General features: G+C 46.0%; 2 protein-coding genes across 2 annotated transcripts; both read left to right on the top strand.

Annotated features, from left to right (window-relative positions):
* Positions 1–479: 479 nt before the first annotated feature.
* Positions 480–24,604, top strand: LOC117659266 (maestro heat-like repeat family member 5). Its single transcript, XM_087880794.1, has 24 exons — positions 480–666; positions 1,160–1,580; positions 2,299–2,435; positions 3,914–4,009; positions 5,053–5,169; positions 6,004–6,126; positions 6,659–6,808; positions 7,378–7,497; positions 8,058–8,137; positions 8,654–8,789; positions 9,148–9,243; positions 10,721–10,825; positions 11,372–11,507; positions 15,942–16,060; positions 16,396–16,545; positions 16,745–16,899; positions 18,475–18,622; positions 19,725–19,876; positions 20,237–20,374; positions 20,841–20,955; positions 21,906–22,049; positions 22,793–22,969; positions 23,514–23,663; positions 23,913–24,604. The coding sequence occupies exons 2-24, from the start codon at positions 1,199–1,201 to the stop codon at positions 24,081–24,083; spliced, it is 3,297 nt and encodes a 1,098-aa protein (XP_087736920.1). The 5' UTR covers positions 480–666; positions 1,160–1,198; the 3' UTR covers positions 24,084–24,604.
* A 401-nt stretch (positions 24,605–25,005) lies between these two features.
* On the top strand, positions 25,006–26,715 carry LOC148111593 (maestro heat-like repeat-containing protein family member 6). Its single transcript, XM_087880792.1, has 3 exons — positions 25,006–25,289; positions 26,244–26,309; positions 26,429–26,715. The coding sequence occupies exons 1-3, from the start codon at positions 25,187–25,189 to the stop codon at positions 26,590–26,592; spliced, it is 333 nt and encodes a 110-aa protein (XP_087736918.1). The 5' UTR covers positions 25,006–25,186; the 3' UTR covers positions 26,593–26,715.
* Positions 26,716–57,303: the final 30,588 nt, after the last annotated feature.

Below are 57,303 nucleotides of genomic sequence, written 5' to 3' on the forward strand. Positions count from 1 at the left end.
TCAAGGATTAAGGCTACATCGTCTGCAAATGCTTGCGTCTTGTAAATTTCCTTCCTGATCTTCAGTCCTTTTATTTCCTCATTAATTCTAATTTTCCGTAAAAGAACTTCTAAGGCCAAAATAAACAATAATGGGGATAGGGGGCAACCTTGCCTTACTCCCTTACTAATTTGGAATGTTTTAGTCCTATGCTCAGTGGCAGACTTAGCCAATCAAAGAACAAAGTTGATCAGCCTTAATCTTGGTTAGGTTCTTTTGAGATCTAGCACATTGAGGGACACCATCACAGTGGGTCATTCCATAGTGACCCCTAGCTTTGCTCCCCATAATGTCGCTAATGTTATCAAGGGGGTTATCCAGGGGACCCTCCATATCCCATCCCTATTATCTTGGGGAGTAAGAGGCCCCTTGGGTCATGACACCAGCTGTCCCCCATGAGAACATAATGCGGTGATGTCACAGCCCCTGGGGCAGAGATATAAAGGCAGAAGGGATGAGAGGGGAGCTGTGGAGAGTTGAGGAGAGTAGAGGATAGTTGAGTTCAGTTGAGTTGTGTTGAGCAGAGTAGAGCAGAGCAGAGCGGAGGGGAGTGTTCTACTTTGTCAAATACCTCGCTGAAGCCTTTCAACTTTTATTTCTAGTCTGTCTTTCACAGTTACGTTGTTGGTAGGTTGGGCTATAGTTTCTTTTTGCATGCAAAGAACGAGTTAAGCAACTCTGCTTTCTCTCTGCTGCCTGTAATTTCCTTGCCGTCTTCTCTCTTTAGGGGACTTTTAGTTTGGTTGCTGTGCCAAACCAGACAGTTGTAGAGGTACAAAGGAGAGACTCCCAAATTCCTCTGTAGATCAGCAGCTCCTTGGGCAGTCTGAGCTTGTTGACCCAGGAAGAACATGTGATAAATAGAGATAGATAGATAGACAACTAGATAGATAGATAGATAGATAGATAGATAGATAGATAGATAGATAGATAGATGATAGATGATAGATGATAGATGATAGATGATAGATGATAGATGATAGATAGATAGATAGATAGATAGATAGATAGATAGATGATAGATAGATAGATAGATAGATAGATAGATAGATAGATAGATAGGAGCACCAAGGACCCCTCCTTTCAACCTGGAGTTACAAAACTTCTCCTTTATTGACAGGATCTCCATCCAGTTCAAGAACTCCCTCTTCACGAGAGGATGGACCACATGCTAAAAAAGTTGCCCTTCTTGAAGAAGGAGGACAGCAAGGAGTCCCATCCACAAATTACGAATAATGACCCATGGCAGTGGAACAGTCACTTCTCTGGCTCCCACCCGTCCACTTCTTCGGCCACTCAAAGAACCACGCAGGTCTTGCCCCTTCTTGTAAAGGGTTCCCCAGCTCCAGTGGACATGAGCAAGAAGGTGCAGCCTCCAGCACTGGTGCTGCCAGAATTGGTGCGCAGGACCCCTCTGAGGGCTTCTCAGGGGGAAATGAAGCCTGGCCTCAAAGAGCCCCCTTCCTTGCCAAGGAGGCCCGAGAGGGAAAGGGCTCCGGGGAGAAAAAGCTCTCAGGACACCATCCTTCCCTCATATCCAGGTATAGATGCTACAGGGCTGGGCTACCTATGGAACCAGCCTTGTCCTATCACATCAGCCCACCCCACACAATCAATCCATCCATCCCTCCATCAATCAATCCATCAGGACAGAGCCAGAAGGGACCTTAGAGGTCTTCCTTCTCCAGAGACCAATTGCATTAAGCAATAAGTTTCTCTTCCTACCTTCTAGTGCTTTGGAAAATAAGTTGGCCCCCTCCTCTGTGTGCCAGCCCCTCAAATACTGGAAGACTGCTCTCATGTCACTAGTACACCCTTCCTTCCTTTTCCTAACTACCCAAATCCAAATCCTGCAATCGTCCTTCATCAGGTAGGGACGTTATGGTGCAGACTCCATCAGTCAAAGAGTTTCGACTGTGGGGCCTAGGAAGAGGGTCTTCTCTACCGCTGCCACTGTATTAGGGAACATCTTACCCTCAGAGGTGAGGAAAGACCCCTCCCTCTTAGCCTTTTTCAAAGGCTAGATCTAAATTATAAGATTACAACATCATGAAATTTCAAAGCAATAAAAAATTCCAATTCCATATATAAGATGGTTGTCTAAGGACAGGAAGATCAGGGCCTCGAGACTTATGACACGTTTGACCCCTCCCTCAGGCTCAGCCTGGTGATCCACTACGCACTCCTTGTCTCTCTCTGCTTTGAGAAGGCTTGTCCTGTCGAATTGCCCATCAATCTCTGTCTGTCTCTTCTTCTCAGAACTCTCTGACGAGTCTTTCAAAAATTTATGGGAGAGCAGGAAGCCATTAAAAGGCAGACCCGTCAAAGAAATCTTGGATCTCATGGACGAGAGAGAAATATTAGAGACCATCTTGGACCATCTTCGTCCTTTCCAGGTAAGCAGCTGGGTTTGTGTCGCGGTGGGCCCTGAGGTCCATCGTGGAGAGGGTCCAGAAGCCAGGGCTGCCTCGGTGGAGATCATTTATCCCAAAAGTAGACAAATGTAGTTATGGAGAATTTGCTGAACTAGGGGGTCCTTGCTGGAAGGATCATGGAACGACCATGGAATGATTGCCTCAACCATTTTGGACTCCACCTCAACATCAAGACAGGATACTTAGGGACTGTCACCACCCCTGGAATGCTTCAAATCAATGGAGAAAACCTAAAGAAGGTGGACATTTTTTGGTATCTGGGATCCCACCTCCAATGTCAATGGTGACATCAATGGCGAGGTGAGAGCAAAGGAGAATGCAGCCTGGATACGTTGGCGAGAACTCACCAGTGTGTTACTGGACAGACGAATGGCCACCCATCTTAAATCTAAGACCTACAAGACAACCATCCGCCCTGTTGCACTGTCTGGCACTGAATGCTGGGCAGCAGCAACAGGGACCGCAAGCTCTCTGCATGCCACGGAAATGCGAAATGGTCCTGAGTGTGAGAAACAGTCCATTTTTTTCAGTTGTAAACTATCCTTTATAACTTCGAACAGTCAGTAAATAAATGTTCTGACCCAAACACGACAAACCCTCTGAAGTGAACTCAAAGATTCCTTTATGAGGAGAGCCAGCAGCCCCGACAAAAAGTTTCTCTCTCACCACAGGCTAACAAGTCCATCCGGCAGGGAGAAGAATCGTTGTCTGCCACATCTATTCATCTCCGCCCCCTGCCTTTTATCCCCAGAGCTAGGGAGGGGCTTCGCTAGCAGTGGTGGCTCGTCTGTCCCAAGGACCGGCCCATAGATTTCCACTGCTCTCCTCTCCTCTGCCTTCTGTGTATCCGCGCGTCAGGCACTGGACCCAGATGTTCCTCCTCTTCCTCATCCACCTCCAGACCTGCGGTCTGTTGACTCACCATCTGAGGGCTGACGGATGGCCCAGGCTCCTCCTCTGTCTCTCTCTCTGCCAGCCCCATTCCCTCTTCCCCCTCGGAGCTCTCAGGTTGCCTTGATGCTGGCCCTGACTCCCACGCCTCCTCCTCCTCCTCCTCCTCCTCCTCCTCCTCCTCCTCCTCCTCCTCCTCCTCCTCCTCCTCCTCCTCCTCCTCCTCCTCCTCCTCCTCCTCTGATTCGGCTGCTGGAGGGCCACAACAATAAATGGTGATAAATCAAGTTCTCACAATTTGTGGCAGAGATTTTCCAACCGTTCATCTCAAAAGCTGCCTCTGCTCCAGCTGATACAATCCGGATGTTCCTTGTTACGTGCTTCGTGTCTGTCCCAGCTAGAAAAGTCAAATTACTTATAATATGCATCCAGACGCAGAAGGGAAACCAATCCTCCCCTTGGAAACACACAGAAAGCTGTTCCTTCCTCTGCTCCTTCACTTTCTCACAACTTCTTTTTTGTTGTTCTTGTTGTTGTTGGCAAAGCAGATTCCTTCAGACCACAAACTGCCCAGGAGGAAAAGAAGCGCATTGCCGCCCATCGACCAGAAGCAAAGCACGTCCCAGGTCTTGTCTAAAGACAAGGTAAATATGCGGAGGTTTTACACTTTTAGGGCCGCAGTTATCTTAGATGCAACATCAGAAGAGGACAGCTTGCCATGGCCAACTCACCGTGGCTGCCCACGAGCCACAGCAGACTCACCGCGGGTTAATTCAACCATTCCGTTCTCTCCAATAATGTTAAAAATCATTTTAACATTTGTCGTTTATGTTTCATTTGTCCCTCCTTTGAGGCCTCCTTTCTTTGACGCTTCTGTTCCACCATTTCCTCGATATTAGACAGACAATGAATAATAGAACTACAGACTTGGAAGGGGGCCTTGGAGGTCTTCTAGTCCAACCCCCTACTGAAGGAGGAAACCCTTTCCCATTTCAGGCAAACGGTTGTCCAATCTCTTCTTAAAAGCTTCCAGTGATGCAACACCCACAACTTCTGGAGGCAAACTGTTCCACTGGTTAATTGTTCTCACTGTTTGGAAGTTTCTCCTTGGTTCTAGATTGGTTCTCTCCTTGATAAGTTTCCATCCATTGTTTCTTGTCTTGCCTTCGGGTGCTTTGGAGAATAGGCTGACCCCCTCCTCTTTTTGGCAACCCTTGAGGTATTGGAACCCTGCTATTAGTGTAACTCTTGTTCCCTGGTGAGTTGGCCACGGCAAGTAGGCCATGGCTAGTTGGCCATGGTTAGTTGGCCAAGCCAAGAGGGCCATGGCAAGTTGTCCCAATCCACCACGGAGAGCTAATGCATGTAAAAAGATGAAGCTGCCAGATCTCCACAGAAACCATAAAGGATCTCAGGACGGCCAAACAGAGAATCAGCAAAGGGCACCTATGGGGATGGGGGAGGGGGGTTAAAGTAGCTTTTCAAGAAGAAGAAGAAAGTCAAAATGGCAATTATTGACTTATTAGATTCGTATGCTGCCCATCTCCCCGATCAGGTCACCCAGGACCAGTTTCCGTGTGCTTGACCACACGGAGTCCTTTTCTGATCCTAATTTCTCCTATATTTCCTTTTCCTGGCCGTTTGGTGGAGCTCCCTAGGACTCACGGACTCTTTTTCCCACCTTCAGATTAGCCTCTACAAATATTATGGCGTTAAACTGCGAAACTCAACACAGAAGGACCTGGTGACGGAACAGCTCCAAAGCCTTCTAAGTTTTTCACTCCAGGAAGAAACAGACCGAGAGGTGAGTGGCAGTGGGATGCCTGCGGGGGCTGAGACCTCCATCTTTGTGGGGTCCTTGGGGCTCTCTGAGCTTGGATGTTTTCTTGCAGACGTTTAGTGACCCAACTAGGTCACCTCATCAGTGCCAGAAGAGAACAGGTTTTGCAGAATAGAGGTGAAGGGAGGAGGAGGAGGAGGAGGAGAATTGTGGGGTCCTTGGTGCTCTCTTAACTTGGTTGTTTTCCTGTAGATGTTTCATGACCCAGCTAGGTAACATCATCAGTGCTAGAAGAGAATGGGGGTTACAGAGAGGAGGAGGAGGAGGAGGACTGTGGGGTCCTTGGTGCTCTCTGTGCTTGGTTGTTTTGTTGCAGACATTTCATTACCCAGCTAGGTAATTTCATCAGTGCTAGAAGGGCCTGGGGTTTGCAGAGAGGAGGAGGAGCAGGAGGTGGAGAAGGGGAGGAGAAAGCGGAAGGTAAAGACAAAGGGTTAGGTGCAAATAAGAGCCTTGGTGGTGCAGCGGACTAAAATGCTGTTAAGTAGCACTTAGCTGCCAGCTGCCGGCAATTACTGTGAGTTCAAATCTCACCAGGCTCAAGGTTGACTCAACCTTCCATCCTTCCGAGGTAGGTAAAATGAGGACCCGGATTGTGGGGGCAATAAGCTGACTTTGTATTAAAAAGAACACCGCTTTGGGGGGGGGGGGAAAGACCTACTAAGCAGGTCTATACAAAAGTATGAAGGCTATTGCTTAACGCATTGTAAGCCGCCCTGAGTCTCCGGAGAAGGGCGGCATATAAATCGAACCTATAAATCAATAAATGTCCTAATTCACAAACATCGCTTTGCCTAGGGAATCTCGGAATCCATTCGAATGGCATCCTTTTGCCACCTGCCTGAGATTCTGGTGGCCCTGGAGGAGGCTGGCCAGTTCAGGCAGACAAAAGGACCGTTTGCAGTAGAAGCCCCCATTGAGGTAAGACCAGGGATGGGGTTGCAAGGTCTGAAACTCAGTGCAGAAGGAGGCTGGGGGATTCTGGGAAGGAGAGTCCAATGTGCTTAGAAGGACTTAGGCTCCAGGCTGTCTGGTCTCCTCAGATTGGTCATAGATCTCGTAGATGTAGGTGGTGCTGAAATTCTCCATCTCCATCTCCTGGAGAACTATTTTATAAGGCTAGAGAAGATTAGGAGCTGCCCCAACAAACACCTCGAGTAGACCCAAAGGTGCTTTTTCCAAAGGCTTGGGCTTGGTTTTTTCCTGAAGACATTTCGCTTCTCATCCAAAAAGCTTCTTCTCTTTTGACCCAAGTCAGACCTGAAGAAGCTTCTGGGATGAGAAGCGAAACCTCTTCAAGGAAAAACAAAGTCCAGTTGCCTTTGAAAAAGCCCCTTTGGGGCAACCGTGACCTGGATGACTAAGAAGCTCCATCAGTTTCCATCCATTGCTTCTTGTCTTGTCTTCTGGTGCTTTGGGAAAGAGTTTGACCCCCTCGTCTTTGGACTGACAGGACTCACAGACTCTCTCCGAGAGATGGATTCGGACCACATTAATACTCTGCTATGGCCAGGCAGTCCTGGGAGCGCAAGTAGAGGACATGATGCCTTTCCTGGACAACATTGTCTCAGAAATACTCTATCAGTATTCCAGCATGAAAAAGGTAGGCAGGTTTCCACCCTCTACTTCTCTTAATGCTGAGTTTAATCACAAGAACAATTATAATCCGGAGTCCTTAGCTTGTTTGATTTCTTAAAGACATTTCATGACCCAACTAGCATGTTGTGGGAGAGGAGGAGGAGGAGGAGGAGGAGGAGAATCTATGGTCTTGTTGCATTTATTATCCTCAAGGCAGCGCTCCTGCATTACACTCTTTCTTCCTTTCCACACAACAACTCTGTGACGTGTTTTGGATTGAGACTGGCCCCAACTCACCTAGCTGGCTCTCGTGCCTAGGGCGGGACTTGAACTCACAGTCTCCTGGTGATTGGCCCAAAGACAGTTGGCCCTTTTCCCTAAGGAGGAACTAGAACTCACCATCTCCTGGTGATTGGCGCAAAGTCTCTCAGCTGCCTTTCATCCTAAAGTGGGACTAGAACCCAGAGTGTCCAGTGATGTTTTGATTGGGGGCCCCCAGAGTTCAACCAAAGACAATCGGCTACGTAAAGGTTTCAGTAAATAAATACATCCTCTTCCTTCTGGTTTCTTTTCATTCCCACTGGGGTTTTCCAGGACGAAGGGCTGAAGAAAGCCTTCATGAGGTCCATCATCATGATCACCAAAGCTGTTGCCAACAGCAGGAGGCAAGACCTCGATTTGCCCCAGAAACAGGAACTGGTCACAAACATCGTTGTAAGTGGGGAGAGGGGGGGAGGCAGGTGCTCCTGGGCGTCTTTCTTTTTGGAAGTGAATTTGAACCGAATTGAATGCCAATCAATGGAGCCTGAAAGGTTTTGTTGCTAAGTGGGACATTTGTTAAGGGAATTCTGCCCATTGTACGACCTGTCTTGCCACCGTTGTTAGCCGAATCATTTTCGTTCAGTTAATCGCACGGCTGTTAAGGGAATCTGGCTTCCCAATTTTATATAGGTCATCAAGAGGCCACAGTTACCCACCCCTGACTTAAATCATGGTCACGGGACACTGCAAACTGCCATCAATGCAAGCTGGTGGCCAAGTGACCGAAATGGGGTCACAGGATCGCTGAGGAAGGGGCGCCTCTCGGAACTTGGCATCTGGGTCATAAGTAGTCCTGAAGAGATCCCTCAAAACTTTAAATGGTGGCTAAGTGACCAGTTGTAAGCTGGGGACTTCCTGTGTCAACCAGAAAAATCGTAGGGCTGGGAAGAGGGCCAGCTGGAGGGTGGCCATATCTCAGGTTCTTTCTTAGATGGGTTTCCTTCTCTTTTCAGGAAGTCATTGAAGATGAGCCCGCGAGACCCTTGTCCATCGAAAATCTCCATCAAGCGATCATCACCATCACCTGCATGAGGTATGTACCTGCCGAGAGACAGAGAGAGAGAGAGAGAGACAGAGAGAGAGAGAGAGACAGAGGAAGGAGGGAGGGAGAGAGAGAGAAATCCTGCATCCTGTTTTGGTCACCACAATATAAAAAAGATGTTGAGACTCTAGAAAGAGTGCAGGGAAGAGCAACCAGGATGATGAGGGGAGTTCTGATATTTGAGGGGCTCTCAGAGAGAGGAGGGGATCAACTTCCCCTCCAAAGTAGCTGAGAGCATGATGAGAAGCGATGTAGGGAAGCTTATCAAAGAGAGATCCAGGAGAAATTTCCTGACACCGAGAACAATCCATCAGTGGAACAGTTTGCCTCCAGAAGTTGGGGGTGCTCCATCCCTCGAGGTTTTCAAGAAAAGAGGAGACAACCATATGACTGGGATGGTTTAAGGACCATCAAGCAAGGGTTGGAGTAGAAGACCTCCGAGGTCCCTTTTAGCCTAATGAGTCTATGATCTTCTCACCCTCCTCCTCTTTTCTCGTCTTTCATCAGCCGTATGAAGCCCCCCTTGAACTCCGAGATGAGGTCTAAAGTGGTGAGAAAAAGCATCCAGAAGGTGTTTTCCTTGCCGGCTTACCTGGTGACAAAACTGAACGTGAACGGCCCAGGACAACCAGCTCAAACTCAGGTGAGCAGTCCAGATGGAGCCAAGCCATCTGAGATCCACCTGGAAATAAGCATGATTCAAAATCTCCTCCAAAACTCTGGATCCATCCATCGAGCCCAATGTCCTTTTGTTCCTTGTGTTCAGCCGAGAAAGCATTTCCTCCAACTCTGGAAGAAAAACCAGCCCTGCAAGACGGGCCACTCCGTTGATTGCAGAAGGGTGGACTTCAACTCCCAGAAGTCCGTGGCTGGCTCAGGATTGTTGGGCGTTGCAGTCCACCAGTCGTCCTAAAAGGGCCATAAGTTCCCCAGCCCTGGATTTCTTCCTCTTTCTTCCTTTACACCACTTCTTCCTTTAGATATTCTTTTTCTCCTTCTAGGATTTTTATGACCAGATGGTGACCACCTGCAACACCATGCTCACCGCCTTGCTGTCCGAGGCTCCCAATTTGGATTCCCTGCAGGATGTCTTGACGGTAAAGAGTGATTCTTTCTCGGGGTTGGTCAGCCAGATGTTTAGGCTGGATTTGGCGATTCTGTCCAGCTGTCGAGCCCCTCCCAAGGACCCGGGATAGGCAAATGTGGCTGTTGGGTGGACAACTCGTCCCATGGGACAATTCAACCATTCAATTTAACTCATTTCAATAGTTAAAAAATGATGTTCATTTTTGTCATTTACATTTGTTTTGTCCCTCCCCTGGCATCTTTTCACTAATGATTCTATTCCACTATTTCTCTGATATTCGTGTCTCTCTTGTCCCACGGCAAGGAGGGAGGGAGGGAGGGAGGGAGGAGATGATAATAAGAGTGAGGGAGGGTCTCAGGGAAGTCCACAGGTACCCCTGACACGAGAGACGTTGAGCTGGCCACTCCCACCTCGGCCACGCCCCCCTCGAGGTCAAACACAACCTTGATTCGGCCCTCCATGAAATCGAGATTGACACCCCTGTCATAGAGCCTCGCAGCTGTTCCGAGTAAAGCTGCCTTCTGCAATTGACCGATGCAGATTATGTCGATGCCGATGGGATTCATTTTAGCAACAGAAATTTTGGACTCATTGTGGTCATAAGTCGAGGACTACCTGTATTTGTGATGGTTGCAGCATCCTGGGGGGGGGGTCACCTGAACACCATTGGCGAACTGCCCAACTGGCTTCCGACAAGCCAAAGTCTACGGGGAAAGCGAGATTCAGCTAATGACTGCATTATTCACTTAAGGACCACAGGGATTCGTTCAACCCTGGCAAAAAAAGGTCATAAAGCCAGTCACAAGTCGCCTAACATCCACCTTGGTAAGCACCCCAAATTCTGGTCGTAAGTCAAGGACTACTTATACAGGAAGTCCTCGACATACAGCCATTCATTTAGTGACCGAGCTGGGATGCTGCAACCGTCATAAAGATGAGTCATTGGCCAAGTGTTCAAATTTTGATCACGTGACCATAGGGATGCTGCAATGGTCATAAGTGTGAAGAATGGTCGTAAGTCCCTTTTTCAGTGCCATTGTAACTTTGAACAGTGACTAAATACTAATAGCACTTAGACTTACATACCGCTTCACCGTGGTTTACAGCCCTCTCTAAATGAGGACCCAGGTTCTTCTCCTATCTGGGTCCTCATTTGACCGACCTGGTAAGGACGGAAAGCTGAGTCAACCTGGAGCCGATCAGGATGGAACTGCTGAACTTCTGGCAGTTGGCAGAATTAGCCTGCAATACTGCGTTCTAACCACTGTGCCACCACGGCTCTAAATGAACTGTTGTAAGACTAGTTGTATTCCAGAAATCTTCAATTGCTACTCTAGTTTTCAGTCTAAAATAGACCTCAATTGACCAATGTCTCAAATTTGTTGAGCTCCTTAGATTTTCTCCCCAGTCCTGGCAACTTCTGTGGCTCTTCCAACTGTGAATCACAAATTCTTCCTTTCCTCCTCCTCCTTTGTTTTTCCTGGCAGCACATTAATCCCTGGATTGAATCTCCCAAGAGACACGAGAGAGAGAGGGCCATCAAGAGCATCAGACACCTCCTGAAGTTCGTTTCTGAAAACGTCAATTTCGACGTAAGTCACCGTTTGGGATGCGCAGTGAGATGTTTTCAAAGAAAGGAAGAAAAAGAAGAAAGTCCTGCTGCCTTTTGGAAAAAGCATCTTTGGGATGTGACCAGGAGGATATAAGGAGTCCCGCTTGATGAAGGGGTTGGAGGAGAAAACCTCCACAGTCCCTTCCAGCAATTGAGGTTCTGGGATTCTAAGGTTCTATGATTCTGGGATTCAAAGATTCAGAGATTCAGAGATTCAGAGATTCAAAGATTGTATGATTTAGAAATTCAAAGATTCTATGATTCTAAGATTCTATTATTCAAAGATTCTAGGATTCACTGATTTTATGAATCTATGACTATGATTCTAGTCTACTAAGATTCAAATATTGGATAATTCTAAAATTCTAAGATTTTATGTTTCTAAGATTCTGTGATTCTAGAATTCTAAAAGGTAGGATTCTAGGATTCTGTGGTGCTATGGTTCCTATGCTCTGATTTCAGTTGGCTGAAACCTTCATGAGCCCCCCTTCTCATCTTTCCCCTCCTTTTTGCTTCCTTTCATTAGACCACAGGTGACTTTTCTTTGCTGGGACAGCTGGTGGCTTTGCTGGGCCTGCACGTTGGCGACACCAGCAAAGAAGTTGGCCAGACGTCCGCAGAGGCCGCCTACCACCTCCACCACCTCATCATGAGCAAAATGGGTGAGAAAGTTGGACTCCAAGGGCTGCCAGGAGCCCAGGGATGCGCACTGCCCAGGAGAGCACTGGGTGGCACAGCTTGTGGCGTGACCAAGACCCCGGTCGTTTGCCTGGGCAGAGATGCCTGGAATTGGCCGTTGGTATTGGCACCTCTCAGGGCCAGGGGTCATTTGAAGACTGAGTTTCTCACGTTAAGTGGATCCGTTAGGCCAGTGGTCGGCAAACTCATTAGTCAACAGAGCCAAATATCAACAGTACAACGATTGAAATTTCTTTGGAGAGCCAAATCGGTTAAACTTAAACTAGATAGGTAGGTACATTGTTATTAACTTAATTAGGGTACTCCTAAACTGGCCTTTGCTAAGAACGTCCTCAATCTGATGGAGGTACGTTCGCTGAGGTCGACCCCTTCCATCTCTCCCATCCACACTCGTCCTGTATACTTCTTTCGTCTATCTCCTTTCGTTCATCCTCTTTATATGTCCAAACCATCTCCTCGACACTACATCTTCTTTCACTCCACAACATTCCCTAAAATTAACTTAATAAACTTTACTTAAAGTTTTAAGTCTTAGTTAAACTATAGGTACGTTGAATAAAACTTGATCTCATACTTAACAACGATATTATTTATTGATAAAATTAAATTTCTTACAATTGACCTTACAATATCCATAAAATTAAATCATGACAATGACTGACAAACACTAATGTGAACAATGGCCTTGCATCTCCTTGGAAAGTTTGAGTAAGTCAGGTTTGTATGTTGTTTTTAATTTTAGGCACGATTACAGGTTCTCATCAATAAGACAACTTCTCAATTTACTCTTGATAAGGTTCATGCTTGAAAATGATTGTTCGCATAACCATGTAGACCCGAATAAGGAAAAAACAGCAAACGCTATTTTTTTCAGTTGATGATATGAGTCAGGAATACTATTCCAGGTGTTAAAAATCATCATATCTTCCTTCTCCGGGTCTTTCAAAGCAGACCACTTGTGCTGTGAACTAAGTTCACATTTATTTTTCTCCAATATTTCTGTATCAGCACAAAGACGTTCAAATTTCGAGCTCCACAATTCTTTGTTTTTGAAATCCAGCAATTGCATTTCAAAGTTGCCAATGTCAATATTAAAGGGAGAAACATTTAATTCTGTTACAGTAGCATTAAGAGGCTTTTTAACAAAGGCTAACGTCGCTTTGCTGTTTCTGAATTCCTGAAACCTGTTGAGAAAAGCTTCCCTCATATTTAAAAGTGTTGTTTTGAAATAGCAAATGTCAATATCAGAATTATTTTCTTGGCGATGTTTCAACAGGCTTGGAAAGTGAATCGAAGTTTCTCTTTCAAAATCTTGAGCAAAAAGAGATCATTGGTTTTCGAATGAAATAACTTCTTCTAACATCGAAAAAATGGTGTTTCCTTTCCCCTGTAGTTTACGATTAAGCTGATTCAGATGAGATGTAATGTCTACCATGAAATAAAATTTTTGGATCCACTGATCGTTCGTTAGTTCTGGATAGCGAATCCCCTTCTCAAGGAGAAATGCTTTAATTTCTGTTAATAAGGAAGCGAAACGTTTCAAAACGTTTCCTCTTGATAACCAACGTACCTTGTTATGCAGCAGAAGATCGGCGTACTCGCTCTCCATTTCAACTAAAAATCCTTTAAATTGGCGATGATTAAGAGGTTTAGTTATAATGGAGTTGATAATCTTAATCACCAATTCCATAACTTTGCAAATTTCTTCTGGAAATGTCTGAGCACAAAGCGCTTCTTGATGAATGATGCAATGGTAAGTAAGTACCTCGTGATTAATTTTTTCTTTCAAAATAGCAACAAACCCGTTTCTTACGCCGGTCATACTTTTCGCCCCGTCTGTTGAAATTGAGAATATTTTATCGAGTGGAATATGATGTTTTTCAATGTACTCAATTACAGCTTTGCTATGTCCTCTCCACGTGTTTGACCTTTGAGTGGCAATAATCCTAAAATTTCTTCTTTAGGACCTGTAGATGAAATAAATCGTACAAAAAGTGAAACTTGAGCTGTATCATTTATGTCACAAGACTCGTCAACTGCTATTGATAAAGCTGAAACCAATTTAAGATCTTCGACTTGCTGGTTGGTTATATTCGAAGACATTTTGACTGTTCTGTCTTTCACTGTTTTAGCAGACAATGGTAACTCTTTAATTTTTTTTAGAATATCGGCTTTGTTCTTAAAATCCCGAAATAGCTCTTCGGATGCATTTATAAAACAACTTTTTATGTATTTGCCGTCTGTATATGGTTTTCCTCTCTTAGCAATCTTTTGACTAACCACAAAACTTGCAATATTAACATTGTTGGAAGATTGAATCCAGTAATCAAATACAGAACTTGATTTTTCTTGACTCTTCTGAAGTTCCTCAACTGCTTTCTTCCTTGCATCACCGACAGGATATTTACTACTGAATGGCATGTGTTTAGTTTTAAAGTGTCTCTCCAAATTTGATTTCTTGTTATGCACCAATTTTTCCTGACAAATGAGACAGGTCGGAAGGCCATTTAAGTTTTGAACAAACGCGAAAGTCTCGGTCCATTCAACTTTAAATTCATGGTTTTCGTCTTCCGTTTTTCTTTGCTTTTTCTTTGTAGCCATGTCAAACAGGGCACCTAAAAAAATGTTTCATTTTATAATAATAAAGCCACCAACACAAAATAATTACAATTCTTAAATTGATGACAAAAATACCTGTAGGATTTGCAGCTGGTTGGAAAAATACAGGTAACTTTATGCTCCGAGTAGTTACTTTTGTCACCCGCGCGTGATTTGCTGGCTCACTCAACTCGTGCATGAATCGCGTGCGCCTCTCCCACGCTGCGTATCCCATGGCCCACCTGCGCCGCGTCTCCCGTCTCCCGTCTCTCACCCGCAAGACACCCCCACTTCTTCTAACGCCACTTCTTCAGAATAGACTCGCCCAGGCCGAAAACCGACTTCTGCGCATGGGCCACGAAGTTCCAATCGCACTGTGCGTGCGCGCCCGCAGGTGGTATTTTGTGGAAGAGCCATACTCAAGGGGCCAAAGAGCCGCATGTGGCTCGCGAGCTGCAGTTTGCCGACCACAGAGTTAGGCTAGGCATCTGCCATCAGCCAGCCTGGGCTTGTGAGTCTTGGCACATGGATTGGGTCTTAGCGTGTTTTGCAAAGCCACCTTTTAGTCATTGGATGGCTGCATGTATTGCAGGGAGCCAGAAAACGGGTTAACCAAGTTACGGGTTGAGTGGGCATTGTTAAGGAAAGAGCTAAAGAGGGTTTATAATTGCAATACATTATTTGTTAATTTTATAGTTTCAACCCCATTTTACGTGTCTTCTAATTTTTAATTGGGAGCCGTCCACAATCGGTTGAAAGACAGGCACTTATATCAATGGTTTACCTAAAGAAAAGGATCGGTTAAATTTGGCTAGTTAAAAGCTTAACCCAGTGGCAACTTTAAGCCATGTGGATTTCAATGCCCAGAATTCCCCAGGCAGCACACAATCAATTCACAACCTAATGCTTCATTTGCACATCAGACCAAGGTAGTCTGGGTTAAATCCGGTTAGATTCATTCATTCGTTTGTTCATTCGTTTGTTGGTTCATTCCTTCATTCCTTCATTTATGTAATTTGTCTCTTATGTAGCCCTATATTTCCCCTCCATTTACAGTCCCATCTATTGTGTTAACCTAGAAAAGGGGTTACAGGTAGTCCTTGACTTACAACAATTCATTTAGTGACCATTCAAAGTTTAACCGGCACTGAAAAAAAGTGACTTGTGATTGTCTTTCACACTTACGACCGTTGCAGCATCCCCATGCTCACGGGATCAAAATCTGGACACTTGGCCACTGACTCCGATTTATGACGGTCGCAGTGTCCCAGGGTCATGTGATCCCTTTTGTGACCTTCTGCCAAACAAAGTCAATGGGGAAGATGGATTCACTTAACAACCGGGTTGCTAACTTAACTGCTGCGGCAATTCACTTAACCAGGTTGGCAAGAAAAAAAATCGCAACCTGAGGCAAAACTCGCTTCATAACTGTCTTGCTTAGGACTCAATTGTGGCCGTAAGTCGAGGACTGCCTGTAATTGGACCACTAAAGAGGTCATTGTACCTGTTTCGTTCCTGATCAGTGAGATAAGAGAAAGGGGGGGGCAGAGAAAGAGGGAGCGAGGGGGGAGGAGGAGGACTGGTGTCTCTGAGCTTTGTTGTTTTCTTGTGAAGGTTTCATGACCCAACTAGGTAACGAGAAAACCACCGAGCCCAGAGAGCACCAGGGACCCCTCAGGTCAGCCCTGAGCTACAGATCTTCTCTTCTGTTGGAACGACTAAACCGGCCGTCAGACGAAGGATGTTCAGAAGTTCCGAATGCCAAAATCTGACCACCTCTTGTTTTCCTCCCTCCAAAGCCAAAGAAATGGATGAGAAACCTAGAAACAAGAAGGGGAAGGTCGTCACTTGGCTGAGGGAAGACTTCTCCTTTTCGGGCCCAACAATATTTTATAATAACGTCTCCAAAATGGCTACGGTACGTTTTCGTTCAGCATTTTGCCTGGCTTCTTACTGACCTTCCTTTTTCTCCTCCTCTTGACCTGGAGATACTCAAAAAAGTCAATATCACAGTGGGGACGGCAGGCTCCAAAGGCCGGAGGGTGGATATCCATCCCCCACAATGTCTAGGAGCAGGCAATCTCGGCTGCCATGTTGGCTTCTTTCACCCACATCCTAATATCACGTGGTGGATGTCATGGAATACGGCCTGCCTCTCTACATGGGGTGCTGTCCCCAGATACGGGTCAAAGTCTCTGGCTTGTCAAAACCCTGATGCATCTCTTCATGGTCTCCTTTTCTTCTTTCCGATAGGCCTTTGGCGAGCATCTGAGCCCGTCACAAATAAACGACCTGATCTTAAAAGCCCTGGCAGCTCTGACACACCTGGACAAAAACATTTCACACACTGCGGGACTCCTGCTCAATTCGTTCTTGGAAGAATGTGGGATGGAAATGGAGGAGGTAAGAAAATGGCAGGGTTTGGAGCAAAAGGGATAGAGGAGATTTTGTAGAAAAGAAAGATGAGAATGGGTGAGACCTTGTTGACTTGGTGACAACACTTCGGCTGGATTTAAGAAGGCTAGGGTTGGATGGAGACCACCAGGTAATCTTAGGGCTGTTGAGAAAGTTGGTCATCCCTTGGATTTCTCTTTTGCCATAGCTGCCCATGATCCTCAAGGAGATCTACCGACGTCTCCCGAAGATCTTGGACCCTGCCACCAAACAACAAACGCTAAAGGCAGTGTGTCACCTGGCGTCCAAACGGGTGAACAAAGTCGTGGATATTCTCCTCGAGTGCTCGGTGGCGTGCGATGGGTAAGAAGAACCTCAAGGAGATGTGCCTCCTGTTTTCTTGTACTCTACAGAGATTCTCAACCATTTGCGATAGGGGTGAATATCTGTAGCTTGGGGTGGGCAGGTCATGTGCTGATTGGGGGGGAGGTTGCATTGGGTTGGTTGAGGGCCAGTGCAGTCGCTGGTTGGCTGTGCAGTCGATCTGAATTCTGAGAGCTTCCTAGGCTGGTTGTCTCCACCATCCAGGTCATGATTGTCCCAAAGGTGCTTTTCCAAAAGGCAGTTGGACCTCCTTGGTTTTTTAACTTTCTTGGTCGCCACACTGTAGAAACAATGCAGAGACTCTGAAAGAGTGCAGAGAAGAGCAACGAAGATGATTAGTGAACCGGAGCCTAAAACATATGAAGAAGAGTTGCAGGAATTGGGTCTCTCTAGTTCGATGAAAGGAAGGATTGAGGGGGGACAGGATAGCAGTGTTCTGATATCTGAGGGGCTGCCACAAAGAGGAGGGGGTCAACCTATTTTCCAAACCACCTGAGGGCAGGACAAGAAGCAAAGGGTGGAGACGAATCAAAGAGAGAAGCAACCTACAATGTGCAGAACTTTCCTAGCAGTGCAAACAATTAACCAGTGGAACAACTTGCCTCCAGAAGTTGCGGGTGCACCATCACTGGAGGTTTTCAAGAAGAGATTGGACAGCCATTTGTCTGAAATGGGATAAGATTTCCTGCCTGAGAAGCGGTTTGGAGTACAAGACCTCCAAGGCAGGGGTGAAATCCTCTGGTTTGGTCTGGTTCGCCCGAACCGATAGTAATAATTGCTACTGTTTGCCCGAACCGGTAGTAAAAAAAAAACGCTTTAAAACGTACGACAATCAGCTGTGCCGGGCAATGTCGGAACCTTTTTGTAATTTCTAATTTCAGCATTTTTTTACTACCAGTCAGCTGTGAGAAAATCAGCTGTGCCTGATTGTCTGTGAGGTTCCTGTTTGTTGCAGGGGCCATTTTGTGTAAAGTCCAGCTGCTTCTGCATTGTATGTGAGTCAGTTGTGTAGCTTTTGTGTTACTTTTGTGTAAAGTGTGATCGTTTGCTTTTGAGCTCTCTGTGATTCAGTGAGGTTCTGCATTGTGTGTGAATCAGTTGTGCAGCCACGCCCACCCGGACACATAACCACCAAGCCACGGCCGCCTGGTCATATGACCACCAAGAAACGGCCACAGAACCGGTTGGGAACATTTTTGAATTTCACCACTGCTCCAAGGTCCCTTCCAACTCGGTCCTTCTGTGAAAAGCACCTTTGGGTTAATTCTGTAGACACACTGCTCCTAGAAACCTCCCCCCCCTTGACCAGTTCTGGGTTCTCTGGCACTTCCGGTGGCGCAGAGGCCCTCCTTTGAATGGCTCCTAGACAAACGGTTGCAAGTCGAGAACTACCTGTAGCTTTATTTTTTTCCATGCCTTAAAGCAGTTCATTTGGCCATCGGTTCTCTAACCCTTTCTTCCGTTGGGGGGGTTAATCTATCTGGAATGGCCGTCTCTTTGAAAATGGGGAAAGAATCTGATTTTTTTCCCCAATCCATTTTTCCACCTGCACAGAAGTGCCAGGGAACTGTGGAGGGCGCTGGCTGCAGACCCCTATGCTAACCTGAAGATCATGAAGCCCCTCCTCAAAAGGCTTGATGACCACGAGCCCAGCACCGAAGCTATTGGGAGGGGAACAAGCAAATCCATCATGCCCATTGCGGTAAGCCCTCAACCGGTGGCTCTCCTTTCCTGAGATCTGCAGGTGGGCCAGGCCTGAGGAAAGGGGGAAGGGGCTGAGCAGAAGAGTCACCCTCGGGGGTCTCCTCATCAGGAGCAGGCACGCCCTGGCTGGAGGGAGGCAGAGGGCAAACTGGTGGGGGCTGAAATCGGAGCAAAATTTGACGTAAGCCCCCCTTCCCCCCAAAGTGCCCCATTGAAAGTAGAGGCATCTGTGGGCTTCCTCACCAGAACAGCTTTGATATTCATCCATCCATCCATTCATCCACCCATTCATCCAGCCAGCCAGCCAGCCAGCTCTATCATCTATCCACCCATCCATCCATCGGTTCATCTATTCATTAATCCATTCATTCATGTATCCGTTCATTGATTTATTCGTTTATTCATACATTCCTTCATTTATTCATTCCTTTACTCATCTAATCATTCATAATTCAATTGATTCCTTTATTCATTTCTTACGTTATTTCTTACAGAAATAACTAAAAAAGAGTTTGATTTAAGAAAATACATGATAGGAACCAACAAAGGCAAACACCCAACGGAGTACTTTGTGTCATATCTTATTTTAAATATTCTTAATCTGTATTTTTATTATGTGTTATATTGTTTTATTACATTGTTGTAAACTTCCCAGTGTCAGATTGCTCAGATGGCCGGTGGAGAAATTTAATTAATTAAGACCAATAGATTTGTAGTCCAGGTTTGAACTGTGGGGTCCTTGGTGCTTACTGAGCTTGGTGGTTTTCTTGCAGATGTTTCCCGACCCAACCAGTCTAACCCTACCTCTAAGCCTAACTCTTCCAGCACTGATGAGGTTACCTAGCTGGGTCATGAAACATCTGCAACCAAAACATGAGGATTTTTTTCTCTCTCTGGGCACAATGAGAATGTATCTGCCGAACAAAACTCTGCATTGGCGACAAGAAGGGCATCCAGCCAGGAAAGCCTCAGCTCCATTCAGTTGCCCAGACTCCACCCCGCAAGGGATTAGGGGGTCGTTAAAAGAAGAAATAGATGATGATGAGGAATCTAAGTAACCTGATGAGCCCGAGCTGACTCTCCTCTCCTCCTGTTTCTAGGCCACCAATGCGCTCTCCTTCCTCCTCTCGCTTCCTGAGGCAGCAACCATTGTCCAGCATAAGTTCTCCAGCCTGCTCCTGGCGCTCGTGACGCACATCTATTTTCTGCTGGGAGCAGGCAAGAGCGGGTCAGAACAGACCTACCATCTGGGGTAAGGAATCTCCTGGGCCCAATCTGGATCCTTTCTCCATTTCTGCAAAGCTCAGGAAACAGTCATTAAGTGAACTTTGTCCCATTTTGCAACCTTTCTTGCCAGAGTGGTTAAGTGAATCATTGCACTGGTTAAGTCCCATGGTCGTTAAGTGAATCTGGCTTCCCCGTTGACTTTGCTTGTCAGAAGGTCCCAAAAGGGGATCGCGTGATTCTGAGACACTGCGACCGTCATAAATATGGGTCAGTTGCCGAGAGTCTGAATTCTGACCACATGACCATAGGGATACTGTAACGGTCGGAAGTGCAGGGGGATCAGCTGAATGATTGGCACCAACTCTTCTGCCTTTGTTTCATTTAGCAACGCAGTCAAAGCCGTCAAACACCTCATCTTGCGCACCGGCTATCAGGAGGAGTTCAAGGACTTAGATATGGTTCAATGTTGGGCGATGCTGATGAGTCCTGAAAGTGTGTTTGAAGGCATTTTCCACCTGGTCCGGTAAGAAATTAAAAGTCAAAAGAGCTTGGCTACGAGGGGCAGTGGGTGAGAGAGGGAGGGGAGGCAGAGGGAGAGGAGGAAGAAGAGGAGGCAGAGAGATAGGGGGAAGGGGAGAGAGAGGGAAGGGGAGAGGGAGAGGGGAGAGGGGAGAGGGAGAGAAAGAGGGAGAGAAAGAGGGAGAGAGACACACAGAAGGCAAAAGTGAGAGAGAGGAAAGATTAGAGGGGAGGAGAGGGAGGGGAGAGGGAGAGGGAGAAAGAGAGAGGGAGGGTGAGAGAGAGAGAGGGAGGGTGAGAGAGAGAGAGGAAGGGGAGAGGGAGAGAGGGAGGGTGAGAAATTCTCTAAATGGAGTAATTCATTGAGTAATTCATTTATCGATCATTCAGCTCATGATTTCTCTAGCTTGGTGATTTTCTTCTCCCTAACCAGCAGATCTTGTCTGACCTCTCCATATTTATTCTCTTAGGATCTTGTTCAACTACTCGAAACATGAGCTGAAGGTCATGCTCCGACAGGCTGAGACCTACGTGCGCCACCCCGATTTAAGACACAAAACCATTGGGATGGTTTTCTTTTCGGAGGTGAGGAGACCTTGAGATGCACCCCAACCTTCTGGAGCTCAAGGAAAGTTGCCCAGGGTTCAACAGAACTTTATGGTTAGAAACTAGAAGTTGTGGGTTCTCCATCACTGGAGGTCTTGAAGAAGAAACTAGACAGCCATTTGTCTGACATGGTAGAGGTCTCCTGCTTCACCAGGGGGTTGGGCTAGAAGACCTCCAAGGTCTCCTGGTATTCTGTTAATCAGTGGAATGGCTTGCCTCCAGAAGTTGTGGGAGGGAGGGAGGGAGGGAGGGAGGGAGGGAGGGAGGAAGGAAGGAAGGAAGGAAGGAAGGAAGGAAGGAAGGAAGGAAGGAAGGAAGGAAGGAAGGAAGGAGATTGAGGGAGGGAGGATGGGAGGAAGGGAGGAAGGAAGACTCAATGACCCCAAATTCCTTTTACTTTTTGCATTATTTTTTGTATTCTTGCAACTATCATTTACACTACCTATCAGACAGTCACAAAAGGGATGACGTAACCTCGAAACACTGCGACCGTCATATATATATATATTTATATGCCGCCATTCTCCCGAGGGACTCAGGGCGGCTTACAAAAACAATATCCAATACAAATCACAATAAATTAAAATCAACAACCCAATTAAAACAATTTAAAATTATAACAATGTACACCCATAACGGATCAGTTAAGTTGACGAAAGAGCCACATCTTCAACTCAAATATGGACCGGCAAGTACCCAAATTTTGATCACATGACCATGAGGATGCTACCATGGTCATAATTCTGAAAAATGGACGTATCTCTTTTGTCAATGCCGTTGTGACTTTCAGCGGTCACTAACCGAGGACTGTGTTTATTTTCTTTTTCTCTCCCCGTAAGGGCTGAAAGTGGCATCTTTAGTCGAGGCTCTCAGGGAAGTTCTCTTCCTTGGCTTGGCTAACGCTCCATATCTCCACTCTTCTTCTTCAGCTGCTGTTTCACCCGGAAATTTGCCAATTCTTTGTCATCCAAGACATCCTCCAGGTGCTGAAGGAATGGATGACCCAGCCATATCCGCTGATACAGACTTTCAGCGTTAGAGGACTGGGGAACCTCATCCAACACCCGTTTGAGGTAAGAGATGGGGGGCAGGAAGGGAGTGGCTTCCAAGGTAGTAGCAGGTGTGACCTCGCTCTCTGGGAAGTCTACAAGGCTGGGAAGGAGAGAAGAAGGAGAAGAAGAAGGCAACCAGCAGAAAGAGGACAGCTAGAGTGGTGTCTCTTCTACAAAGATGGCTGCAACCCTGGAAGATCTGAAGGTGCAAGTAGAGGCCAGATCCTCTTGGAGGACATTTGTCTGAAATGGTATAGGGGTTCTGGCTTGAGCAGGGGTTGGACTCGAAGACCTCCAAGGTCCCTTCCATCTCTGGTATTCTGTTAAGGACCAGGGGAGACCTGAGAGCAGTCTTCCAGTATTTGAAGGGCTGCCCCAAAGAAGAGGGGGTCAACCTATTCTCCAAAGCCCCTGAAAGCAGAACGAGAAGCAGCGGAAGGGAACTAATGAAGGAGAGAAACAACCTGGAACTAAGGAGAAATTTCCTGACCCTGAGAACAATTCATCCTTGGAACGACTTCCCTCCAGAAGTTATGGGTGCTCCATCACTGGAGCTTTTCAAGAAGAGTTTAGATAACCATTTGTCCAGCAGAGTCTAGGGTCTCCTGCTTGAGCAGGGGGTTGGACTAGAAGACCTCCAATTTCCTTTTCAACCCTCTTCTTCTATGCTCTGTGGCCTTCTCTTGCGTTTGTCATGATCGCTGTGAGACTCAGAGAACTCCAGTGACCGTTTAATTGCTCGTTTCTTTCCCTGCTTCCTCCAGAAGAACATCTTGGAACCCCTCTTGATGCCAGTGCTAAACTGCGCTTGTCACGAACAGAAGACCTTGGCAAAAGAAGCTATAAGGACCCTGCATTTCCTCCTCAGGAACCTCGATATCAAAACCCATGCGGTGAAGGCAGTCAACCTCATTCCGCTCCTTCTGAAACATTTTCATGATGTAAGTCAACCAAATCATAACAAACTGGTTTTCCACCTCTCTCTCCCTCCCTCCCTCCCTTCCTCCCTTTCTCCCTCTCTTCCCTCACTCTCTCCCTCTCTTTCTCCCCCTCCTCACTCCCTTCCTCCCTCTCTCTCTCTCTCTTTCACTCTCTCTCTCTCCCTCCTCCCTCCCTCCTTCCCTCCCTCCCTCCTGCACTCCCTTTCATTCTCCCTCTCCCTCTATCTCTCTCTTTCTCCCATAAAGATGGGAGAAAGTCCAGAAGGAGCTGCTAAGATTGAACAACTCTGGTCTAGATCAGGATTTCTCAACCTTGGCAACTTTAAGAGGTGAGGACTTCAACTCCCAGAACTCTACAGGCAGCATACTGGAGTTGGGCTCCCCATCTTTGGGGCAACCATGACCTGGATGATTGACCATCTCCATGGACATTGAACTGGGAATAGGTGTGCTCTGAACTTGTGTGTTCTCCTGCAAAATTCAAGAAACTTCTGCATGGCTATTCTGCTATTGGAGGGACTAACCTGTCTCTCTTCCTTCGTAGGACGACATCGAACTGAGGAATACCTCCATCACCATTTTCGGCATGCTCCTGAAAGGACTGAAGGAGTTACGGAACAGTAATATGGCCGAAAACATCCTGAACAGCCTTATTCCCCTCCTCATACAACTGTCAAATGATCGGACGAAAGAGGTGAGTTGAAGGGCTGGCTAACCTGAGCTCCTGCTCTGATCATGCTACCTTCACAGAGACCACTCTGTACCCCCATCTTCACTCAGAGCAACGTGGTTGTACCACGTGGACACTCTGGAGAATGCAAAGACATTGTAGACAATCCTGAAGTTGTGGGGTCCTTGGTGCTCCCTGAACTTGGTTGTTTCCTTGAAGACCTTTCATGACCCAACTAGGTGACAGGATCTCCCTCTTTCCTCCCTCGGCCAGGTCTCCAGGAAGACCCTCGACTCCTGCGTGTCCTTTATGAACTGGGGGGGCTTTCCCAGCAACTTGTTTGACTATGAAATGTACACCAGTCTTCATAGCATGTACTCCAACATCTGCTACGTGGTTGTAAGTAGGAGCCAAGCTGGCCTGTTTTCTTCCAGATTAGAGTAAACTAACCGTTTATTTCTTTATTTTGTCCTGCCTTTCTTATTTTGATAAATAGTTCAAGACGGTGGGCATCCCTAATACTTCTTCTTTTCTTCACAACAACCCTGTGAGGTGGGTTGCCCTGAGAGAGAGGGACTGCACCAAAGTCACCCAGCTGGCCATCGTGACTAAGGAGGGACTAGAACTCCCAAAGTCACCCAGCTGGCTTTCATGCCTAAGGCAGGACCAAAACTCACCATTCCCTGCTCATTGGCCCAAAGTCACCCAGTCCGCTTGCTTGCCCAAGGGGGGACTAGAACTCACCGTCTCCTGGTAATTAGCCAAAATCACCCATCCAGCTTTCATGCCAAAGGCGGGACTAGAACTCTCAAAGTCACCCAGCTCACTATCATGATGAAGGCGGGACTAGAACTCACCGGTTCCTGGTTTCTTGCCTGAGGCGTTAAGCACTAGACTCAACTGACTAGAGGGATTCTTCTTGGGTTTTTGCTCTCTCGGGAACAGCAGAGGTTCCATGCAACCATGAGGACTAGAAACCTTGCTGGTTTGTGGGTTTGAGGATTGGAAATGGCAGTTTGTGGGAAAAGGAAATTAGGACATAGAGGGGGGCAAAATATAAATGCATTTATAAGTTTAGAAGCCATTTCCTTATCATTTTTCTTTCCCTTTTTTTTTCTATTTTCTTTTTTCACTATCTGCTATTTTTCTTTATTTTCCTTTTTGCTTTTAATTTGGATAAAACTGTCTCTAATAACATAAATATCAATTAGTATAGTAAAGTATAGCATAGTATAATAATGTCACAGTTTAGTACAGTACAGTAAGTTGTTGAGGACATGAGGACTAGAAACCTAACCAAGAAAGCAGCCCCTTGGTAAAAAAAAAAAAAAAAAAAAAAGGAAGCTCTATACTTCAGCCCTGTGAGGTGGGTTGCCCTGAGAGAGAGGGACTGCACCAAAGTCACCCAGCTGGCCATCGTGACTAAGGAGGGACTAGAACTCCCAAAGTCACCCAGCTGGCTTTGACCAAGAAAGCGGCCCCTTGGTTAAAAAAAAAAAAAAAAGCTCTATAGTTCATTGGCTTCTTTGTTGCCTTGTTTTCCCCAGATGAATAAATGCAAGCAAAACCTTCCTGCGATGTTGGATCAGATGCTGGGATTCCTGAGGAGCCGGAACTCTTCCCATCGCGAGGCAGCTGCCCTCTTAATTGGTAATCACCAATGCCAACTCTGGAAGGAGGGCAGGAAAACCCAAGACAGGCGGGCGGCCTTGTCACCAAAAGAATCTATGCAGAATTAAGCCATGTCGCTTAATCAGACTGGAAGCTGCTCTTATACCGTGTGGCTTCTCCGGAACGGCTACGATCGCGCAACAGTTTCTCAGGCAGTTCCTGCCCTCTTTCTTAAGGGTATCGCTGCCGTTGTTAAGTTAGCCACATGGTTGTTAAGTGAATCTGGCTTCCTCCCGGATTTGGCTCAGCCGAAGATCGCAAAAAGTGATCTTTGACCCCCAAGACACTGTAAGCGTCATAAATACGAGTCGGTTTGCCAAGCATCCGGATTTTGATCTTGATGTGGCAACGCTTCTAAGGGTGAAAAGCAGTCGTAAGTTCCTTTTTTCAGTGCCATTGTAACTTTGAATGGTCACTAAATGAACTGTTAGAAGTCGAGGACTACCTGGCCTGTATCCCTCTGTCTTGTATAGGCAAACCCACAGCCGTGGCTTTTTCTCTGGAAATATTTCCAGCTGGCCTCCCATTCTAGTATTAACTGGATTCAAGGCTGCTTAGATTTTTTTCCAAGATGATGGTTGTTTGCACAGTCCTAGAACATAAAGTAATAGAGTTGGAAGGGACCTTAGAGGTCTTCTAGTCCAACCCCCTGCTAAAGCAGGAGACCCGATTCCATTTCAGACCAGTGGCTGTCCAATCTCTTCGTTAATCTCTTCTTGAAAGCCTCCAGTGAGGCCTGGAGACAAAAACGGAGGAAGAACGGCTACCCCTCGTCCTTCTTATTATTAGACAGACCCAATCCCTGGAACCATCCCGTAAAGTCCCAAAGCGACTCTTCCAAGTGGAAACCAATGAATTGCGTGTTTTTTTCCTGAATCAGTCGATTTAGCCGTCTCTGTTAACCCCACCAACGTTTTCTTTTTACGTGCCCAGGCTGCTGCGCGCAATACATGCAACCGGAAGTGATGACTTCAAAACAAATGAAAGAAGTTTTCCTGGGTGAGTTTCAAAGTTCCCTCGCTTGAAACAAGGAGTTTTTCTCCAGAAGCTCTGTCGCTGATCAGGGCTGGTTCTCACGGTTGATCCCGGAAATCCTTTGTTTTCTGGATTCGTTTCAGGTCTCCAGGATCTGCAAGGCGATTCCGAAGCCTCAGTGGCTCAGGCTGCAGCTGACTCAATGCAAGAAATCTTTCGGCAGTGTGGCCATCTGATCAAGCCGGGTCTTGTTAGTAGTCAACTCCTCTCCAAAGGCATCAGGAGGATCTCCGAGACCAAGCAATAATAGTTTCATAGTTTCATAGTTTCCATTATTGTCATGGCACCTCATAGAATGAAATTAAGTGCCATCCTCACTGTATATTATACTTTTTAAAAACCCTATAAAAATAAAACAAAAACACACTTCCTTCACATTGTATGCAATTGAATTAAAAAACCCTCGTATTGTATTAATATTGCACTGTACGTAGAATTGTAGAGTTACTGCTCTGGGATAGAAGCTGTTTTTCAGCCTATTTGTCCTTGTTTTTATTGTCCTGTACCGTCTGCCAGATGGTAATAGTTCAAAAAGAGGGGGGCCCAGGATGAAATGGATCCTTAAGGATGCTTTGAACTTTCTAAAGCCAGCGGGAGCTATAAAGCTCTTCCAAAGTGGGGAAGGGGCAACCCATGACCCTCTGGGCACCTGCCTTCCAGCTGGTCTTTGGGGAAAGCGAGGAAGCGTGAAGATAATTCTTACATCGCGAAGGACCACGAAGGAACGTCGCAGAAAGAAGACCTGGCAGGGAGATTGTGGAAACAGGCCCTGGAGATAGACAGAACAATTTAATGTCAGAGAGAGGAGAAGGTTCCACGAGAAGGTCACAGAGCCACAGGTGCTATTGGAGAAGGGTGGTAGCAACCATCAACCATCGATGATATCTGGAACATCTCCACTCTTGCTCGTCTTCCAACAGAAATAGGAACGCCTAGAGTAGGGCAGATGCAGAGAGCTGAACACTCCGTGGGGGGAGATCTAATGTCCTCCAAAAAGATGCTCATTATTATCCACATAGATGGAGCATTGAATAAAAGCCTTCGGGAAAACCTCTGGATCCCAAAGGCGTCTTCCCATGGGCCCTGATCTCCTTTGGAAAGCATGCGACGTTTCTCAACTTAGTTTGTTAAGCCAGAAGGTGGCCGAGCACTGGTCCCCTCCTCATATCTGTTCCTGGCAGTCCTTTCAACTTTCAGCCCTGAATGAGCCCAGCCTCATAGGTTGTAACTTTGTCTTCTTAAAAGCCTCCATTGATGAAGCACCCACAACGTCTGGTGGCAGGCTGTTCCACTGGTTAATTGTCTTCTTTGTTAAGAAGTTTCTCCTCAATTCCAGGTTGCTTCTCTCCTTGATGAGTTTCCGTGGTTTCTTCTCCTGCCTTCTGGTGCTTTGGAGAATAATTGGACCCCGTCTTCTTTGGGGTAGCCCCTCAAATACTGGGAAACTGCTATCATGTCGCCCCTAATTCTTCTTTTCTTTAGAAAAGAATAGCGTCTAATTATGGTAGATGCCCCAAAGTGGAGAAAGGCAGACCAAAAAGGCATAGAAATATCAGGACAGGTAGTTCTCAACTTATAACCGGTCATTTAGTGTCCGTTCGAAGCTACAATAGCACTGAAGAAAGTGTTTTACGTCCCTTTTTCACACTGATGACCGTTGAAACATGGTTGGTCCTCAACTTACGACCACAATTGAGCCCAAAGTTTCTGTTGCTAAGTGAGACATTTTTAAGTGAGTTTTGTCCCATTTTACGAACCATTCTTGCCACCATTGTTAGGTGAATCTCTGCAGTTGTTAAATCAGCAACAAGGTTGTTAACTGAATTGGCTTTGCTGGTCAGACGGTCGCAAAAGGGGATCACGTCACCCTGGGACACTGCAACCGTCGTAAATTTGAATCAGTGGCCTAGTGTCTGGATCTGGATTGTGTGACCCTGGGAAATACTGTGGAAAACAGCCCTAAGTCACTTTTTCCGTGCTGTTGTAACTTTGAATGGTCACTAAATGAACTGTTGTAAGTCAAGGACTACCTTACCCCAAGGCTTTCCTTTCTTTTCGTTCTCCACTTTCCGTTTCCTTTCTTTTCGTTCTCCACTTTCCGTTTCCTTTCTTTTCGTTCTCCACTTTCTGCCAAGTCTTTCCAAATTCTTCCAGCAGATGGTGGCATAATCTTACGAGTCTTTCCTCAGCCAAGTTCTGTAAAAAAATAATAATCAGAATTTGATTTTGGAATGTTGGAATTTCCCGATATATACGGCATACCTTGTTTGAACTTTCTGAACATGTCCCGGTCAGTTTCTCCACATGATGAGATGGAGGAATAAGACTGAAGAAGAAGGTTCGCAAAAAAGTCAGGAAAATATTGAGATGGAAAAATTACAATCTTTTTGCCTGGGGAGGATAGTAGTAGTGAAAATGAATGACTAGACTTTTATTTAGGGACATGATTTGTTTTGAAAAGTTATATTAAGTAATCTTACGTTTGAATTGTTATGGGCTACTGACCAAACTTTCACTTTTGTCCTGAAGTATATTAACACTAAAGTTAATTTTAAGGAATGCTTTGCTGAAAATTTATATAAGCTTATAAAGAATGTTTTGTTGAAGAATAAATATAAACTTGTGGGGTATAAGGAAAATATAAGTGGTGCAAGGGTTGAGGGAAGGTCTTTTACAATATTTTTTATAGATATCAAATAGTGAAGATGTTATTTGATTATAAGCAGTGTATTTGTAGAGAATAAGATGAATAAGTTTATGCAAAGTTATTAAGTAAGGCATGTTCCCAGGAAGAATTAATATGAGTTTATGGGGTAAAAAGTACAAATAAGGTTTTTACAGTATAGTTTATTTAAGATTGGTTAAAATATTTTGTTAATGGGTTCATATATGTAAGGGTTGGAGATGTGATGGTTAATTGTAATTGGGTGCTGATTGTGCAATGCTGGAAGAAAGAAGACTTGCGTATTCTTGAAGAACGGACAAGAATGAAGTTGGATTGATTATTTTCAAACAATAATTGGTTTAAATAGTTATATTCAGATATGAACAAGGGGAGTTAAAGTGTAAAAGGGAGATAAATCTATAGATAGTTAGCTTATGTTTTTTTTATATGTTTGTTAAATGCTATAGCCTGTATTTGCTCTGGGAAGTCGGGGGGGGTGGGGGTGGGAGGGTTGGGCAGGAGGGGGGAGGAGGGAAGGGAAAATATGTGTAAAATTAAAAAAAACTTTTTAATAAAAAAAAAAAAAGAAGTGGTTTGGAGTAGAAGGCCTCCAAGGCAGGGGTGAAATGCTACCAGTTTGGGCAGGTGAGCCCGAACCGATAGTAATAATTGCTACCTTTTGCCCAAACCGATAGTTTAAAAATGCTTTAAAAAGTACGACAATCAGCTGAACCAGGCAATATCGGAGCTTTTTTAAAACTTTTTTTAGCATTTTTTTACTACCAATCAGCTGTGAGAAATCAGCTGTGCCTGATTGTCTATGAGGTTCCTGCTTGTTGCAGGGGCCATTTTGTGTGAAGTTCAGCCGCTTTTGCATTGCGTGTGAGTCAGTTGTGCAGCTTTTGTGTTATTTTTGTGCAAAGTGTAATAATTTCTTTTTGAGCTCTCTGTGATTCTGTGAGGTTCCTGCTTGTTGCAGGGGCCATTTTGTGTGAAGTCAAGCAGCTTTTGCATTGCGTGTGAGTCAGTTGTGCAGCCACGCCCACCCAGTCACATAACCACCAAGCCACGCCCACCCGGTCAACTGCCCACCAAGCCACGCCCACAGAACCGGTAGGGAAAATTTTTGAATTTCACCACTGCTCCAACTTCCAACTGGGTCATTCTGGGAAAAGCACCTTTGGGTTAATTTTGGAGACACGCTGCTCCTGGAAACCTCCCCCCCCTTGACCAGTTTTGGGGTCCCTGGCACTTCCGGTGGCGCAGAGGCCCTCCGTGAGAGTTTCCTTCGCTACACTCTTCTCTGGGTGACAAGCGCAGTTGATGACCGGCATGAAAACTGGCCCTGAGATGTTCTTCTGGAGGAAGCAGGGAAAGGAACGAGCAATCAAACACGGTCACTGGAGTTCTCTGAGTCTCGCAGCGATCATGACAAACACAAGAGAAGCCCACAGAGCATAGAAGAAGAGGGTTGAAAAGGAACTTGGAGGTCTTCCAGTCCAACCCCCTGCTTAAGCAGAAGACCCTAGACTATGCTGGACAAATGGCTGCCTGGTCTCTTCTTGAAAAGCTCCAGTGATGGAGCAGCCACAACTTCTGGAGGCAAGTCGTTCCAAGGATGAATTGTTCTCACAGTCAGGAAATTTCTCCTTAGTTCCAGGTTGTTTCTCTCCTTCATCAGTTCCCATCTGTTTCCTCTTGTTCTGCTTTGAGATCTTCTCCAAGAGGATCTACTTGATCCTTCAGATCTTCCAGGGGTGCACCCATCTTTGTAGAAGAGACACCACTCTAGCTGAGTCCATCCTGTTCCTGATGATTGTCTTCTTCTCCTTCTTCTGTCCTCCCCAGCCTTGAAGACTTCCCAGAGAGTGAGGCCACACCTGCTACTACCTTGGAAGCCACTCACTTCCTGCCCCCCATCTCTTACCTCGAAGGGGGTGCTGAAGAACATATCCCAGTCCTCTCACGCTAAAGATCTGGATAAGAGGATACGGCTGAATCATCCATTCCAGGAGAACCTCGAGAATGTCTGGCGTCATAAAGAAGTCTCCAACCTCCGGGTGATACAGCAGCTGAGGAAGAAGAGTGGAGATACGGAGCATTAGCCAAGCCAAGGAAGGGAACTGCCCCGAGAGCCTCGACTAAAGATGCCACTTTCAGCCATTTACGGGGACAGAAAAAGAAAATACAGTCCTCGGTTAGTGACCACTGAAAGTCACAACGGCACTGACAAAAGGGACATGCCCATTTTTCAGACTTTCAGACCATTGTAGCATCCTCATGGTCATGTGATCAAAATTTGGGTACTTGCCGGTCCATATTTATGACGGTCGCAGTGTTTCGAGGTTACGTGATCCCTTTTGTGACCGTCTGATAGGCCAAGTCAATGGGGAAACCAGATTCACTAATTCATCAGATTGACCACCGTAAGAACTGCACTGCAGCGATTCACTTAACAACTGTGGCAAGGAAGGTCAAACAATGAGGCAAAACTTGCTTAAGAACTTTCGCTAAGCAACAGAAATTTGGGGCTCAGTTGTGGTCGTATATCGAGGACAACTTTTAGATGGAAATCACTGAAAGATCTGGTTTATCCTAAGTATTCGACCACCGCATTGGCTTAAGGACTGCTGAAGTCACTTAGTGACCACTGGAGGTTCTATGACAGTCATATGTCGAGGACTACAGTATGGCAAAAGGTAATGTAAATGATAGTTGTAAGAACACAAAACTGCCTATAATGCAAAGAGTAAAAGGAAATTGTGGTCATTGAGTCTTCCTTCCTTCCTTCCTCCCTCCCTCCCTCCCTTCTTTTCCCTCCCTCCCTCCCTCCATCCCTCCCTTCTTTTCCCTCCCTCCCACCTTCCCCACCAACAACTTCTGGAGGGAAGCCCTTCCACCGATCAACAGACTAGCAGAAGACCTTGGAGACCCCCTGCTCAAGCAGCAGACCCTCTACAACAGGCACCCTCAAACTACGGCCCACGGGCAAAGAATACGGCCCGCGGAGTGGTGTGATTAAGCCCCGCCCCTTGCCCCGCCCCTAACTGCCTTATCTCCCAGCGAGCCAGCTGCAAGGCCAGCTGAGGGCCAGCTGAGGGGTGATCTCGCCGGTGCAGCCTGGAAAAGCAGCTCTGGGCTTGTAAAGAACTCCTTCAAATTAAAAGTCTTTAAAACAATTTAAATGGGGGCTTAGGAAGGAGAAAGGCAAAAAAAATGAATCGGCCCCCTCTTTAAAACGTTGGAGGACCCCTGCTCTACAACCTCAGACCAATGGCTGTCCAGAATATTGGGGTGCATCCCAAGGTCTCCTCACCTCCGAGAAGAAAAGCTTCCCGATGGTCTTCTCTCTTAGATCGGGACGGGGCAGGTAGGTGTTGGCCTCTCTGAACATCACCTTCAGCCCCAGTTTAGAGAAGCTGACTAAATTCCCAAAAGAGCAAATATGGAGAGCTCAGACGAGATCTGCTGGTTAGGGAGAAGAAAATCACCAAGCTAGAGAAATCATGATGTGAATTCAATTACTCAATGAATTACTCCATTGAGAGAATTTCTCACCCTCCCTCTCTTTCTCTCTCTTTCTCTCCCTCCCTCCCTCTCTCCCTCTCCCCTCCCTCTCCCTCTCTCTCTTCCCCTCTCTCTCTCTTTCCCTCTTTCTCTTTCTCCCTCCCTCTCTCCTCTTCCTCACTCTCCCCCTCCCAGTTCCTCTCTTTCTCTCTCCCTCTCCCCACTCTCTCTTCCCCTCTCTCTCTCTTTCTCCCTCCCTCCCTCTCTCTTCATCTCTCTCCCCCTCCCAGTTCCTCTCTTTCTCTCTCCCTCTCCCCTTCCCTCCCTCTCCCCACTCTCTCTAGCTTTCTCTCTCTCTCTGCCTTTTCTTCTTCCTCTCCCTCTCCCCTCCCCTCCCTCTCCCACCCGCTGCCACTTGTAGCCAACCTCTTTTGTCTTTTAATTTCTTACAGGACCAGGAAGAAAATGGCTTCGAACAAACCATCAGGAGTCACCGTCATGTCCCAGCATCTAACCTTCTCCAACTGACTGAACTCCTCCTGATAGCCGGCACATAATATTAAATTTTTGATGGCTTGCACTGCATTGCTAAATCATGAGGTTCATGAGGACTTCCTTGACGGGTCTGCCTTTTAGCGGCTTCTTGCTCTCCCATAAAATTTTAAAGGACTCGTCAGAGAGTTCTGAGAAGAAGAGACAGACAGAGATTGATGGGCAATTTGATGGGACAAGTCTTCTCAAAGCGAAGAGAGAAAAAAATGTGCTTAGACCAGACTGATCCTGAGGGAAGGGTCAAACGTGTCATAACTCTCGAGTCCCTGATCTTCATGTTCTTAGACAACCGTCTTGAGGAGGAACTTTGAACTCCATATATGGAATTGGAATTTTTTCCAATTCCATATATGGCGGAGGGGGTCAACTTATTTTCCAAAGCAGCAGAAGGCAGGAAGAGAAGCAACGGATGGAAGCTACTCATGGAGAGAAGCAGCCTGGAATTAAGGAGAAACTTCCTAACAGTGAGGACAATCAACCAGTGGAACTTCTTGCCACCAGAAGTTGTGAGTGCTTCATCACTGGAGGCTTTTAAGAAGAGACTGGATAGGCATTTGTCTGGGATTGTGTAGCATCTCCTTCTTGAGCAGGAGGTTGGACTAGAAGACCTTCAAGGTCCCTTCTGGCTGTGTTCTGATAGATAGATTGATTGGTAGTGTGGGATGGGCTGATATGATGGGACAAGGTGGTTCCATAGGTAGCCCAGCCCTGTAGCGCCTATACCTGGATATGAAGGCAGGACGGTGTCTGGTGAGCGTTTACTCCCCCGAGGCCTTTCCCTCTTGGGCCTCCTTGGAAAGGGAGGGGGCTCTTTCAGGCCAGGCTTCATCTCCCCCTGAGAAGCCTTCAGAGGGGTCCTGGCAGATGTCCTGCGCACCAAATCAGGGAGCACCAGCGCTGGAGGCTGAACCTTCTTCCTGACCTCCAATTAAACTGGGGAAGACGTCACAATCAGAGGCAAGGCCTCCATGGTTCTGGCTAAAGAACCGGATGGGTGGGAGCCAGAGAAGAGGACTTCCTGATTGTCCCACTGACACAGGTCATTGTTGCTGATTTGTGACTCTGACTCCTTGCTGTCCTTCTTCAGGAAGGGAAGCTTTTTCAGCCTATGATCCATCCTGTTGTGAAGAGTGAGTGTTGGAACTGGAGTAGAGTAGAGTAGAGTAGAGTAGAGTAGAGTAGAGTAGAGTAGAGTAGAGTAGAGTAGAGTAGAGTAGAGTAGAGTAGAGTAGAATAGAATAGAATAGAATAGAATAGAATAGAATAGAATAGAATAGAATGAGCTGGAAGGGATCTTGGAGGGCTTCTAGTCCAGCCCCCTGTTCAAGCAGGAGAACCTATAGCATTTCGGATAAGTGGCTGTCTAGTTTCCACTCTAGGGATTCACTTAACAACGGTGGCAAGAAAGGTTGTAAAATGGGGCAAAACTCACTTAAGGACCGTCTCGCTTAGCAACCTCAATTTTGGCCTAGATTGTGATGGCAAGTCAAGGGTTGCCTGCGTTTCAGTTTCCTTGCAGACCATCCAGAATCTCTTCCTTTGTGAGATGGACAATCCTTTCACTTAGATGAAGAAAGGAAGAAAGTTTGTTTTGAAGGGGGGGGGCGATTTTGGTGATTCAATGCAGCTTCTGGTTTCAGAGCTGAGTTTGCTCCAGTTGCTTTAAACACCGGCAGCTCTTTAAATTTCGAGTTTCTTGGCCTCTTCCGCTTTGAACAACCTTCATGGCATCAGATCTCCCTACCGTCAGTTTTGCACCTAACCATTCCTTCTTTCTCACGGGGTTACACGGCACATCAAGGTGTCTGCGCTTTCTCCAGAGATTTGAGCTGCCATTCACTTGCTGAACGTTTTCTGGATTGGACACAAATAGTTTCATTACTGGAAGAGACTTTAGACATGAAATAAACGCTAATAAGTCAAACAACAATATGAGAGCGTGTTATGTTCAGGGTCCCAGCGTCTGTGAGAAATATACCCTATTAATAATGTCTTTGTGTATTTTGAATGCCTTCACTGAACATAACTATCTGCTGTTTCCACGAGTCACAGCTATTGTCTTAATCAGTTGAACTTTGAACTGAGTAGAATTCTCCAATTATTTCAGAATAAGAGAGTTGGAAGGGACCTTGGAGGCCTTCTAGTCCAACCCCTAGCTCAGGCAGGTGACCCTACAATCATCTCAGACCAATCTCTTCTGAGAAGCTTCCAGTGTTGGAGTTTCAACTTCAGCTTCAACTTCTGGAGGCAAGTTGTCCCACTGGGTGAATGTTCTAACGGTCAGGAAATCTCTCCTTAGTTCTAGGTTGCTTCTCTCCTTGATGAGTTTCCACCCGTTGCTTCTTCTCCCTCCCCTTCTTCTTTGGGGCAGCCCCTGAGATATTGGAACACTGCTATCCTGTCTCCCCTAGTCCTTCTCTTCATCAAACAAGACATAGCCGCCCTGAGTCTTCGGAGAGGGGCGGCATATAAACTTAATTAATTAAATTAAATTAAATTACCCAGTTCCTGCAACCGTTCTTCATACGTTTTCGCCTCCAGTGGTATTAAGACTTCACGGGCTCTTGATTCTCTCCCTCTGTTTACGCAGCCCAGAACTGTGTTGGCTTTTTTGGCAGCTGCTGCACACGGCTGGCTCCTATCTAAATGGTTGTCCACTAGGACTCCAAGACCCCTCTCACAGTCACCACTATTGAGCAAGGGACCACGTCTACGGTACCTGTGCATTTGGTTTTTCTTCCCTAAAAGTAGAACCTGGCTTTTTTCACTCTTGAATTTCATTTTGTTAGATAGCGCCCAATGTTCAAGATCTGTCAAGATCCTTCCGTATCTTGAGCCTATCTGCTGGAGGGTTGGCTATTCCTGCCAGCTTGGTGTCATCTGCAAATTTGATGAGTTCCCCATCTCTCCCCTCCCCACCTCTCCCACCAAGCCATCAGTGACCGTCTGATAGGCCAAGTCAATGGGGAAACCGGATTCACTTAAGAACCGTGTGACTAACTTAACAACTGCAGGTCGTACAGTGGGGCAAAACTTGCTGAAGAACTGTTTCGCTTAGCAGCAGAAATTTGGGGCTCAGTTGTGGTCGTAAGACGAGGACAATCTATAGAAGGAAATCACTGAAAGATCTTGTTTATCCTAAGTATTCGACCACAGCATTGGCTTAAGGACTGCTGCGATCACTTAGTGACCACTGGAGGTTCTATGACGGTCATATGTCGAGGACTATACTATGGGAAAAGGTAGTGTAAATGACAGTTGTAAAAATACAAAACTGCCTATAATGCAAAGAGTAAAAGGAATTTGGGGTCATTGAGTCTGCCTTCCTCCCTTCCTCCCATCCGCCCTCCCTCCCTCTGCTTCCTTCCTTCCTTCCTTCCTTCCTTCCTTCCTTCCTTCCTTCCTTCCTTCCTTCTTTCCTTCCTTCCTTCCTTCCTTCCTTCCTTCTTTCCATCCTTCCTTCCTCCCTCCCTCCCTCCCTCCCTCCCTCCCTCTGCTTCCTTCCTTCCTTCCATCCTTCCTTCTTTTCTTCCTCCCACCTTCCCCACCAACAACTTCTGGAGGGAAGCCCTTCCACCGATTAACAGACTAGCAGAAGACCTTGGAGACCCCCTGCTCAAGCAGCAGACCCTCTACAACAGGCACCCTCAAACTACGGCCCACGGGCAAAGAATACGGCCCGCGGAGTGGTGTGATTAAGCCCCGCCCCTTGCCCCGCCCCTAACTGCCTTATCTCCCAGCGAGCCAGCTGCAAGGCCAGCTGAGGGCCAGCTGAGGGGTGATCTCGCCGGTGCAGCCTGGAAAAGCAGCTCTGGGCTTGTAAAGAACTCCTTCAAATTAAAAGTCTTTAAAAACAATTTAAATGGGGGCTTAGAAGGAGAAAAGCCAGAAAATAGACAGTTAAATTGGCCACGCCCACCCAGTCACATGACCACCTAGCCATGCCCACCCACCCCGTCCGGTCCCCCAACAGTCTGAGGGACTGTGAATCGGCCCCCTCTTTAAAACGTCGGAGGACCCCTGCTCTACAACCTCAGACAAATGGCTGTCCAGAATATTGGGGTGCATCCCAAGGTCTCCTCACCTCCGAGAAGAAAACCTTCCCGATGGTCTTCTCTCTTAGATCGGGACGGGGCAGGTAGGTGTTGGCCTCTCTGAACATCACCTTCAGCCCCAGTTTAGAGAAGCTGACTAAATTCCCAAAAGAGCAAATATGGAGAGCTCAGACGAGATCTGCTGGTTAGGGAGAAGAAAATCACCAAGCTAGAGAAATCATGATCTGAATTCAATTACTCAATGAATTACTCCATTTAGAGAATTCCTCAACCTCCCTCTCGCCTCCCACTCTCTCTCACCCTCCCTCTCTCTTTTTCACTCTTCCCTTCCCTCCCTTTCTTCCCCTCTAACCTTTCCTCTCCCTCACTTTCGCCTTCTGTGTCTCCCTCCCTCCTTCTTTCTCTCCCTCCCTCCTCCCTGAGACTGATTTCTAGGATCTTACCCAATGAATCCAAACACAGGATGCAGTGAACCAATGCTCTTTATTGATCAATGTTTCTATTACAGGTATTTAGCTGGAAGTGGCCCCTGGACTCCTGGACCATGACTTAAGTACCTGGGAGGCGGAGCTAAGGGAAGGAGGGGTCAGGGGAGGATCTAGGTGGATGTAGAGTTAACCCTTATCATACCTGGGATGGTGAATGGTGGGCATTTATACATAACAAATCCCCCTCTAAATGCCCAACAGTTGGACCTGTTACAGAATCCATGGATCAGGCCCAATAACTGGCACGAGTCAATCATTTGAATAAGTCTCTTTTATGTACAGGTTCATCATTACGTCACATACTGCATCTGGAAGTGGAAGTCGGGGAAGAGTGTGTCTACTTTTTATACTTGTGGGCGGAGATTCAGGTAAGGAGTGGTCAGTGGGTGGTACTGACCAAGTGAGTATTGTAGTTAACCCCTGCACTACTGTGTCCCTGTTGACCCCTGGCATGAGTAAGGCATTTATTTCTGACAAATCCCCCTCTAAATGCCTGACCTGTGGCTGTGGATCTGACTGTTTAAATGGTGCCCAAGGGCGGATATTGAGTTTGGATACCAGGTGTGAGTGTTGCCTGCCCTGTAGTGGTTTCGTGAGTATGTCTGCAGTCTGTTCTTCTGTGTCGCAATGTATGGCCTTTACAAATCCGATTTTAGAGAGCTGTCTCACATGCTTGTACTTTATGTCAATATGCCTGGATCTCTGCCCTACCGCGTCGGCCATGGAGATTTCTATAGCGGCCTTGTTGTCTTCGTAGATGTTTATCGGATACGCAGGTTTGCACCACACACTGGCGAGTAGGTCGTCAAACCAGATGAGGTTGTTTGCGGCCTTGGATAGGCATATGTACTCCGCCTCTGTGGTTGAAGTGGCCACTAAGTTTTGCTTACCCGTGTACCAATGCACCGGACTATTGTTCAAGTAGAATACGTATCCTGATGTGCTTTTCCAGCTTTTGGTGTCACCGGCCCAGTCAGCATCAGCATAGCAGGAGAGGACGGGCTCATTGGACGGCTCTGGTTCTAGGACTAGACATGCGTCGGCACTTTGCTTCAGGTACCTCAGTACCCTCTTTACAGCGTCCCAGTGGTACATGGTGGGTTTGCCTATGTGCCTGGACAATAGATTAACTGATAATGCAATATCTGGCCTGGTCCAGTTGGCGATATATAAAAGAGAGCCTATGACTGACCTGTACAGTGTGTTGTCTTCAAACTCGGGTGATTCACCATGTGTATTTTTTAGGAAGTCCGGCTGCATGGATGATTCACACCCCTTGGCATCTGCCATGTTGCATTTGTGTAGTATTTCTTCTATCTTTTCTTTCTGGGACAGTTGAAAGCCCTTAGGTGTTTCGTTGACCTGCACGCCTAGGTATCTGTTTATTTTCCCTAGGTATTTTAATGTGAAGTGTTCACTTAGTTTACTGGCGAAGGCGTTGCGGTTCCCTTCGTGTTTACTGATGTAAAGTATGTCGTCCACGTAGACTAGGATGTATTCTGGTGAATCCCCCTCTCTCCTAGTGAAAAAACAGTTGTCGGCTATGGTTGCTGTAAATCCCATTGACTTCAGGACCTCAACCAGGCACTCATACCAGCGTTTGCCGGATTGTTTCAGTCCATATAGGTTTTTGTGAAGTAGCCAGGTGTCCCCCCCTGTTGGTCTCTTTACTGTGTGGTGCCCTAACGTATATTTCCTTATCTAGGTTGGAATGCAGGTAAGCTGTCTATACATTGAACTGATGTACCTCTAGTCCTAGCAGGGAAGCGATGACCAGGGCACTCTTGACACTTTCAGTCCTTACAGTTGGTGAGTAAGTGTCAGTGTAGTCTTCTGGGAACCTCTGGGCAAATCCCTGGGCAACCAGCCTAGCCTTGTACAGGTTTTGGCCACCCTCCAGGTTCTTGATTTTGAAGATCCACCTGGTACCTATCGTATTTTTGCCCTCTGGAACCTCGGCTGGAATGTAAACTTCTAGCTCTCTCAGACTGTCCATTTCCTTGGCCATGGCTGATTCCCATTTCGACCTCTCCTCTTGTGGTAGTCTCAATACCTCTTCATATGAGTTAGGTGTGATATGGTTCGTGTGTATGTGCATCACATAGTCATTTAACCTTCTTGGTAATTGGTTCCTGGTTGATCTGACTGGCCTATCTGTCGTTTGTTCGGTGTCATGTAAGTACCTGGCTTCCTTTTGTGTTAGTGAGTCTACACTTATCTTGGGGTGATTCCCTTTCCATTCCTCAACCTTGATGCCTTGGAGCTTGGGTTTGTGTTCCTTCCTTTCCTGTCTATCTGCCGTTTCGTGTTTATCTTGCACTTGCTCGTCTGGCCTAGTCTCCTGCCTGGTGGATACCTCGTTGAGGTGTATCCTGGACCAGTTAGCTTGTTCATGGAATACCGCTGTCCTAGAGATCACGAATCTGTCGTTATTGTCCACAAATCTGAACCCCTTGGTACCTGGCTCGTACCCCATAAATCTCAGTCTCCTGGATACTTTGTCCCCCTTCCTGCGCAGCTGTTTGGGTATATGGACATCAGCAGTTACGCCGAATACATGTAGGTGTGCTATCTGTGGTTTTTTGTTGTACATGAGTTCGTATGGCGTTTTGTCTATTACACTGGACCAGGTTCTGTTGAGTGTGTAGTTTGAGTAAACTAAGGCCTCAGACCAAAAATGTTGACCAATTCCCGCGTCCTCTAAAGCGCACCTGATCATAGTCTGTAGCGTGGAATTCCATCGTTCTGCGACACCGTTCTGAAAGGCCGAGAACAGGGACGATGTAAAGTGAAGCACGCCTTTGGATCTGAGCCAATGAGAGAAATCCTTTGACAGGAACTCAGATCCTCTGTCTGTCATGATTTGTTTGATTTGTGTGTTGTTTTGAGTCTCTACCCTTTTGTAGAACTCTTTGAATTTTTGGAAGGCCTCATCCTTTCGTTTTAGAGTATAGACGAAGCCATAACGACTATAATCGTCTACGATGGTGAGAAAGTATCTTTTCTTGTATTTGATGGATGGCCTTAGGGGCCCCACCAGATCCATATGGACTAAATTGAATACTTGTTTGGTGGCGCGTGAGGATTTCTTAGGTCTGGGTTTGACCTTTAGCTTAGAACATTAGCACACCGAGCACTCGAGGTAATTTTCACAACTCTTTATTTTGACGCCCTCGGTACAGTTGGCCATTTTTTGGATTACGGGGAAACTGTCGTGCCCTAGTCTCCGGTGTAGTAAGTGAACACAGTCGTCGTGCATGAGTTTGCCTATCGATGGCCTTCCCTGGGTGTGTTTGGTGGAGTGTGTTTCATGTGTCATGTTCTCCTCACTCTCTGTCTCTCTCTCATTCACCTGTTCTTCCTCAGCTTTGTCCTGGTTAGTGTCCTTCGTGTATTCTGAGTTGGTGTATATGCTGGGTGTGTTATTCTCATGGAATGTTATGTATGGTAGCCCTTGCTTGATTGTCACTCTACCTACTCCCTCTCTACCCTTGCTGACGTGAGCCTTCCCTTCTGCAAAGGTTACCTTGATCCCTGATTCTTCACTGAGTTTTAATGCAGCCAATATGTTGTGGGGTATCTCCGGGACCAGTAATACCCCCTCTATTTTCCCTATGCCTGGTAGCGTAACTACCCCCCTGCCTGTTACCTTAACCTCGCTTTGGTTTGCAACCTTGATTGAAAAATTCTCCTCTGTGAATGAGGAGAGCAGTTTTTGGTTATAGGTCGTGTGGTTGGAGGCCCCAGAGTCCAGAAGCCACGAATTGGCCTCCCCATCCTGACATGTTATGTGGGTGCGCTCCCCTATCCCATATAATGATCCTGTTCTGCTGTCACGTGAACTATCCCTGTTCCCCCTCCTGTCTCTGGGATTGGGTGAGTCCCTGCGTCTGTACCTCTCTTCAGAAGTGTGTCTCTCTGTCTGTCTGAACCTATATTCCGGTCTGCTTCTCTCTCTGTGGTTCTTGGGGCAGTCTCTCTTGAGATGTCCCCTTGACCCGCAGCTATAGCACTCTGTTACGCCATGCTGCCTGTCTTGGAAGGCTACTTTCTTTTCATGTTTATGTTCTCTGGAGGGACCAGAGCGGCTCCTTTTCAGATTGTCTTCAGCGATCAGTTTGTTAGACAGCTTCTCAACGGACAGGAGGCCTAGACTAACAGTATCTAAGTGTGCTAAGAAGCTGTCCCATGAGTGATCTAAAGAGTTAATTATTATACTCTTCATGATCTGATCTGATATGACTTCCCCCCTAAGGTGTAGTTCTGCCCTGGTAGCGTTTAGGGACACCAGGTGCTCGCTTATGGGGGTCCCTGGTTTGACTCTGGCAGAGAAGAAATCTTTGGAAATCTGGGTAGTGGTTGCCACACTTTCACTGTAAAATAACCCAAACATTTTTTGTATGATTTCTGACACAGTGAGATTGTGACCAATGCTATGGTAAATTGTGGGAGATATGCTAGAAATTAAAAGGTAAAATGCCCTATGGTGCAATACAGTCCAACTCTAAAGTCCATGGTCTCTCTGGGGGGGTCATTAATAAAATGTGACATGTTTTCTTTTAGGAACACCACCTGAAGCTGCTGTGACCACTCTAGGATATTGCCCCAATCCATCCTCAACTTTGGAAAGTCACTTGGTAAGTTCCCAGCATTATTTGTAAAATTATTTACTGCAGGCTGCTGTCCATGGTTCTTTATGTGCCTATAACAGCAGTACGGCATGGGAACGCTTGCCGGTAGTTTAAAAGTCCCTCTCTGTAATTTTTTTCTTTTTTCTTCCTCTAGGTGAAACAGCGCATGCGCGAAGTCCATTTCAGCTCTGCCGTCGTCGTGGAAGGACCTGTTCATTGCAGCTCCGGCGTAGAGGTCTCTATCTGTCGGGTAGGCCTCGGCTTCGGTCTTGGGGGTCCAGGTGTGCTCCGGAAGGTGTCGTCTTGCAGCGGCTTCGTCAAAGTGAAGATCTTGATGGCGTTGGAGTCCCGGCGACGAATGCAGGTAGCTGCCCCAATCCCTGCGTTCTGGGGTGCGTGGCCTGGGCGATCGGAGGCGCGGTGTCCTTGGGGTGCGTAGGGGGGTTGGCGCGCTGGCGTGGGCATCGGTAGTCCTCGGGTGGGTGTTCCGGTGCCCCTCTCCTCGCTTTCCTTTTTGCTTGGGCCCCTCCGGTTCCCCTTTTGCGATTTTGAGGCCTGGGCTGAAGGCGGCGGCAAGGGTCTTCATGGCCTTATCGACTTGCCACTCGGTCGGGGTGCATCTGGAGTCCGAATCGGATTCTGTCCCCTCACCCCGGTCACTTTCTTCGCCGCTTAGGGTCGGGTATTTTTCGCGCGCCGGCCATTTTGAATTCTGGCTACCGATTGGACGGGAGTCGGCCATCTTGTCTGACCACATGGTCAAAGATGGCCGCCGTTTCAAATTTTGAGCGGGGCTTCGCGGCTCGGTGACTGCTGTGGGGTCTTTTTGGGGCGATCCACTCACCGAGTTCAGCTTTTTGAGCTCCGGATCCTAGTCTTCCTCGCTCCTCGCCACATCGCGGTCCATTATGAAGCTTCGCAGGTCCGCGAGAAGGTTCTTGTCGCTGGCTCGCTCCTTTAGTAATCATAGGACGTCGAGTCGTAGTCTTTCTTCCTCCCGGTCATCATGGTCTGCTATTTTTCCTTTCTTGACCTCCCCCTTTTCTTCTGTTGCGGTGGCCTTGGGGTCGATCGAGGTTTCTGCCTTCCCTGGCGATCCCGCTGGGTTGCCCTCTCGTTGCTTCGGTGTCGTTGCCATCTCGTTGGCAGCGATGTGTCCTCATTGCGTGATCGGGAGTTATTGGGCCATAAAACCATCCTCTGCTACCATATTGTTACAGAATCCATGGATCAGGTCCAATAACTGGCACGAGTCAATCATTTGAATAAGTCTCTTTTATTTACAGGTTCATCATTACATCACATACTGCATCTGGAAGTGGAAGTCGGGGAAGAGTGTGTCTACTTTTTATACTTGTGGGCAGAGATTCAGGTAAGGAGTGGTCAGTGGGTGGTACTGACCAAGTGAGTATTGTAGTTAACCCCTGCACTACTGTGTCCCTGTTGACCCCTGGCATGAGTAAGGCATTTATTTCTGACAGGACCTGCTTGCGTATTCTGTACCCGTACCCCTAATTTAGTCGTAAGGTAGGCATGTTGTTTGCTGGGTAGAGGTTTGGTCAGGATGTCTGCGGCTTGCTCGGCGGTCTCACAATGTACAGCCTTAATAAAACCAATGTTTGTTAATTCTCTGACATGTTTGTGCTTAATGTCTATATGTCTGGACCTTTGGCCTACTGCTTCTGCCATGGATATGTCTATGGCTGCTTTGTTGTCCTCATGTATTACTATCGGGTAGGCCGATTCATTCATCTTTTGTACCATTGGAAAACTAGCGTGGCCTAGTTTTCTGTGTAGTAAGTGGGCGCACCCATCATGAATGGGTTTGCCAATATGTGGTTTCCCTTTGTGTGTTGTGTTTGTGGTGGGTTTGCCTCCTGCGGTGTGTTCTCCTTCACCCCCTCTATTTTCTGTGGGCATGCTTGTCCCTTTCTCGTTACTTTCTGAGTTAGTGTTTGAGTGCTCTTGGGGCACTAAGTAGGATAGTCCCCCTTCTATGATGATCTTTCCTATGCTTCTCTTTCCTTTGGTCATATATGCTTTCCCTTCCCTGAAGGTTGTCTCAATGCCCAAGTCTTTACTTAGTTTGAGTGTTGCTAATATATTGTGGGGTATTTCTGGGATGAATAGTACCCCCTCTATCTTCCCTATTCCATCTATGTGTGCGCTCCCTTCTCCTTTCACCAATACCTTGTTCTGGTTGGCTACATTGATGTGGTATTCCTTAGGTGTGAATGCCTCCAGTATGTTCCTATTGTTGGTGGTGTGATTGGTGGCTCCTGAGTGAATGAACCATGTGTTCCTTCCTTTTGCCTGGGTGTTTGGGTGTTGGTGGTCTCTAAGTTCGTATAGTGACCCAGTCTGACTATCCCTGGAGCTATCCCTATATCCTCTCCTGTCCCTGGGGTTGGGTGAGTCCCTGTGCCTGAACCTGCTTTCTGGGGAGCGCCTGTCTGAGTAACCTGGTTTGCGGCCTTGCCTTTCCCTATGGTAGCTGTGGTCCCTGTCCCTCTGGTTTCTGGGCAATCTCTCCTATAGTGATTCCTAGACCCACAGTTAAAACATTCTGGCTTATCTTGGTCCCTGGTCTGGAAGTCTACCCTTTTTGTTGGTCTGCTTTCCCTGAGGCTTGATGAGCGTTCCCTTCTCAGGCTGTCCTCCGCAATCAGCCTGTTGGATAACGTCTCTAAAGAGAGGTGCTCTATGTTGAGACTATCCAGTTGCATGATAAAGTTCTCCCAACTGGGGTTTAGGGAGTTTATGATGATGCTTTTCATGATATTATCAGAAATGGTTTCCCCCCTTTGTATGAGTTCTGCCCTGGTGGTGTTTAGCTTGAGTATATGTTCCCCCATGGGTGTCCCTGCCTTATGCCTGGCTGAGTAAAATTCCCTGGATATTTTGGTTGTAGTGGCTGCACTCTTACTGTAAAATAAATTAAGTATTTTTTATAGTATCTCTGCCACGGTTAAGTGGTGGCCAAGACTGGGGTAAATGCTGGGTGACAAGCTAGACATTAGCAGATAGTAAGCCCTGTGGTGCAAACAGTCAATCTCAAAAGTCCATGGCTTCTTGGGTGGGTCATCAAATAAGTACAACATATTTTCTTTCAGAAAAGCAATCTGTAGTTGGTGGTACCACTCCAAAAGATTGGCCCCATCTAATTTCAATTTGTAATTGTCAGCAGTGAAAGTTATATTACTTACAGTCTGTTGCTGTCCATGGTTCTTTATGTGAGTGAACTCACAATATGCTGGGGGAATGCTTGTTGCCAGTCTGAACTGACTTATCTCTATGTTCCTTGTACTTATCTCTATGTTCCTTGTACTTATCTCTATGTTCCTTGTACTTCCTGTAGGTGGCGACTGGGCATGCGCGAGGCTCATTTCGCGCCGGAGGTCGTCTGGTGAGGAGCTCCTTATTGCTGCTCTCAGGCCTAGGCCTAGGCCTGCTGGTGGGGGGCTGGGCTCGCTCCTGGCGGGCCCGTAGCCCTCCCTGGGCGTCGGATGCCATGGCTGGGCCCCTGCATCTTGGGTGAAGGCTGGAAGAAGGCGAGGAGGTGAGGCGGTCGCAGGTCGAGGATCCCTGGAGACGGTGGCGGCGGCTGTCGTAAGTCGAGGATCTCCCGGATTCGGCGGCACGGTAGCAGCGGTGTCAGGTATGCTTCCTTCAATATCCAGGAAAGAAAAACCCAAACTCAATCATTTTAAAGAGCTTAGTACTTTTACTGAATATGAAATGATCGCAACCCAGGTAAAGCTGGAAGTGAGCAAAATGCGCGAAATAGCATCTACTAAGCTTCTCCCCCCCCCATGTCCATTGACCATCATCCAATCCAAAGGTCTCCCAAAGGTCAGGTGGCATCACGTCTGGCAACGTCATTCATCAGGAATGTAGGGCAGTTGGTCAGCCGGCCCCTTTGGAGATTCACTTTCGTTTCTTGGGAAGACACGTCCTACAATGGAAAAAACACCTCCTGCACCTTCCCCCCCTTCGCCCCCTTTACTAGTCCCTCCCCCCGTTTCTTATGGCAGCTGAAGCAGGCAAAGCTGAGGCTGACATTCGGCCCCTCTTGCAGAAGAGAAGTTATTCCTAAATAAGAGAAAGGGAAAAAAGAGAGAAACAGAATATATACAATAATTATGGTTTATCTGGGTATTTGGTATAGAATTGCTGTATTTTCTTGGGAGCTCGGACATCCCGTTTATTCACCCATTCAGCCTGAGACAAAGGGAAATGTTTCCAGGCTATCAGATATTGGACTTTACCATGGTGTTTCCTAGAGTCCAAGATTTCCTTAACTTCAAAATGTTGCTCCCCCTCTATGAGAATGGGAATTGGAGGGGTGCTTTGATCAGCCCTCAGGGGAGACGAGTGTTCAGGTTTTAATAAACTAACATGAAATACAGGATGTATACGTCTCAACGTTTTTGGCAATTCCAATTCAACTGTTACTGGATTAATCAGTCTAATCACACGAAATGGTCCTACATACTTAGGGCCAGTTTTTTCGACTTCTGGGTAGTCTGTAAATATTTAGTAGATAAATAAACTTTATCACCCACTTTATAAATGTGAGCTGGGGACCTTTTCTTATCGGCTTGCGCCTTATGGGCCCGGTGTGCCTCATCTAATGCCTTCCGAGTCACTGCCCATGTGCTCTTTAATTGTTCAATCCAATCCATCAAAGAGGGATTCTGGGGATCATCTTGTGGTAGCTCGGGAATGGGTACGAAATCCTGGCCCGAAGCGACCTTAAAAGGAGTGAATCCGGTGCTACTGTGTACGGAATTATTATATGCCACCTCTGCAAATGGCAACAAGTCTACCCAATTGTCTTGCTGGTAATTTACGTAACACCTCAGGTATTGTTCTAGAACCCCATTGGTTCTTTCATAGGCCCCATTTGTCTGAGGGTGGTGACTGGAACTCAGCCCCTGGGCGGAGCCTATCAACTTCAAAAACTCTGTCCAGAAACTGGAAGTAAATTGCACACCCCTTGGAGATCCATGTAGCCGGTAAATCTGCCGAATAAACAGTTTTGCAAGGGTTTTTGCTGAAGGGATCTTTGAGCAATGGATGAAATGTACTTGTTTGGAAAACAAATCAGTTACTACCCAAATGACAGTGCAGCCTTCACTCTCTGGTAAGTCCACAATAAAATCCATAGATATTTCCTTCCATGGGGCATTCGGTCTGGCCACACCTTGCAGTAATCCAGGGGTTTTTCCTGGAGGTCTTTTAGCCGAGGCACATACTGGACAGCTAGCCACATATGCCTCTATGTCCTTTTTAAGTGCAGGCCACCAAAATTGTCTCTTAACAAGATGTAGAGTCTTGACAAACGCAAAGTGTCCCACGGCCTTGGCATCATGAGCATATTTCAATACGGTTGTTCTTAATGTGGTCGGAACATACAATTTCGATCCAACCCAAGCTAGTCCGTCACAAAGTGTGCATTCATTCGAGTGGTTCTTAAACCACTCGTCAGTTTTTAGCGCTTCTCGCAATTTTTCGAGTAAATCCCCCAAGAGTTCTGGTTCGGGTTTTCCCTGCGCTCTGGTAGTGACAGGTGTTGCCAATTGTGTCGAGGGGATCATAGGTTGAACCACCTCCTTCTTGATGCTGTTATACTGCGGCAATCTGGAAAGTGCGTCCGCCATGAAGTTCTTTCCACCAGGAAGATAACGTAGGGTGAAATTGAAACGATTGAAATGTTGGGCCCAACGAGCCTGTTTTGGTGATAGTTTGTGTGGTGTTTTTAATGCCTCTAAATTCTTGTGATCAGTCCACACTTCGAAAGGGTGTTTCGCCCCTTCTAAAAATTGTCTCCATGTTAACAGCGCCCATCTAACTGCAAACGCCTCTTTCTCCCATATGGCCCATCTCCTTTCCATTTCTGATAGTTTACGGGACGTGTAAGCACAGGGTTGTAATATCCCGTTCTCATTCTTTTGCAAGAGTATTGCTCCTACAGCTACGTCACTGGCGTCAGCTTGTACTACAAAAGGTTGTTCCATGTCGGGGTGTTTGAGCATTGGTTCAGCCGCAAACAGCTGTTTCAATTTTTCAAAAGCGGCTTGACAATCCATAGTCCATTCTAGTGGTTTCGAGGGTTTGGGCTCTACTTCCCCTTTCCTTTTTAGCAAGTCTGTAATTGGTAGTGCGGTTTCTTATGGCAGCTGAAGCAGGCAAAACTGAGGCTGACAGGCAGTGGATCCTGGGCGACGTTGGAGGACCTCCGGATGGGCCAGGAAGCCTGGTGGAGGCCGCGTGGTTGGTGAGTCATTGTTTCTTCTCCTCATTCCGCGGCCTAGGGAAGTTGGTGCGGCGGGTGGCGAGTGCGAATCCTGCAGGTATTCAGTCCTGCAGGCGGCTGGGTCTTGGGTGTAGTTTTTGGGGTGCGTTGTCCCACGTGGTGTCTGCTGGCGTGCTGCAAGAGTTCCGGTGGCTACCCTGCTGCTCTTTTGGGGGTGCTGAGCGTCGGTTTGTTTCTTCCTGGCTCCTGGGGACTTGAGTGCTGAGCCGAGTGCTGCAGCCAGGTTTTCGATCGTTTCGTCTGCTTCGGGCTCGATGGGTGAGCCCCCGCAGGCTTGTGATCTTGCTTGGGTGCTGTTTTGGGGGTCTTCCCCAGCGAAGTTGGGGTTCTCGCTGCTTCCCGCCATTCGATTTGAATCTCGGCTTCCCATTGGCTGTTGGCCATTCCAAGATGGCCACCGAGAGCATGGCGCGGAAATGAAATCCTCTACGTCCGGAGCTTCAGCTTGGGGATACCTTCCTCTTGCCGGGCTGAGGATTTCTTCTCTCTGTTGCTGGGTGCTCATCGCTGCTCCATTGCTTTCGAGTAGGCTTTGGAGTTTCGCGATGAGCTCCTCTTTGCTGGCAGTCGTTTCCATCATCCCCAGGATGGTGGATCGGAATTCTTCATTGCTTGGTGGCTCTGCCCTTTCGCAGTAGTAGGTTTCTTCTCTTGGCCCTTCGTCCCTGAGTTGTGGACTCGGGTTGTAGTCTCCATCACCTTCAGTTGTGGTGGTCCTTGCTGTGGCACCTTCGAGAGCCTGCAGTTCTTTCATCTGTTTGATGTAGGCTCTGGTGGCCATTCTTTTCTCTGCCTCTGTCTGGGTTCTTGATTCTGCCATCTCTGTGAGTTGCGGGTAAACCGTCCTCTGCTACCAACCTGTGACTGATTTCTAGGATCTTACCCAATAACTCCAAACACAGGATGCAGTGAACCAATTCTCTTTATTGATCAATGTTTCTATTACAGATATTTAGCTGGAAATGGCCCCTGGACGCTTGGACCATGTCTTAAGTACCTGGGAGGCGGAGCTAAGGTAAGGAGGGGTCAGGGGAGGATCTAGGTGGATGTAGAGTTAACCCTTATCATACCTGGGATGGTGAATGGTGGGCATTTATACATAACAGAACCAGCCTATGCCAGTCTTCAAAGCCCTGAAACCTCATTGAACATCAGTTAACTCTCCATTCGTATTTGTCTTTATCTCCCCTCCCATTTGTGTTTCCTTATTTATTTATTTTATTAAATTTCTATACCGCCCTTCTCCCGAAGGACTCAGAGCGGTGAACAGCCAGAAGATAAAACACAGAGATACAAAAATTTAAAATAGATTAAAAACGAATTAAATAATTTGGCTGAATTTAAAATACCCCATAATTTAAACAGATTAAAATTTGTATTTAAAATTTATATTTAAAAGGGGAGAAGATTTAGGCCAGGCCAGCTTGATGAAAGAAAAACGTTTTAAGCGTTTTTGCAGGACTAACATCTCTGAAAAAGGGGGCAGAATGTCAGAACTGCAATCTTCAACTTGGCACTTCACTGGCGTCCTGCCACCAATTGTTAGGGGAGAGGATGGAGGCAATTGTCATGGACAGGGTAGAGTTGGCCTACAGGGAGGGCGTGTAACAGGCTTCAAAGAAACCACAGGTGTGAGAACCAGCCTGTTCCAGTCTTCAAGTCCACAAAGCCTGAGAAAAGAATGCAAACTTCACCAAGAGGCACCAAACATCTGAGCGGTTCCCCAAACACCTCCTCGGCACACCATTGGTTGAAGACGGACCGGTCGGGGTCGGTGGATGGGATGGTGAGAAGGGGAGAAATTTGCAAATTTTTGACCAGGAGCTTTAGTTCTAGCCGGCTTTTGCTGCAACCACTAATTCCTCTTTTAAAAACCTATCACTTCAACCAAGTGACACTTCAACCAAGTGTCCGGGAGGATCCCGGATCTGTGCACCTTCCGTCATGCGCTTAAAACGTTTTTATTTCATCAAGCTGGCCTGGCCTAAATCTTCTCCTCTTTTAAATTTAAATTTTAAATACAAATTTTAATCTGTTTAATTATGGGGTATTTTAAAATTCAGCCAAATTATTTAATTCGTTTTAATCTATTTTAAATTTTGTATCTCTGTATTTTATCTTCTGGCTGTTCACCGCCCTGAGTCCTTCGGGAGAAGGGCGGTATAGAAATTTAATAAAATAAATAAATAAATAAATAAAACGGAGTGGAGGGTCTTTCTTTCCTAACGACCTACTTTTGGCAAGCCTAACAACATCATCCTGGGCAAAGGAAGGAGGCCAGGAACTTCCTGACATGATTGGGATACCTACTAGAAACACTCACGTCAAAGGACTCTTCCACCACATTTTTGTTGCGATTTGGCGAGATCTGGCCATGAATGGTGTGGATGGGTTTTAATTGTTTTCTTTTATTGAAAAGTTTTACAAACAAGAATTTTTTTTCCAAATATTTCCCCTCCCCCGCTCCTTTCCCTTCCCCCTCTACCCCCCCCCCCGGACTTCCCAGAACAAAATACAGGTAAAACAATTAACAGTCATATGCTAAGCTAAGCTAACTAACTACAGATTCCTATCCCCCCCTCGACACTTTAACTCACCTTTTACTTAACTAAATATACATACTCTTAACTTTTCCATTCATTCATAAGCTATTTGATACTTTTTAGTCCGATATTTGTTTTGAATATAATCAATCCATCTTCTCCATTCCAATATATATTTTCCTTGTGAGTGATCTTTCAAATATGCTGAAATTTTCGCCATTTCTGCCAAATTTGCCACTTTTAATGTCCACTCTTCAATAGTAGGCACTTCTTCCTTCTTCCAGTATTGCGCCACCAAAAGTCTAGCTGCAGTTATTAAATTTAAAATCCATTTAGTCTCTATAACCGTACAATTATACCCAAGAAAAACAATTGTGGGGTAAACTTTATCTTCTTTTTAAGAATATTTTGGATAATCCACCATATTTTAATCCAAAATGCTTTAACTTTTTTACAAGTCCACCATATATGATAATCACAATCACATCTCCAACACTTAGATTGCAAATTCGGATACATACAAGCCAACTTTTTAGGATCTAAATGCCATCTGTAAAACATTATATAAAAATTTTCTCTTAAATTTTGTGCTTGCATAAATTTTACATTTGTTTCTATTTCTTGCATAAGTATCTTGGTTACCCAAACCATGTCTATTCTGGACCAGGACTTATGGGGGTTAGAATAATATGTGAATTTCTTTACCTCGGAATTATAAAATCTGCAACCATCTATTAAATTCACTTCTTGTACTAAATCCATAAAAGTTCTAGGCAGTACATTTTTCTTTTTTTTATTACTCTGATCACTGCTATAATCCTTTTTACATCTACAATTGCGTTGAAATCGCCGATCAAACATATATTCCCTATTTTTTCTTCTATTATCTTTTGATGTACTTTTTTTTGTAAAATTCTAATTGTCCACTGTTCGGCGCATAGATAACCACCAATAACATACTTTTATATTTAAATTTTACTTCTATCATCAATATTCTTCCTACTGAATCTGCATATCTCAATTTACACTCTATTCCTTCTTTAATGTACACCACTATTCCTCTTTTCTTTTCTTCCGCTAGTGTTACAAATGATTCCCCTAATTTTTTACGTAATAAGTATTTTTCATCTTGTTTTCTTATGTGTACCTCTTGAAGGCACACAATATCCATTTTTTGTTTTATCACTTTTCTAAAAATTTGATGTCGTTTAGCCAGAGAATTGAGAGCATTTACATTTAATGATAAGATTTTAAAATTTTGTTCCATTCCTTTGTGGTTCTACTATGCGATATTTCCTATTACTTCCTGTCCTTTCTCTTAGCTGTTCTTTTCACTCCTTCTTCCTCTTGAGGTTCCCCTTCTTCCTCTTTATCTCCTTCATCTAGTAGTTTTTCTCGCTCTTCCTGTTTTTGTGTCCTTTAAGTCCTCCGTTCCGGTTCCTCCCTGTTACTATTTGCTCCTTCTATGCCCATCATTTGGTCATGCAGGTTCTGTGCTCTGTGCTGTGAATCCACTTTTATTTTTTTCCCTTGCCACAACACCACCATTCCTTCCGGTATTATCCATCTAAATGGTATATGCCGTTTATTTAATAATGTGGCTAGGAACCAATATTCTTTTCTTAGTTCTCTTATTCTCTTAGGTACTTGCTTTAGCGTAATTATTTCTTTGCCTTTATAAAACATGGGTTCATTTTTTGTCATTTTATAAACAATGTCTCTTATTTGGAGGTGGGGGTGGGGGTGAGGATACAGTACAGCCTCAATTAATAGGACTAAAAACCCAATGTCAGACCAAGCTATAATAATAATGCAAATCCAGAGCATGTAAATAAAAATATCAATCTCTGCTATAATTTTCTGTTGATGTAATTTTTTGTTGCAGTGAATGAAACAATACTGATTTGGTGCGCAGGACATCTGCCAGGACCCCTCTGAGGGCTTCTCAGGGGGAAATGAAGCCTGGCCTCAAAGAGCCCCCTTCCTTGCCAAGGAGGCCCGAGAGGGAAAGGGCTCCGGGGAGAAAAAGCTCTCAAGACACCATCCTTCCCTCATATCCAGGTATAGATGCTACAGGGCTGGGCTACCTATGGAACCAGCCTTGTCCTATCACATCAGCCCACCCCACACAATCAATCCATCCATCCCTCCATCAATCAATCCATCAGGACAGAGCCAGAAGGGAAAGGTGTGACGAATTTGCCAAGGCTCTGGGGGAAAAGTTTACCCTGAAGTCCTTGGGGCGGGTTGACAGGGACCTGGGTGTACATATCTTGGCCACTAAAAAGGGATTTGCATTATCCCCCCCCCCCCAAAAAAATTGAGGAGTTGTTGGCCAAATGCAAAATGGCGGAGTCTAACTCAACGCATAGCCCCATGCAAAGTGACTACTATGGCCATAATGACAAGGACAGCCCTGAGTTCACAGATAATAAATTTTATAGATCTGTGATTGGCTCCTTGCTATACATTAGCAATTGGAGCAGGCCTGACATAGCTTTAGCTGTAAATCTATTGTCCAGGCATGTGGAAAACCCAAAGGAATTCCACTGGAATGCTGTCAAGAGGGTACTTAGGTACCTCAGGGGCACGGCCGATGCCCTCTTTATGCTGGAACCAGAGAAGGGGAAGCCGGCCCAGCTCTCCGCTTACTCGGACGCAGACTGGGCTGGTGACACCAAGAGTAGACGGAGCACCTCTGGTTTCCTCATACTGCTAAATGGCTGTCCTATCCATTGGCATGTTAGGCAGCAAAAATTTGATTCTTGCTCCACGGCCGAGGCAGAATATGCCAGCCTATCGGGCACAACAAACGACTTGATTTGGTTCAATGCTCTGGTAACGAGCATCTGGGCACCTCCTACTCTGCCCATCCAAATTCAAGAAGATAACACGGCCGCAATTGGAATCTCGGGGGCGTACACGGTGGGCTCTAGGTCACGCCACATAGACATCCGCTACAAGAATGTCAGGTAGCTTGCCAGAATGGGGTTTGTACACATCAAACATTGTAATACAACCGACCAGTTAGCTGATCTGTTCACAAAACCTGTGCCCATTGACCGACACAACCTTCTGTGTAAGCGTTTGTGTTTGCTCCTGTAAACGATGCATCTGCATGTCTATGACGCCTGCTCACCCCCTCACTCATACTCACTGGCACCTGTCATTGGCTGGCAAGAAGGGGAATTGTTAGGTGTTTTGTGCCAGCCATGGCAGTTTCTTAAAAGGCCACCAGATGGGAGCAAAGAGGCACCTTTGATCCCACTGGTGGGCCAAAGGGCTCCGGCCCCTGCAGCCCCATTGGGGAGAGTTAATGGCCCTCCGGCCCCCTCACACTTTGGTAAGGGAGAGGCCAGGGGCCCCTCTAAGAATCCCTGCACAGGGGCTGCTCTTTGGCTCTTGTTCTAACTTCCTACAGGACTGAACCAGGGGCTCAATCCAGGCATGGATGCCTCCATGCCAGGGAACTCATTTTACTCTACTTTACTTCTAAATAAAGATTCAACGTGATTGCATCCTTGCGTGCTGCCTTTTCTTGGAAGTGGCCTCAACGAACCATCGATCTTTGTGAGATCCCTCACATCCCCATCATCTTTGCTGGTCAGAAAGTCAGAAAAGGGGGTCATGGGACCTCGGGACACTGCAACCGTCATAAGTACATGCCAGTTGCCAAGCCTCTTGAGCTGAATTGTGGCTGTACGTCTAGGTAGCCCAGCCCCAGAGACGAGGCAGGCCCCCAACCTCCTGACCTTCCCCAAGAGCATGAAGACTCAACTCTGCCAGCTGTCTGGGGGCCCAAGGGGGCCCTGCAAGCCATGGGGGGGGGGGTTGGGGAAGAAGGAGCTTCCTCTCCTTTCAACTCTGCAATTCTCCCTTTTGCCTTTTTTAAAAAAACAAACCTGTTTGGCTTTTTAAAAAAAAAACTTTGCTTTCAACTGCAGCTTTTGTATCGTTGGAGAGTTTTACCAAAACTATTACAACACTTCAGCGATGATGGGCAGTGCAGAAACTGGACCCCCCCAAAAAAATCATATATACAAGTAGTCCTCGATTTACGACCACAACTGAGCCCAACATTTTTGTTGCCAGTTGTTAAGTGAATCACTGCAATTCCTAAATTAGTAACATGGTTGTTAAGTGAATCCGGTTTCCCCCTTGGCTTTGCTTGTCAGAAGGCTGCAAAAGGGGATCACGTGACTCCTGGGACACGGCGACTGTCATAAATGTGAGTCACTTGCCAAAGGTCCAAATTCTGATCATATGACCGTGGAGATGCCAGAATGGTCATAAGTGTGAAAAATACTTTGTTCAGTGCTGTTGTAATTTGAACCAGCACTAAAAGAACGGTTGTAAGCCAAGGACTCCATAAGAATAGAATAGAATAGAATAGAATAGAATAGAATAGAATAGAATAGAATAGAATAGAATAGAATAGAATAGAATAGAATAGAATTAGAGAGTTGGAAGGAACCTTGGAGGTCTCCTAATCCAACCCCCTGCCCATGCAGGAAACCCTACACCAGTATATCATATCTCCTATATCTCATATCTCATAATAAGAAAAATTAAAAAACCAAGCTCGGTAGCAGACTTAGCCAATCAAAGAACAAAGTTGATCAGCCTTAATCTTGGTTAGGTTCTTTTGAGATCTAGCACGTTGAGGGACACCATCACACTGAGTCATTCCATAGTGACCCCTAGCTTTGCTCCCCATAATGTCGCTAATGGTTTTTTTTTTTTGAGAAACTTTATTGAGATTTTTTACAAAAAAGAAAAAAAACATAAGTGTACTGACATTTTCAGTTAGTATCAGATGTGCAGTGTTTTAACTATATACATAAATAATACTTGGTGATATTTCAAATCACTTTTTACCGTTATTTAACACACCTTTAGGTCTTTCTTTCATTTTATCATGCATCCACTTGTACCACCTTTCCCACACAATATAATAAACTGACTTCTCATCATCGTTTAATTCATGAGTTAATTTAGTCATCTCTGCGCACTCCAATATTTTCCTAATTGTGAGCTCTTCTGGTGGTTGGGTTTTCTCTTTCCAGTACTGTGCGTATGCCAATCTGGCGGCTGTAATTATGTGGATCATTAAATGTATCTTTTCCTTTCCATATGGCTTCTTTACAATTCCCAGGAGAAATATCTCTGGTGTTAATTCAATATCTTCGCCAATTATTTCATATAACCATCTCCTGATCTTGTTCCAATATCCTTTCGCTTCCGGGCATGTCCACCACATGTGAAAGAAGGTGCCTTGACCGTGGCCACATTTCCAACAATTAGGATGTATATTAGGGTATATCTTTGCTAGTCTGGCCGGGGCTAAATACCATCTATGTAGCATTTTATAATGGTTTTCCTTGTATGTCGCCGCTGTAGTCAATTTAAGATTCCTATTCCATGCCTCCTCCCATTCCCCAAAATTTATATCACGCCCTATATTTTTCTCCCATGCATTTATTTGATTCTTTGTGATATCTTCGGACTTGTCATCACCTAATAAATAGTTGTATAGTTTGGCCAGAATCTTTTTATTTGTTCCCATCAGGACTTTATCCAATCCATTTGATCCAAGTTCTAAACCGTATTGTTCTTTGTCTTTGTGATATCTAGATTTTATTTGTGAATAGGTCCACCAATCTAAAGTTATTCCTTGCTCTCGTAAAGTATCATTTGATTTAAGATTCCCTCCTTCGTCTAAGATATCTTTGTATCAGCCCATTTTCTCCATCCCCCATCTATTGGGGTGGATCAGGGCCTCCATCGTTGAGAGCCAACTTGGAATTTTTTTGTAATATCTTTGCCTAATCGGGGTCCATGTTTGTATCAATGAGTCTCTAATTTTATGTCTATGGAAATATGTCTTCCTTTTCTTCTCTACATCCCAAATGTGGGCATGCCACCCTTTTTGCAAATCGTGGCCTTCTAGGGTAAGAATCCTCTCATTTTCCAGGGTGATCCAATCTCTTATCCAGACTAGCTTAGCTGCCCTGTAATATATTTCCCAATCGGGGAGTCCAAATCCACCTATATCTCTTTTGCCCCTTAAAATTTTAATAGAAAACCTCGGTTTTTTCCCCTCCCATATAAATTCTCTGATGATTTTGTCTAATTCTAAAAAAAACTTTTTCTCTAAATTTACCGGTATGTTTTGGAATAAAAATAGTATTCTGGGGA

Source organism: Pantherophis guttatus, chromosome 18 (assembly GCF_059756535.1).
Source record: "Pantherophis guttatus breed Tessera chromosome 18, ASM5975653v1, whole genome shotgun sequence".
NCBI classification, from domain to species: Eukaryota; Metazoa; Chordata; class Lepidosauria; order Squamata; family Colubridae; genus Pantherophis; species Pantherophis guttatus.

Bases quoted from the DNA above. Each gene is read 5' to 3' on its own strand.
- LOC148111593 (XM_087880792.1), top strand. From the start codon at position 25,187: ATGAATAAATGCAAGCAAAACCTTCCTGCGATGTTGGATCAGATGCTG. The intron at 25,290-26,243 runs GTAATCACCAAT...TTACGTGCCCAG, and splicing joins GGCAGCTGCCCTCTTAATTG to GCTGCTGCGCGCAATACATG. The intron at 26,310-26,428 runs GTGAGTTTCAAA...GATTCGTTTCAG, and splicing joins AATGAAAGAAGTTTTCCTGG to GTCTCCAGGATCTGCAAGGC.
- LOC117659266 (XM_087880794.1), top strand. From the start codon at position 1,199: ATGGACCACATGCTAAAAAAGTTGCCCTTCTTGAAGAAGGAGGACAGC. The intron at 20,956-21,905 runs GTGAGGAGACCT...CTTCTTCTTCAG, and splicing joins GGATGGTTTTCTTTTCGGAG to CTGCTGTTTCACCCGGAAAT. The intron at 22,970-23,513 runs GTAAGTCAACCA...CTTCCTTCGTAG, and splicing joins TTCTGAAACATTTTCATGAT to GACGACATCGAACTGAGGAA.